At 41.8% G+C, this 72,089-nt stretch overlaps 1 protein-coding gene across 1 annotated transcript; it reads left to right on the plus strand.

Annotated features, from left to right (window-relative positions):
* Positions 1–17,625: 17,625 nt before the first annotated feature.
* FEM1C (fem-1 homolog C) lies at positions 17,626–34,405 on the plus strand. Its single transcript, XM_027710282.2, has 3 exons — positions 17,626–17,687; positions 18,237–18,966; positions 31,865–34,405. Exons 2-3 carry the CDS (start codon positions 18,423–18,425, stop codon positions 33,172–33,174), a joined length of 1,854 nt encoding a protein of 617 aa, XP_027566083.1. The 5' UTR covers positions 17,626–17,687; positions 18,237–18,422; the 3' UTR covers positions 33,175–34,405.
* The last annotated feature ends 37,684 nt before the right edge of the window (positions 34,406–72,089 follow it).

Genomic DNA, 72,089 nt, shown 5'->3' on the forward strand with positions numbered 1-72,089 from the left:
GCAAGTCCCACTGCCAACAGCTTCAGCAGTGCCAGAGTTGTGGGTGCTGCTCAGGAGGCTACAAGAGCAAAAATCTCATGTGCTTTCCCTGTAGAAAGCTGACAGTGGGTAAAAACTTTTTTGACTGAGTAATTCCAAAGGACATGATGGTTCACAAGGAAGCAGATACAAGCTTCCAGAGGGGAAGACTTTTCCCCAGGTCAAAGAGGTTTGTGGCTGGGATGAGGGAGATCTAGTCTATGTGATCTATGGGAGAGAAGCCTCAAGGCTTCTGTCTTTTCCAGCTGTGTGGAGAAACAACCCCCAGAAAGACCTCTGTAGCATTCAGACTTGCTTCTTTTCAACCCAGAAATGAAAATCCTCATATGTAGGAGCTTTGTAGTCTGCTTTTGATGGCTCAGGTCACTTGTGATGAGCATTGGTGAGCATACACTTGCCAGCCCTAGCACAAGTTCAGATGCTTTGTATGAATTACCTCTCAAGTGATATCAGCAGGATGATGTCACAGAATCAAGTTCATAGTGCCAGGAGTCTCTGAAAACCCCAGGCTACCTTTTGCTGGCCCTTTGGGCTGAGTCCTGCCTCAAGGTCTACTTGTGTACCTAGTAAAGAACTGCAGTAAACCAAACACTTTTTTTGCAGCGCTGATGTCTACTTATGAGAGCACAAGCACAGATGAGTGATTGGAGGGAAAGAGCTCTTTGCACAGCAGTCCCACCACTGGGACAAAACCAGGGATTCTATGGAGGTCAGGCCCATAGAGGACTCATAAAGAACTAGCCAGTTTTCTCTTCTCTCCTCTCCTCTGTAGACACTGTCTGTACATGAGCCTCCTCCTGGCTTGTGCTTGAATGTCTGTACTCTGAGCCTGAATTGTAAAAACATGAACATGGGATGTGAGTCCCAAACATGAAAGCACTAGTGCATGAAAGCCAAGAGGAAATTAACATGAAAACCCATCCCTAGATAAACTAGAGGAAAGTGAGGCCAGGGTTATACCTGTGCAGCTGGAAGCAGGTGCAAAGAGAGGCAGCGCTACACCCTCCAACACATCTCACAGAATGGGTCAAGTTGGAAGGGACCACAGGGGGTCATGTGGTCCAACCTCCCTGCTCAAGCAGGGCCATCCCAGAGCACATGACACAGGATTGCGTCCAGACAGTTCTTGAATATCTTTTGAGGGAAGAGTCAATTCTGGCTGCCTGAGCAATGTTATCCCAATTAAAAGTGGGCAAAAGAAAAGAAACATCATTCAAAGACAGAAAATTACACATTTCTTTGGGTTTTATTCTTATTTTCATCTTAAACACAACTTTGAAATACGCTGTGGGTGTATTGCTCCTACTATGAGACTACAGGATGGCTTCACTTAATGGCAACTTTCAAACATCCTTTTGAGAAACCTTAAAAGTTATGTAACATTAATATTCCATCTTCTTCACTTGTCAGAAATGTTCAGTGTAAAACATCCTATGTATTTCTTTTCCTGGAAAATCAAATCAATAGGATCTGCGGAAAGCCTCTTTGGCAGTGTTATTGCCAATGGTGGTCTCTCTGGATGCTGTAGGATGGATGACCTGGGGAAAGGCAGCTGACTGGAGGATACTGCTTGTGTTCCTTCGTCAAGGATGCATGTGTCAACACGTTCTTGTAGACAGAAAGATGTTTTTAAGGTTGAAACCTCTACTATCCAACAAGAAGATGAGGAATGTTTCCTCCATGGGAGGATCTCCACTATCTGAAATGGTAATATGTGTTTTCTTATGCATCGGTGAGATATTGAACGTGACAGACACGGAAGGTTTGCATGTGGAAAAGTATTTGTCACTGAGTAGTCAGATCACCGTTTATTTGCATCCTCCTGGAGTATGAATGCCCCGTGTGCATGGCTGTGAACACAGCAGCTGACTGCAAGCTATGTGAGCATGCACAGAGTTGATAGTAAACTGGTCCATGTGTTGCATTTCTTTAGCTGCAAACAGGATCCTGAATGACATGGATTCCCCTCCTTGAAACTAAATCTGGAAGAAGACTTGTCATGAAGAGCAGAGCTCATATTTGCTGCAAAGGATTACTGTTATTCACAGGATCCATTTTCTTTCAGCCTTTCTGACACTGATAACAAAAGACACATACATGTGTACTACAGATGGAAATCTTTATACAAGGCAAGTGAGGCAATGCCTTGGAAGTCTGCTCAAATATTTTACTAGAGGCTGAAAAGCAAAAATCACTCTTCTTTAGAAAATTACTTTTATGGAGGAAGAATGGCAAAGTACCTGATATGTGCTCACAATAACGTATAGGAAAAGATGTTTGTCTCTCAACCTGGCTCATCACCCTAATCAGTTCTCCTTCTCCCACACACATTCGGTCAATGAACCTTATCTTAGAGAAGAGAGAACTGACTTCTTAGAAGAAATTAATTATTTTTCCAGTGTGTAAAAAGATGCAAATGTTGTATTTTACTTTGGCACAAGGCTCTTCCTTCCATTTCTCTGAATGAGTGTACTTTGATGTTTTTCTCTTCTTGACAACCTTCAGTTTTCTCTCCTGGAGGCTGGTTATGTTGCCAAGAGAGGGCAGCAAACAAGCATAGAAACTCCACGCCTGGCTCTGCGTTAGGTCACATGGGAATTATATTTAAGGGATGATTAGGATAGGAGATCTGTGCCTTACTATAATTACTGCTCACTGCACTTAAACCTACTCCTAATTTGTTCTTACTGCAAAAGCAAATCTCTAAATTGCTCTTTTTCTTTCTGTTTTCTTTCCAGCAAAAGAAATAAGCCCAAACTTCTGCTGACACATTTGAAAATAAGTCCGGTGCCAAGGGGAGCATGGCTGGACAAACACCAGGCACTGCTCTGGGGATACTGCGTGGAAGGCAAGGATCCCACACCTGCATTTCCACAGTTTAACAGGGACTAAATGTACATAATGAAGTGTACAGCTATACTGTATCTTTGTTTCCATATGTAATACATATTTATTGTTCATGTTGTCAGCTTCCTACTGCAGGCTTCATTACGCATAACACATGCTCTGATCTCCAACGGGCAGCATTTTCTTACAAATCCACCATTCTCGTAAGATCCAGAGCCACCTGCTTCATGTGCAGTGCTATAGATCAGATCACCACATAGTCTGAAAGACATGCTTATTAAAATATTTACTGGCTTGCTCCAGGCTGAACCTGCTTTAGAAAAAAAATGAAGTAACCTGGTTTGTTTTAATACAGTTATTTAGTTTTTACCCTGAAAGGAGCTACAATGTTCTGACCCGTGCCTCTGGAGGCAGTTGGTTCTACTGCCCATATTTTTGAGATTATAACATTAACACACAACATTCATAGTGGAGTTTTACTTGTAATAAGTAAGCAATGGTAAAATTTACTCGTCAAAATATATATATTGTATTTTCTGTATATTATAGCTAATGCTTGGTTGGGACTGGGGAATTGTAAGCTGTGGAATAGTTAACTGCTGTATTATTATAAGTTGACTGTCCTGCAACTGGCAGTTCCCAAGTTGGCAAAGATAGAGTATCTTGCTTTACTGAGCACATATACCATATCCTGCTTTTCTAAAAATATTGTCTAAGTTACTCATTAGAAAAAGAAGAAGAGAACGAGGATCAGAGGATCAAGGATGGAGATGATAAAGAAGAGCCAAGGAGAACATCTGGATCATCTAGACACCTTCCCATATTCAGCTCCAAGGACATTGGGCTAATTAAAGCTATTGATGGAAAAGTCCCTGGCAATTGAAATGGGCCTGCAACAGAACCAGCCAGAACGAAGCCCGCGAACCCAAGCCCAATCAAGAGCTAACAAGTGACTGTGGGAGGGGGAGTTGATAAAGTATAAAAGTTGCTGTTTGTTTTTATTGGGCTTGTGGGCCGGTGGGGAGCAGGGGTCTCTCCAGGCCACCCAGCATGCTGATTTGCTTATCTGCGCTTTATATAAATCTCACAATAAATTTTGCTGCTAAATTTTGATTTGGTTTATTTACATATAACATACTTAATGAGAAAAATGTCATGGGATAATGAAAAATGGAGGTAGAGAGAGGGAAGGTCCACATGGGCTTTGTGTTACTGCAAGACAAGCTGCTGTTGCAGTCTGAGGCTCTGTTTTTCTCATGTCAAACACGGATATTGGCTTTTTACCCGGTCATGGGAAAACACCTGAAGATCTAGTGATAAAATGAAACTAACATTTAAGTACTGGAGCACACTATGCAGAGCTAGACAGTGCGAGAATTGTGGGAAAACACAAATTAGTGGATGAATCCTGCCACCTGTGCTATACTTAGACTTGAACGCATTAATGCTGGCTTAACCTTGTGTATAAAAAAAGAAAAGCCTTGGGTCAGATCAAGACCTAGTTGTGGGAGATCTTGATAGGCTTCTCAGAGCAGGAGGTGCTGAGGGAGCGCCAAGCCCACAAGGAAGGTGTTCAGATGGTGCCAGACCCAGAAGGCCTCATGTCAGAAACCTCTCTGGCTAGCAAAGGGGAAATGCTGTGATACCCACCAGTGACCCTACTCATTTCTCCTCAGCCAGGAAAAACTGTGCAGCAACCTGCATTTTAGGGGGAAAGAGATTAAAAGAGAGGAGGAGGAGGAGAAGGAGAGGGAATGGGAGTGGTGGATTTATGGCAGGCAAACACATCTCTCTGTGTAGGTACCACCACCCTTACCATCCAAGCCCTGATTCTGCCTTAGGTGTCCTCTGTAACCTGGGAAAGAGCATTGGAGCCCAGTTTAATTTAAAGGCCAATTCAGTTTTCTGAATTATCAGAAGGGTGTGAGCCTTGGCTGCAATTTCATGCTAGGGCTAAATTGGTTTGGCAACTGTTGAAACTGAAAGGACCCTCCTGCCTTGCTCTCCCCTGGGGGGGTTGCTCAGATCTGTGAGCAGCATTAGCAGATTTAAAAACCCCAGCTCTTCCAATGTCTTTGAACAAAGGGATAATACTCCTGTAATTTCAGCTCGAGCTGTGCAAACAATTAAAGAAATAAATAGGAATGAGACAGCAAAAAATCTGATGATTCATTTTCTGCAGGTGCTGCACCTTGTATCACCCCTACCCCGAGCTGACACATTGACTGCATAGTGCTGCCAGCAGTGGGACTGACCCTGTGCCTGAGAGTCACCGATTTCATTTTAGTGAAAAATCACACAGCAGATGGATGAGCTTCCACCCTGCCATCTCTATGCCAATATAGTCAGCAGAACACCTCCCTTTGCAGCATAGGAGCTACAAGAAGAGCTCTAGCGTCCTGGATGGACTTTCCTATTGGTGGTGGCTGATAGGCCTCCATGGGAAGTGCCTGTCCCCACTGCAGGCAGGAGAGTGCTCAGCTTTGAGTTCACAGTCTGGGAACTATGAATGTCAGCTTTTATTTCAGCATTTCTGCCTTCTTTCATTAGCACAAATAATAGCTTCATCCAGTGAAACAAGTTTGTTGTTCAAAGACAGGCAAAGAATTCTTGGTTTCACATTGTCCTAATAGTGGTTCTTTTGCTTTTTTCTTTCTCTGATTTTTTTTTTTTTTAAGAATGGAAAAAGCAGACATTAGTCACCATAAAAACATTTTTATATATGTGTCTTTTTTGTAATGGGCAGTAGTAACTCCAGATAAACCACTCTCAGCACCAGAAGGCTAACAGCTTGAGTACAGGTCTGGGAGACTCCAAGCCAATTAACAAACTGTGGGGTGTCGCTGAAATTAGAGAGCCTATAAGTAGCATTTCAGGAGTTTGCAGCAGTAATGAGACTACTGAGGCTGTTTTCTCTAAGTTTGTGATTCTGCATGCTGACAGTGATGCAGATGGAGTCATCCAGATTCATCCTGCTGCAGAATAAATTTTGTGTTAAATCTGGAATAATCTTTGCAGTGGTGCCCTGTAGTGAACGGGTCTTGGAAAAATAAAATAATATTGTGAATGGCTCAGCATAGACTGTTTTGCTATTGACAAAATTTTCTGAATTAATCCTGTTATGTGTTTCAGGTTTTTACCTCCCTTGTCAATGCTTTTAACAGCATAAATTACAACTCTTCTGAGGCCATTGAACACCTGCTTACCCAGAGGACTTTTTTGTTTTGCAGGCTGCTAACGCATTGTAAGTGGATAGCCCTGACTTTGTGAAACAAGCGGAGAAAATTTTCCATGACTCTACATATAGGCAACAGTGAGCGATACAGAGGGAGGAAAGAATGAAACAGAAACTATAGCGTTTGTCATGGTGAAAAACTGTGAAAGCAGACCATATTTGTAATGAAGCAGAAGTGATGTTCCTTGCTCTTTTTTTATGAAGGAAGGGAAACTCTGTACTGGACAAAACTAATGGTAAAGTTCTCTGTCAAGGCATGTTAATTAAGTACTGCTGAACGCATGCCATATACAAAGGCATGCCTGTCACTGTGTCTGCTTAGAGGTACAAGATGCTGCCAAACTGAAACCCTAGCTATGTTTGGCTTTATCTTGTGAGCTCTGGCAGACACGTATTGTTTTTCATTAGCAATGTACAGCTTTCTACATCTTGTAGCTGAAACTGAAAAATATTAACAAAAGAGGAACACTTGTCATCACAATTAAATCAATGCCTTATAAAAGGCATTCTATGAAATGTGCTGCTGCTTTGAGAAATAGGCCTTTCAAGGATATTTTGGTTTTGTTACATTTGAAGTTTTTTTTCTATAAAGAAAACATTTGCTGATGAGTTTTCTTACATTAAGAAACATTTTCTGGGCTCATTCTGACTAAACTTTGTTTGGCATGTTCTTTAAGGGAAAATATTAGGCGATTATACTGTAGAGAATAGTGTGAGAGAATATGTTTGTCTTCAAGGCAAGTGTTTTGAGCTGAGGCTGGAAAAGGAGAGCCACAGAAATAGCATCAGTTTGAATTATTTGTATTTTGTGCATTTCATGTATTATGGTTCTCAAGAATATTTTAACAGATTTAAGACAGATCTTCAGTGTTCTTTTCTCCTCCTGTACTTGGTAGTGAATCAGTAAACCAGCTTGCCATAGGTATCACTATGGTTTTGCATTGGTGGAATGTAATTACTCAAATAGCATTGGAAATCTTTGCTTCTTCTGGTTGAAATGATATTAAACGTGATAGTTTATTACATTCTGAACACTGAAATCTGGCTATTCCAAATGTGAGGAGAGTGAGCTCTGAACAAAACAGATTGTTCCTTGCTGAAGAGAAAAGGCAGTGAGAGGGGCTTTAATGTCTGGGTCAGCACCTAATATGTTGTTCATGTTGTTCAGCATCGTGCCTGTGGGAGGTGGCTGTTGCAACAGCTGTGATATTATATGTTGTGTGATTTTGGACACTAGGTTTTGTGCTCTCTTTTCCTTTTTTTTTTTTTTTTTTTTTTAAATGAGAATTACATCTGTATATCTGTGTCTCAAAAACTTAGAGCAAGAATCAGTCATGGACACACCCCATGCTTCACCCGCATGCAGGTTACATGTACCCTTGTGCTTCAGGAAAGTAAATTTGTAGAGCCAAGGGGCTGTCAAGTGTCCACAGCCCTTGTAAAGTGCCCTTGGTGAAGACAGTCTTGGTGCCTGGGTTGGCAGAAAGTCCTGAGCAGGATTAGAATGTTTGTCAGTTGATCATCCCTGGTGTTCCCAGTGCTGTGAGTGGTGCCTATGGACAACAGGGAGGATTGTCCTCCTGAAGGTTGAGGAGGGGCACTGTAAGCAGGATAGGGCAGGGTCTCTGCTCCCCTCTGCTCCCTTTGCTATAGTGGGGTGGCCAGAGCTGCCCAAAGAACTGTGAGCGTGGGTGGAGAGTTTCAACTGTGGGAGGCTTTTGTAGTTCCTCTGCCAGTGCTGATTCATTGAAGTGCTGTATTTATAACCTTTTCTTATTTTTCCCTGCAGTGTAAATGTACTTTTTTCTGTGATGTTTAAAATGGCAAATGTAAGGCAACGTGTCTGTAGCATATAGTCCATAAATTACACCAATGGGAGGATTATGCAAAGAAAACAGAGAGAAAAGAAAATAGGAGGATGTCTAAAGAGAAACAAGGGGAGATGCAGTCTGTCCTGGGATCTTACATAGAAGAGTGTTTCCAAAAGGAAAAACAAGCTTTGTCCAAACCTCAGCAACCCAGAGACTCCTATTCTTGAGCTCCTGAGCTGCTGCAGCATTGTTGCTAGTTTTTTATTCCACCTCTTTAAAATCATTCCTTACGTGTCACCCTGGGACATACCAGTTGCTTTGCTAGTGAGAAGCCCATATTTGCAGGTAATATCCTACTGTGTATCTCTCAGGCAGTGTTTGACAGTTAAAGTCCTCAGGTCATTTACACTTTAACATTATTTTCTTTCAATAGCTAGTTCAGAAAAAAGTGTTCCCATAAATGTTACTGTCTGCTCATAGTGCTGCATAGTGCCTTCAAGAGCTACACACAGAGCTGTCTTGTATGCTGGGTGCCTACAAATAAATACTGCCATCTCATTTTGATGCAAAAATGTGTTTCCTTGTCACTGCTGACTGCTGCCCATCCTCTTGCCAGGCTTACCATGATGCTTAGTGTGCTGACCTGCCGGCTGACGCTGCAACTGCAGCCAAATGAAGCTCCTGTTACTCGTCTGAGGTTGTGTTCTCTGATGACTGCAGCTCTGCTACACCTCTCCCAGGCAGCTGCCTCCATGGTACATGCAGAGTTTCTTGAGCACTGCAGCAGAATGCAGCACTCACAAGGGTATGCAGGGATACTCTGGCAAAGAACAGAAATTTGTATCCTTCTATGAGAAAAGCCTAAGAAATGTCATCCAGTTGTGACCTGTCATGGACGTGAGTGCTGGAAAATCAAGCTGAGCGACCCTCCCTTGCCTTCAGGGAGAGAGAAGTTCAGGAGTTTTGAGTATAAACTGAATATATGGAATTATGTCTCAAGCTGAATTACTGCTCTACTACAGAAGCTGCAGTGCTGTTGCCATGACTATTGCATTTGCAAGGGACGCTCTCACCTGCATCTCAGAGCGCTCTGCAACCAGCAGCCTCTGCATTGTTTCCTCCCTCTGGAGGTCACAAGTGTCCTTGATAACACCCTATGTCCCTTGGTACACTTTATCCTGGCAGGAATGAACAAAGGATCAGAGATGGGGAGAGTACTTGAGCATCTTGCTGGACTTGAATGAAAGTGGCCTGGGTGGTGTGGGTGAGGCATGGTGGTACTCTGGTTCAACAACGGTGTTTGAAGCAGGTGATTTATTAATGGTTGGAAATCCGAAGAGCTCAAACAGATGAGGCAGGGTAGTGGTGAGGCCAAGGGCTGGGATAGCAAGGCAACACACTGGAAAAACACTCTCAGGCATCAGTCTCAGCCCCCTCTCTCCATAGCGGGTTAGGTGTTGGGAGATGTCTCCATGATTTGCTATGTTCATTTGTTAAGCAAGGACAGTGATCCTTATGGCTATACATATTTTATTTACAAAATCTTGTCATAAAAGGCATTGCATAATGGAAAGCAGAGCTAACACACTTCATATGCCTAATGGTGTATTTGGCTTTCTCTGCAATTGGTTATTTGTGACTTTAAATTCACCTTTGTTCTGCCTGCAGGCCTACAAAAACTTCCGCAAAAAATGCCGAGACATATTAACTGAAATAAACCATTTTCTGGGATATTTTTTTCTCTTAAAAGTATAATACTATTACAAAATTTCTGGCATACATCTTAAATGTTTCTCAATCAACTTGGTCTGTGGAAAATGTGGCTGCCACCGTGCCCTGCACTGCATTCATCCCTTAGAGAATGAGTAAAGTAAAATCAGCAGCTCTTCCATCTCAGAAAAACATCAATCTCATTTGGTGCAACCATGAAACAGGGAAAAAAAAGCAAAAATCAAAACGGAGATAAGGCAGCTTTTCCTCACATTTGGTGCTGGGGATGGTCTGCCTGCACTCTCTGGCTGACAGCCAGAGTTCTGGTGTACCCAAGGTACCAAACACAGTACTCGAATACCCAAGGTACTAATGGCATAAATGCAAGAGATTTATAATTCTCAAATAAGCTAAGGCAATCTGTGGAAAATAGTTTTAATAAATTAGCATTAAAAGCCAAGAAAACATCTCCAATCTGCTCTAACTGCTTGCAAGAAGCCATAGTAAAGTATATTTCAGAAATTCAGCTTGCAGAGGAAAATGGAGTAGATGCTTATATGCTGCAGCAGTGGAATAGGAAGCTTAGATAAGAAAGAAATTGGTTACATGGGTGCAGACTAGCAAAGAAATGTGAAACCCTGATGTTAAAGGCAAGTGCTAAGAGCTTGTGGGATTTCCTCAGGCTGGTTGGTTGTCAGATGGGAGGATGTGAGGCAATGCCTGGGGAATGACTGTGATCAACATCAGGTCCACAAAGAGAACCACCACTACCAAAATGACACCAGTCTTTCTTATTAGAAAACCACCAGACAGGGAGAGACACCCCTGCACAAGGGAACTGAGAATCTCCGTTGTTGAGAATAGTGTCATTAAAAAAACCAACAAAACAAAAACCTCTCCGCCTACTAAGGTAGAATTAAGCCAGGCTTGGAAGTAGTTTCCCTGTTAGTCCATGTCCTGTCTTTCTTCAGAGTCAAGCTAGAGTCAGCAATCAGAGATAGACTAACAGAAAAGTCCCTAGTCACAATTTAATAGGCAGCTACTGCCAGAGAACTCTTTGCTGAAAGGCCGCACACTTGACTCTGACCAGCTGCTCGTGGAAATGGTTAGAAGGCAGAAAACCAGAGCAGAACTCTCCAAAGCACGTAAGCATGTGACAGGGTGCATGCATACTCACACACACACCCACGTGGCCAGAAACCACTGGGAACTGGGATTCTTTCTGACAGATGGAATGGTTTCAGGATATATATGGCAATGTAGAAGGTCATGGCTGGTCTGAACAGCTCAGTGCCTCTGCAGACTTCCAGTGACAGTTACAGCTGCAGATGACTAAAACGTAGGGATGCTCACGGCACTCGCATCTGAAGCCAAGGACTGAAATAGTACCGGCGTGCTCCCAGCCGCTCAGCAGCTTCTGCGGGAGCGGCAGCACGTGGCGTGCCGCAATCCAGACCGTTGCCTAGCACTCGTACTCTGTTTTGTTTGCTCTCTGTGCCTGTGCTGGCTGCAGCTTATGGTAAATGGAGTATTTATCCTATTACCCCCGGGGACCCCCTTTCTATTACCATCTATTTGAGGAAAAATAGCTTTACCACATAGATGTTTGGTTCCAACAGATTTGGACCCCCTGGAGCCTTTAGGGCATTCTGTCAGCCCAGAGTACTCCCTGACTGATCAGCTCTGTAGGTTTTCTCCGCAGTGAATTAGCAATTAGGGTTCTGTACAAATGCTTGAGAGTTAAATATGTATATTCTCAAGTATCATGACTAGCCTAGTAGGTTCCATTGTAGGTGAAATGTCTGTTCTATCCTTGGAAAGCAGAGGATGCCATTTCTTTTTTGTATTCCACCCACTGTGGAAATCTTGTGAATTCAATAGCTAAAATTCTGTTTATCTTTATCAACACTATTGGGCCCATCTTTTCCTTGCCCTGGAAGCTAAGAAAGGAAAATAACAGGGGAATAACTTATATAGGGTATAAAAAGGGCAGCAAAGAGACTGTGAGCAGCTTATTCTCAAGGTTTCATATCTATAATATACCAGTCTTGTGGGACAGGAGAGGCTCCTGCTGTCAGAAGGGCACTACTCAAAGTTTAACAGAGCTTAAGGATTAGTCAAACCAATTGATTGTAAGCAAAATCACAGTGCATGCCCAACACATCTCTGGTAGAGGTTCACACCATCACAGAGCACTGTTCAATCCCAGTATAGCCACTACTGGCTCTACCTAATAATGGCATGGTTAAAGTACAGTGAGCTAAGTGAGCTAAGTGAACATAAAAATGTTAAGGTATTTTTATGCATTTTTTAATCTTGGCCAACTGTTGACTTTAAACAACTGTTCTAGTGAATCTGAGACAGCTTTGTATTTTGCAAATGTTGCTTTGGCAGTGAATTTTACTCTAGTAGTTGACTTGTTACATTTAAATTCCACACATTAAATTTATAAGTTTTACTGCTCCAGATCTGCTATGCACCCTAGGGCAGCCTCTCCCAGAATGTCAGGTTGTGGTTACTGAAGAGGATGGTCATGCACTGGCAAGCAGGAGTGTCATATGGTTTTATGAATTCAGACATGCAGGTCTTTTACAATGCATGCTAGGAACTGCCAGGAGAGGGAGAAAATTGTGTTTGTCTTCTTGGAGAGAAACTCAGCTTTTGCAAGCTTGGCAAATACTGCCTTAAAAGCTAGGTGCACAACTTCCACTGATTTTAAAACTATAAATGTTTAAATTTCTGAAAATTGCAATCTCTGTCAAAGTACTTTCAAACTCCTGAAAGAGCACCAAGGCAGTGGAGAGAGGAAAGGAAATTTTGCAGCTTGCACATCAAATACCAGAATAGTGAGGAAAGATGTAGATTAATTAGACTGTTTAAATACTCTGAACTCCCTTTAAGATGATAATTGTGAAACTGCCTTATTTATACCCGCTAGAAATGCCAACATCACGTGGCATAGAACCTGTGTTCTGTAGTGTCTCTCCATTACTAAACTACCGTGTGAATTTTAGGGAAGTTAATCTATAAATTAATTCCATTGTACGCAAATATATACATACATACACATACAAAACTGTATGCTTTATTAGCTTGTAAAATTAGTCTTACTTGTAAAATTTTTTACGACTTGTAAACAAACTGATTATCATTGTTTCCTTATTTCCCTGTTTTCATAGTACAGCTAGAGAAAATTAGTGAGCCAAATATTGCTATGGATAGAGGGATAAAGACCCTGGCTTAGCTGACTTCACTGGAAACTAAATGTCACCCTTACACTCCAGGGCGAATAGGCAGAGATGCCTATTTTTTTTAAGAAATGAGGTACTTCCCAAGACCAGACTTCTCTGTCTCAGCCTGTGTCCACAGGCAGACTGCAGACAGTTTCTGCTGTTGACTGTGATTTAAATGCCAAAGGACAAAGAAAGCTCACAGCTCACAGGGTGTTCAGCAAACCTGCCAAAACTTTTCAGATCCTGCCGACTCACATCTCCAGCCACCTCTCTTACAGTTTTAGCACCACTCTGCACGATATTTTTTCTTTCATAACAAGTAATGAATTTGGCTCCCAGAATTTTATTGACAGGATGATAGAAACAAGAGGTTCCAGTTAAAGAAGCAGAAACTTTGTCATTGAGTTTGTCCATAGTGCACTTGTGTATGAAGGGCTGGAATTTTAGACTGAAGGGTGAACGTCTGGATCACTACTGTCACATAATGTGAGCAATCACATTTTAGGAGACTTAGCCTAAATATGCAACTACCTCATGCATGCAATTTCCCCAACCTGAGCATATGTCTAAGGCATGTGGTGCTTGCTGTCCTGATGAGAGAGGGATATGTTGTGAAGCAGACATGCAGACATTGCTGGAACCCTCACCCCAGCACAGGGAAGCAGGTTTGCATACCCTGGCCAGTTCTTCCACTGCGGGGTCTCCCACTGCTTCAGGGTTGTCTCAGCCCACCAGGGCTGCCAAAGGTATGGCAGCCAGGAAGGGGCTTTAATAAAGTAAGTTTGGCAGCAGTCGACAGGAGTTTACCATCCCCACCTCATTGCCCAGTGGTCAGAGTACCTCAAGGAAGACCTAGGATTCAGGCTGTGCTTGAACAGATGTTTCAGTTTATCGAATAATTTGGTCTCAGCTCACATTCAGGTATTTGGTCACAAATGCTTTAAGCATCTCTCTGCTGAGCTCACCATTTGCTCCAGCCTGCCTTTCTGGAAGCCTGCTTGGTCTAATACCCTGTATTGCCTTCCTGACGTAACTCTCAGCCGGATCTGTATAGGTGACTGGGTACCAGTTTAGGTAAGACACACACTATAGACAGCACACAGAGCAGCTGGATTGCCTGTCCACCTTGCAAAATGCAACACAGAGTTTTCTGAGTTAGCTCGGGGCCTTAAAGAAGTATAGTCATGTTGGGGATACCACCTGTTGCCTAATTAAAACCAAGATCAAAAATTTGAGGAAATCACTGGATTAATGTATATATATTGCTTCTAGTGCCAAACCTAACAGCTGAGATATAGATGAGGTTTCTCTTTGCTGTATTGCTGAGCATAGTCTGCCTCAAGAAGAAAGAAACCTCTGCACGTAGGGACATAGGAAAAGAGAAGTGAAAGGTTGGAATTAAATTATACAGCACTTTACAACCATACCTCTTGCTGAAATCAGAATTTTACTCCCAAAATATTATCAATGGCAATCCTGAAAACCGTCCAGCTGATTCAGACCAAGCAGTCTGTCAAGAATGGTCTGGTGACAATTTTTTCCATATAGTGCTACCATTTGTACACTAAATGAACATCTCTTCTTCAGTCTGGAATGAAGGATGTGAACACAACAGTAAAGCACTGGTCTATGACACACAGTGCCACAGAGCTGTGACCCAGGCACTGAAGGACAATCATTCCACACCAAACCATAGATGTCTTCAAGGTGGGTAGCACATTAGTCCCTTGTGCATGTGACAAATCCCTTCTGCTGTCTACTGTGATCAGCTGTGAGGACAAGAATACCCTAAAGTGAGAACTAAGTCATTGCAACACAAGTTATTGTTTAACTTAACACCATTCTCCATTCATAGCTTTCAAAACCAGAGAGTTTTGGAGAAGAAGGCTGCAAAACTGAACAAGCATCAAGGCTTGGTCTTTTCTATGGCATAGGCTATGTTTGGGGAACCACCAGAAATCCCAGCCTGACAATGACATCTTTCTTCCCCATGGACATGCAGTCATTCTTCCTACATCCAGAATGGGGCCAAAGAGAGGGGGAGGTAAGAGATTAAATTGTCCCTGGACCTGTGTTCCCATGACACAAAAGATTAAAGCTGAAACCTTAAAGAAGGTATTGGTATTTCTTATTTTTCATTGTGCTTCAGGTACACTGCATCAAAATATTTACTTTTTACCTTGGGAGGTAGGGCTTAGGTTCTTCCTGGGAGTCAGAAAATAACTGCGGTGGGAAGTGCTGGCTGAGGTCACACCATGCTGGTTCCCACTGCCCCCAAGAGCCAAGTACTGCCAAGTAAATGTTCCCTCCACAGGGCAGTGTGAAAGTGTGAAACTCCTAGAACAGCAGTCAGGATGCAGCCACATTGTCAGACCTTCTTAAATCCACTTAGGCCATGAGAATGTTCTTAAAATATAAATATGATTAAATTGTTCTTGAAGACATATGTGTACTGAGGTATGAAAGATGGCAGAAGGGCGATTCATTCTCTAAGAACTCCTGTAAAATTTTCTTTAATAATTCATTTCTCTGCTTAATTCTTAGATGCTTATACCTCATGATTCTAAGGCAGATTTCTGAAATACCAAAACAGATTTATTATTTGCCACAGGAGACTGAGATTTTTATTTAAAGAAGACTCCCAGTGGTCTGACAGGCAGGGCCTAAACTCCCCTTGAGTGCAAGCCTTCTGCTTGCATTCAAGGATTGATCTGCCATAGTCCAGGTGGTAGGTCTTGGCAGAAGCCATTCCAATTCCCCTCTGGCATACCTAACCATTTTTTCTCCCCAGGACCCTGTCCCAGGTCTTGGCCTAATTCAGAGCTGGGAGAGAGTGAGGATAGGCTGTGTTTGACATCCATAGAAGCATTACTGCACCCACTGCCACGTAGTTTGCAGATCCATCGGTGCTGCCTGCCCTGAAAACTTCAGAGATTGAAGGGGGAAGGTCTCTTAGGCCTCTCCGTGTTCCCTCCGGCACAGAACTGTTCCCTATTGTACCTTATTTACATGTGATATGATTTGCACACCCCACCATGACTCTATCAATTTGCTCCCACAATTTTGAAATTATTTTTCTGGCTTGACAGAGGCTTCCTTATTTCGGATGATAAGTATGCCTTTTCCTCTGTTCATTTTCTTCCCAATTGCTGTTGACTACAGTTTGTAAAGCTCTTAAAAGGATTCCTCCGTTCCACTCACATCTCTTGAAAAAGTTCTCTTTTTTTCTTACCCCCACTTACTTCTAATTTAGCATTTACACAGTTACATCTTTTAATCTCTCTCCATTAATTAATACCATCGTCCGCTTAAGAATTTTGATTGCTTTTCTCTAAATTCCCAACTGCTGTATTTTGATCTTTCTGCTTCTAAGGCTTGCAGACAAAACAATCACCAGCCTATGCACCATCTTGCCAGCACAGGGTGCAAAGGGACAAAGGGCCACCCAGGCTGTGATATATTGCTTTTAAAAATTGCAAATTGAACTGTTCTGTCACTCGCTCGCTTTTTTTTTTCCCTTCTGGAGTAGGGAGGACACTAGATTCTTTTTCAAACTGATGTCCAAATTACTGCCCATTAATGCTCATGGTCCTTCTCCATCTTTGTTTCTGCATGTGGTGTTCTTCCTTTCTGAGGCCTGCAGGTAACATGCTTTGTTGTGACAGAAATTTTTCTGCTCTTTTAAAATCTTTCTCCCTTTCTGTTATCATAGGAATAAAGCAAACATCCAGTGCTAAGCCTTTAGCGAGTCATTTGCAATGTCAATCAAAAGCAAATTCTGCACCGAACAGCGACATTGCCCAGGGCCAGAGCATTCTTTGTGCTGCAAAAATTGGACATTTAACCCAAAGTTTATTAATTAATGAAGCATATATATACAGAATCATAGGATCACAAAATTGTTAGTGTTGGAAGGGACCTCTGGAGATCATCCAGTCCAACCCCACTGCCAAGGCAGGGTCACCTGGATCAGGTGACACAGGAATGGGTTCAGGTGGGTTTTGAATGTCTCCAGAGAGAGAGAGGGTCCATGACTTCCCTGGGCAGCCTGTTCCAGTGCTCTGCCAGTCTCAATGTAAAGTTCTTCTTCATGTTGAGGTGGAACTTCTTGTGTTTAAGTTTATGGCCATTGCTCCTTGTCCTGTCACGGGACAGCACTGAAAAGAGTCTGCACCATCCTCCTGGCACCTGCCTTGAAGATATTTGTATGTATTGATGAGACCCCCTCTGTCTTTTCTCCAGACTAAACATCCCCAGCTCCAGCAGTCTCTCCTCATAAGAGAGATGCCTCAAACCCCTGACCACCTTTGTGGCCTCTGCTGGGCCCTCTCCAGTAACTCCTCGTCTGCCCTGTACTGAGGAGCCCACAACTGGGCACAGTACCGTATATACCAAGTGCACACACACATTAGGCACACATTTGTCCGTATGAGGTGTGTTCACCCCGTGCCCTCACACCCGCCCCGTCCCGCCCCCCCGGGCCACAGCGGAGCGTGGAGCGCTCCCCGGCGCCCCCTGGCGGTCGCCCTCCCGCGCGCCCCACCGCCGCCCTCCAGCGGCGGCGTAGTCCCGCCCCCGGCAGCGCTGTGATTGGCTGGCTGGCGCCCGCGCCCTGCACTGATTGGCGGCGGCGGGGCGGCCCGGCGCGGGGCGGGCGCGGGGCGGCGGGCCGGGCTGTCATGGAGGCGTCGCAGCGAGCGCGGGCGGCGGCGGCGGCGGCGGGCGCGTCCATTTGAGGGCGGCGGCGGCGGCGGGCGCGTCCATTTGAGGGCGGCGGCGGCGGTGGGAGGCGGCCCGGAGCGCTCCGGGAAGGTAACCTGCGGGCTGGCCGCCCTTTCCGGCCAGCTCCGGGGAGGCGAGCGGGGCGGGCTGGGTACCCTGAGAGGAAGGAGGGAGAGAGGGAGGGGGCCGGCGGGCTCTGGGCGCACCGGGGGGCAGCCGTGAGGGGGGCGGCGGGCTCGGGCTCTCCCCGCCGCTCGGGGCTCTGCCGGAGCCCCGCCGGCGCATTTCCCACCCGGCTCTCCCCTGGGGGTGCGTGTCCTTGGGGCTCCCGGCGGGAACGGGGGGCTCTGCGCTTGGGGTGCGCTCCGAAACGAGTCGGGGGGGGCGGTCGGAGCGGTGTGAGGGGGAAGAGGATCGTTCTGTGGCTGGTATGGATAACACGGTGGTAGGATCAGCCCTCTCCCCCCCGAGTGGCTTTCCTCAGGGGCCACCGCGCGGCCAGGGAGAGTCCCATGGAATGCAGCTGGACGCCGGCGCGCCACAACGGCGACTTGTTTGGGTATAGCTGCTGGAAAACACAATGCGGTTACTTGTTTGCCAAATAGGAGGTGAAAACATTGAGAATTCTTCCTTCTGCAGATTTATGACAAGCACAGCCTGCGCTTCGTCAGGACCCTGTTCAGAGTCTCCATGTTGTCCCATCGAGATGAGACTGATCTGAGAAGAAGCTGGGGACGTTCTGTTTGGGCTGAGCGTTTCCATTAAGGTCTTGACTGTGAAAAAGGCAGGCCTGTATCCTTCAGGAAGCAGAGAGGTACAGACTAAATGGATCTAAAGACAGCAGTCTTCAACGCAGCTCGTGATGGCAAGCTGCGGCTCCTTTCCAAGCTACTGGCAAGCAAAACAAGGGAAGAGGTGGCCCAACTGATGTCAGAGAAAACCAATGGTGCCACACCACTTCTGATGGCAGCCCGCTACGGTCACCTCGACATGGTGGAATACTTGTTGGACCATTGCTCTGCGTCCATAGAAGTTGGTGGTTCCGTGAATTTTGATGGCGAGACCATCGAGGGGGCTCCGCCGCTGTGGGCAGCGTCGGCCGCTGGCCACCTAAAGGTGGTTCAATGTCTGTTGGATCACGGTGCGTCTGTCAACAACACGACCCTGACAAATTCGACGCCGCTCAGAGCTGCCTGTTTTGATGGTCACCTGGAAATAGTAAAATACCTTGTGGAGCACAAAGCAGATCTGGAAGTATCAAACCGCCACGGGCATACCTGCTTGATGATCTCCTGTTACAAAGGCCACAAAGAAATTGCTCAGTATTTACTTGAAAAAGGAGCTGATGTTAACAGAAAAAGTGTTAAAGGTAAGATAGTTTCTTCACTTTTGTTGTGGTGAATAGCAGTAAAGGTACTCATTTACTTCTTCAGGAGGCTGACGTGCAGAAGCATTCTGCTTTCATAAAGTGGCGTAGTAAGAGATAAAGTGTATTTAGCTGTGTTTCTACTTTTTTTTTTAATGTACTGTTTTGTTAACATGGGTTATAAAATTTCACTTTAAATTGATAAGCTTTAATCTTAAGCCCCTAATTCTTAAAAAGACTTAGTCATATGAAATGTCATATTCATGCATGTGTTAAAAGCTAATAAACTTGCTGAGAACTCCTCTTTTTAGTAGGTTGGTGTAACAACATACTCAAATATGTGAGTGTGCATTATTGATTTTCAAACTATTTCTTGACAAAGCAAAATGCTGTATGTAAAACTGACCTGTGCCAGTAAGGGTAATACAAGGAAGTATGCATAAAGGAGAAAAATTACTTTCTACATTGGAAAAATTAAAAACGACTTTGCTCTTCACCCTCTCCCTCCAAACTATTGAGTAATTTTTGACCTTTTTCACTGTTGGTAAACAAAAACACATAATAGGATTAAAGAAATGAAGCTGCAGGTGACTGTGATCTCAACAGAAGAATTCCAGTGGCTCACAGATCTCAAAATTGCCCCTGTTTGCACTTGCCCTGGTGTTACCACTCAAAATGAAGATTTCTGGGTTTTTTTGATGGGATCATAAGTTGGATCTCTTGGCTTGAATACTGGGGGATGTGATATTTACCTGAAAAGCAACCAGTTACTGCAAGTTACAGGTAATGTTTTAGCTCACTGGGCCAGGATTTTATTTCAGCAGGTTTTTGGATTTTGCATATATATGCATATATATATTACTAATCAGTAATAATTTTTTTTGTAGTATAATACTTCTGCAGCCTGTTTCAGGCTATTACATTTGTAATAGTATACTGTACCTTAACTGTTATTTCTGTTAAAATATACTTAGTGTCTAGGTTATTGTGTGACTAGATTATTATTATTGGTAAACACCAACTATGAGAGTAATCTTTGGAAAAGCTTCTTGGTTGAATATGTGGTTTTTCAGCAAATTGTGCAGATATGTGGGTCTAATGTAAAGAAAGCTAAACTACAGATCTGTCACAGAGGTGGGCAGAGCAAAATAAATCTTACTTTGTAAGGATTTGAGGTTGCTTATGAATCATCATGGACTTGTGGTAGGATAAAAATGTCATTTTTCTAAACAGTGTTCTTGGAATAGGAAGCTAAATATAGAGTGTGTAAACAATTAAAAACTTGGGGTTTAGTTTTAAATCTATCCCTTTATACAATAGGTATGAACAGAAGAGTACTGTTAAATATTTGATATAACAGAGAAAAAAGACGTAACTCTGCAGTTCTTTTCCTCCCTCATTTTGTGTTGGTGGAGTAGGCTTTACCTTACTCGTTCTTTTTGTTCACTTTATTAGTACATTAGCATTTTTGTCTTTGTTTAACTGACTGAGTGGCAGCCACACATTCCTGAGGATTTGCAGTGCTGTCTGTTATCTTAATTCCTTTTTCTCGCTTCTTCCTTTAGTTTCTGTGTGACTTGCACCTAGGCACACTAGCAAAAGTTCTTAAGGTATATAATTGATCTGTAATTAAAGTTGCATTGAATATGGTTTAGCTCATTAAAACTCATTTTATACTTTGAACTGCCACGTGTACAAATGGATGTCTGTAGGTAATAGTTATCTGCTGGTAAGTATGTGGAAATCCCCTCTGGTAGGACAGGAGCGTACTTTTTGGTGTATTAAAGAAGTCTGATCTCTGAAGTTAAGCAGTGGTGAAGTAAAGCAAGCAAGCAAGTACTATAAACCTTGGAAGTCATCTGTGGAAAGGCAGAAGAACTGAGGAAAATTGGTAGCCCCTAGTATTGCGACAGTATGGGCATTGCAGTTTCTGAGACTCAGCAGGTAACCTTTTAAGTTTTGTATGCAGAAATGCCATTAATTTTAAAATGGATCCAGCAGGATTCATTTTACATTGTCACGTTCCACCTCAAAGACTTTTTGTATTACTTTCAGTTTCTACCCCTCCCTGCTATGTGGTAAACAGCTGACAAGTGTGTCTGGGCTTGTAGCAGGAACATACAGAGCACCTGAGTGCTCTGCTCTTCAGTAGTAGAAGTTGTTGCTGCCCTTGTATGTGAGCTCTTTTTAGGTAGGCCCTGTCTTGGGCCATGTATAGAGAAACCTGTTGTTCTGTGAAAAATGTAAAAAGCTTTAACTGTTTCAGATTTTGTTGCATTTAAAATTGCAATGCTCCTTGTAAGAGCAGAACTACGTAACTTCAGTAGAGGTGCTGTTGTGGGAGATTACTATGCAGCCTGGGGTGGGACAGGGGACAGAAATTACTTGGACTGTTTCTTGGGGTTTTCCACTGGATTTTCATATTGCAAAGTCGAATTTAATACATATCTTAAAACTCAGGAAAATGTAAATATGAAAGTGTTTTGAAGTGTTGGCAGTTCCAGGGAAAAATCCAAATAGTTTGATATTAGAGAAAACAGGTAAGTTCACACATGTCTAAGTGTACAGAGCAGGTGAAAGGTGAAATACCAATTCTAAAATACAGGCAGAATCCCACAGCTGTATTTTGGACTGTGGAAATTCAGAATGCAGAGGTTTTTAAAAGACAGTTATGAAAGTGCAGAAGTACAGGTGTTCATAAAGATTTCAGAGTCTGAGTCATTTAAGCTGCTACACTGAGGTGAAGTGTAGGTCTGGCACTGTCTCAATAGGAGATGGTGCTGAAGAAGGAGGTTATAAGGTGTTTGGGGTGGATGAGTGCTCTCCTGTGAAAGGTGGCCAATGGTTCTGAATTGAAAGTACAAACCTTTAGTTGTCTTAGTTTCTACTGTTTTGCAAATCTGAGCTTTCACAGTTTCCCCAAACTTCCGTGTAGCACGTAGGCCACAGAAGTGTAAGCAAAGGATTTTTTAAAAAATGTTTTATAAGCCATGGGGACAAACTGATACCTAGGGTAAGAAGGGTAAGTGGGATTTTTTATTTAATAATTGTGGAAAATTGGAAAGGTATCTCTAGATGTGAAGCAACCAAAGCAGTACTTTACATAGGTAATTCACCACTGTCTTCCTAATTCATAGCTTTCTCTAGTCTACTGGTTTGAGAAGCTGCAGATAAAAATAAGAAAGCTCAATAAGTTTCGCTTGCATATATTAATATCTCAGGTGACAAGGTTCTATGCTGCTTCTAAAAGGAGGAATGGTGTGGATAATGCTAGAGTAGCAGGAACCCGACTTTTTTCAGGACGAGGCATAACCCTAGAAGTAAAGCTCAAGTGAAGCAGAGCTCTACCTCTGCGCTGGGTGAGGAGGACGTTCTGTGACGGCTGCATGCAGATTTATGTTTGCTGCATTGCAAAACCTGCCAGTGATTTCTTATTAGGGTGGTGCTCCCTTACAGTTACCTTCAGAACAGACCTTTTGATTCTCTAATACGTTTCACTGATTTGTTTCTGTGCACAGTCTTCATCTGGCGATGTGTAGGAAGGGAAATGCTTATTCTCTTAATACAAGTGGCAGTGGGCTCACGGCTTTCAGATTACAGATCTGGGCTCTTTGAGACTGCATTTGTTGGATTTTATATTTAATAATACAATATTTAATATAAATGCCCCGAATAAAATTGTTTTTCATGAAGACTGTTTTTAATGGAATCTTATACTTTTGTTTTAACTCCAGACATGACACAAGGTTCAAAATCTTGCATTTTGAAAATTTGGAATGCGTATTTTGATAATTTGTGTTATGCTTTATCCTCCTCCGCCAGATTTGCAGAAAGAAGGGGAATGAATATCTATTATTGCAGGAATTAATGAGTTAAGTTGTAGATTAAGTAAACATATGCTGATAGCCAGGATGATCTGAATGCAATGGCACAGTGACTTTTTTTCAAAATACCTGCTTGAAAGGCAGGTATTTTTTCTGAACAAGTGTTTCCATTCTTCAGATGTTTGTTATATGGTCTCTTCAAGGTGATCTTTGTGGTTTTGTAAGTCATCTTTGCTAACTCTGTCCCTCTTCTGTAGTTATCAGACTTGTCAGCTAGCCAAAAGACTAATTTTTTTTCTCCTTCTGATTATTAGAAAGTCTAATAAGAACTGCTGAACTAGGCACTCTTTTAGATGTCTCTTGGGATCTGCACAGGAGCATTTGATTGCATTTTAAAAATTGAAAATAATATTATGATTCCTAAATTCCACTGGCACAGTGTTTGATTACAATAGCTTTGTAGAATAATATGGAAAACAAGGCTTTTTGACTTTGCTTCCTCACTTTGGAAAGTACAGAAGCATACAGACCTCTGTCTCTATGGGTACTGTATCAAGGCTATATGTGTAGTAGTACTTTATCAAGGGCTAGTGCTGTTTCGGTGTTGTGTTTTTATGGGCTAGTGGAAAGTGTAACATTGAAACCTGCTGGTAAGGGAAAAAATCCTTTACAAACTCGGAAGACCCAGAAATAGGGGGTTTATAGAGATGCATGCTTTTTCCTTTGTGATCAGTATGGTTTAGTATGTGTTAAAAATAATTCATTTTCTCTTGCAGTAAACATTAAGGAGTCTTGACAGGTTTGTTTGCTTCTGAGGTTGTTTGTCTTGTCTGCTTGCCAAGATTCATACATTTATTGGCGAAGGGGCAAGGCAAGGGGCGGGGGAGTGGGGAGGGAACAAAAAAGACCAAAACCCCTTGGGCTTTATTTTTGCTTGTTTGTTTTGTTAGTTGTTGCTTCACACCCCCCCTTTGAATAAGCCCTTGCTCTAAAAGTGTGCTGTGTTGTTTTTTTGGGGGTTGCTTTTATTTCTGTTTTGGTAGGTATTACATGGTGCAGTGCACTGCATTTTATAGATATATTGTTTGTGACACCGTGTGGAAACTGAACTTCAGTAAGAATGTCCGTAAATTAAATTAAATTTAAAAGGTACATTTAAGGGAATAAATTCTTGAATTTCAACTAAAAAGAAGTTTATGTTGAAATTAAATTATTAACAGCACGCTGTTATTAATCTAATAACTGGTAATCTTGTTCTCATTAAGTACTTTGGTGAGCAAGAGAGGAATTATTCCATTACAGCATATGGAAACTAGATTAAAATCAGTTCTTGAGATTAGCAGTTCTTTGCATTTTTTACTGAATTACTTACTTTTTAACTTAATTTTTGCTAAAAGGGAAGATGTACTTCTAGTTTTTCTTTGCCATGCGTACTGAGTATAGGGATGTGTAACAATTTTCCTGTGCACTGTCCATGTGTGTGTGCATCTAGCAATACTTACTTTTTTTTTAATCAGTAAAATACTTGGAAGACTGAATTACTCTAAGTGCTCTGGTAGAAAAAAAATGAACATTACATGAACAATTTCACTTTATAAAAGTGGTTGATTCATCTATAGGGCTGCAAAAATATATACATGTGGTTAATTTTACACACTATTCAGTCATTTAAATAATTTTTTTTCCTCTTATGTTTAATGGTCTTGGATATGAAATCAGATTGGTGTTAAATTTTAAGTTTTATCGCATGGAAATTTGATCAAGCATTTCATAAGTACTGGGAAGTGGATGCACTTAATTGGTTGCAAATCAAAGCAAATCACTTTCTGTGTCATGGCTTCATTTTCTTTCACTCCCCTGTCACAAGCTACCAGTCTATTTTGGGAATTACTTTCTTCTGACGTACAAAGACCTGTCCTCATTGTAATTCCAGTAAGTTTGGAAACATAGGATAGTTAGAGAATTAGTTCTGTGATAGGTGAAGTGTTTCTGTAATGTTCATAACCACTTTTAAAGGAGTACTGTTAACACAAGAATAAAATACGAAGCTATGGTGCCAACTGACCATATCTTTTCCTGAATTTGTGTTTACAAGATTTGGAAGGACTGGAGGTGGGGTTATTCTGTTTCTTTTTGCTGTTTCTAATTAGAGAAAGTTATTAGATAGTGTAAATGGTAAAGTTTTATACAGACAGAAACGGTTTGTAAGCAGTATTAGCAATACAATACAGTGACACATTCTAGCAGAGAAGTATCAGGACTACCAGAGTATCTCTACTCCAGTTTTGTGTCTGGGCAAGAAGGAGGAGCCCTTCATGTTATCGTAATATTAACTATTTCTGATACATGATTAAATTCCTGCAGGTCATTTTGCAATTAAAAATGGGTTGAAAAGACTACCTGAAACCTACTTTGAAATAATCATTCTCACCTTTAAAAAAATTCTCTAAATATGGCCAACACCTTTATATGTGTCTCTTTGAAAATGGCTTATCAAAGAGAATGACTTTCAAATTACTTTTGCTTATTTTCAGCCTTTTTCCTTCTTAATACAGCAGTAGAGATATTATTGATTTTTAGATTGTTGCTGAATAAATAATGTTACAAAACTTTCATTAACTACTGAATTGTGTTCAGCTACTTATTACTGTCAATATAGACAGTACAGTGTTTTGAAATGGATGAGTTAATTCACAGGATAATGCTTGATTTGCCATACTTATTTGAACTGCTCAACTCCTGGCCAATGTATGGAACTTAGCCTTCAAATTAGATATTAAGGCCACTGCCATGTTTTCTTTCAAGTTCTTCCTCACATTTAACTTGATACTTGCTAGGTGTAGATGGCTGGTAATGTTGTTCTTTCTTAAGATTGGGGTTTAAGTTGTTTTTTGGTGTTTTTTTTAAGTTGACAGCTCTCAACTATCTGTCTACAACTACCCACTTTTCTATGGAAACTTGTGTTTCTTACAATATATTCTTCCCACTCCTGTACCTGTACCATCCAGTCAAACTAAGTGAGATGCAGCTTCTAAAAATCAGTGGTGATGGCCTTGTGTTACTCATATTTGCATGATTTAATATGAACTGTGGTTATTTTAACTCTAAGGGCTACTGCAGTGTAAATAACTAAAAAACAATACTAATTCTGATAAACTGTCCCTAACAGCTGTTTAAATTTAATTGTAATATGAATGAAAAAACTAAATTACCTTAAGGACAGAGTAGTGAAATTCCTTGGAGTCTTAAACATATTTCCACATGTTCTACATAGCTGCATTGTAAATTAATGGCATACAGACTGTTGGATTGAATTTACCCAGACAATGGCCAAGCTTATTTTGTATGGATTTTTTTCAGTCATACGGTGATGGATCTGCAGTATGTAATATGAATAACTGGTGTTGATCCAAGATGGCAAAATGTACGTTAATAGTTGTGAAGCAATAGTAAGAACTTCAGTGCTACTGATACCTTTGGGCTTATTTGTCTTTAAAATGCTTTTATGTTATGACTTTTTAAATATCTCAAAAATATTGACTTGTAGGTAGAAAACAGGTGCCAACTCCAATGTTTTAGAGCTCTGCTGTGAGGGATAGTGTATGGATTTGAATACACTCTGAAGTGCCTGTGTTAACTGGCGGCTCAGCCGGGTGCTTCTGGTTTTGCCTTCACCAATAAGTACAGATTGCAGCTAGTTTGAGCAACCAGCCAGTCTTTAGTTCTGGATTAACTGCTGTAGTTGCATTTTAACTACACTTTCTCCAGCATACCCAGAAGACTTAAAATGTATGTGTGTTGGTAAGTTTGTATATTTGTCTGCCTGTGACACCTTCCTGTTTTAGGAATATAAAGGTCTTGTCCTTCTCAATAATGAGGTATCCACAGTTTTCTGGTCTGCAATGTGCAATAAGGACAGAGGGAATTATAGCTGATAAATTATGCATGCCAAATTCACCAATTTTTAATCCACCTAAATTTGGTTAAATCTCTGTTCCTGCAATTGAAAATTTTGTTGGTCTTGGTAGAGATTGTAGTGTGGCCAGACCTATAATTAACTTAATGCTCTCTATTAATGGTAAAAATTGCCTGAGTATTACAAGGATTGAAAATCACTTTCTGTTGCATGAACTAGATTCAGCTTTATGAATGTTGATCTAGCAGATAATTTCAGATGCCACTTTGTGTTGAGATGTCTTCCTCTGCTTACTTGTCGGTAAATGAATGTGAAATCACTGGCCACTATTCAGAAATATTTCAGGAAAATAATATTTTGCAAGTTAAGCTCACTTTCAGTTTGTAAAACAATCTAATATTTTCTGTGGGTTTTTTTATTTAAATGTTTGGATCCTACAGTTAAAATATGAGGGGAAAAAATGTGTTCATAGCTCTCCTATATTTACAAAAACCTGCTAAACTTAAGTTATAGGCTTTTGAAAATAATTTTTAATGCATTTTTCTGTGAATTTGATTAGTCTGTCAGCTAAATTTTGATTTCTACTGAGCGTGGATTGAGACTCAGTTTGTCCTGGATAACTGCATATTCTGTTATTGCTGGTTTTCTGGTTGCTGGAATTGAGAGCAACAACGAGGCCTTAGAATATGCCGAGTTCTTTTTCAGATGGTCAACAAACCTGTTTGAGGAAGAAGTAGGAGACCAATATACATGTGAAGTTTTAAGAACTGAAAGATTAGGAGAGATGAGTGGATAATCTGGATACTAGTGAGGAAACCAAGGCAAAATGCCCGGTGCCCATTAGAAAATATTCATCTAAACAGTCTTTTACTCTCTACATACTTCTTCTGCATACCAAAACTTGCAAATCATTGGGTGAACATTTTCTTGTCTCGGTGGCTTTGCCAACAGAAGATAAAAGCAAGCTGCTGTGTGACAATCTGCTAATTCAAAGCACAGAATATAGGTTTACATTGTGGATCTAAGGTGTCTCAATCTGCTGGTGACAAGTGGGTGTGGAATTCAGAGGACAGTCATTATGGTTTGACCAGATATTTCTGAATTTTGCTTTTGTGGTTTTTTTTTCTTCAACTTTGTGTACTCTTACTGTGTCCTGTTAGAAAAGAGGTAAGCGTGCTATGAAATCACATATGTAAAAGCTAGAAGATGTCAAAGTTATTTGTATAGATCTACATTAAGTTCTTATAATTGAAAAAGGAACACGTTTTCTATTTTTGAAGTATTTAATAAGTATGAAACCTTTTTTCTTATATAGATATATGTGTACTAATTTGACATGTTTTGCTTTTGAATTTACTGTATTCAGGCCAGTGTAAACTATACATTCTTGGCAGAAAGAATGTATTAATGTAAAGACTTCACCTTCATTTCAGTTTCAATTTAAGTCTATACAGTGTTAGGCTTTTAAGGCAGATCTCGAGTGTGCTTTTGACTAGAGTTTCATTAACTAATGCCCTAGAATGAAGAGTGAACTGTGCATTCTAGAGATCAGAGTCAGGAAAAAAGTTAAAGTGTATGAAGATAAATAGAAGCTGTTCAGATCAGTAGACTATACAAATACACTTATCCCTCACATGAGCTGAAGATTTCTATTGCATTCCTTCCTAACCCACGTAAGTTCTGTTAGAGACTAGAAATACAATGGCAAAGCACGCCGTAAATTGCTCTCTTGTTGGCATTAAAAAAAAGCCTACGAAAAATGCAAATAAGGAAGTTTCCTGAAACTTGTCTGTCTTAACTTTTAAAAGCCAAATCTGATTACTAGGAATGGGCAGTGAACCTTTAGAAAATTAGGTTCTCATTTGTGAATGTGGAAACTTGCTGACAGCATAACAGAAAGTGATGATTGGATGGACAGTTGACTGGAATTTGCAGGCCTAATGATTTAGGAGATCTTAATTGGGTTGGAGGGCAGATTTTAACATGAATTTTCTGTTAATTAATTTTGTGTGAGGCTGAAAACTTTCTATGCCTGTGTCTGTAGTGTGTATATACATAATATAAAGAACAAGGATAATGTAAATTGTGTGGGTTTAAAGCAGTCAACTAGAGGACCAGAAGAGTTTATCTCCATCTTTCCTTTCTCCTCCACTGAAATGCTCATATCTGAAGTTAAGCAAACTTTTAATCTAGTTGAAGCCTAATAGATATTCAACTGTGGTGTCCAATACTTGCTCTCTAATTTTCTTTAAAAAGAGTTTTCAAATAGGTGGCACTAGTGCTTACTAGAAATTTCCTCACATGGTTGGAACTGGAATGCCATTAAATAAAAGACTTTACAATGTCATGCTAATGAAAAATAATCTACATGTAAATGATAAGATGCTTGTAAGATAGATGGCTGCATGTTGTGTGTTGAGGGCATGTTTTTCTTCTTAGTTCTGGGAATCCTAACTACAAGAGCAGAGGGATTAAGATGGGAGTTCAGGATGAAGGCCTAAGAAAGCGTTAAGAATAGTTTGTCTGGGTATATACACGCCCTTGACAAAATATTCTGCTCCCTCAGAATATACTGGCAGTCTCAAAGGTCCCAGCTGAGATGGAGGGTCTGTTCTGATGGATTGTGTTGTCTATATAAAATCATTGCTTCAAAACATACCCATCAAAAGGGTTGGCAGATGGAGAGAGGAAGAGGTGTAGGGTAGATGAAAAGAAAGCCAATGTTGGGTTATCCCAGCTTTAATTTTCATACACATCTCACTATTTTTTAACTGTTGCTGGAGATAGAGAAGGAGGGAAATTTAACAAGGGATGAGGGAAAAGTAAAGCAATGTGAAGATAGACAGCTTAAATTTCTGTTTTATTCTTGGAAGCAGTTACAAAATCCTTTACAGAATAGATTATTCTAGTTGGAAGGGACCTACAATAATCACTAGTCCAACTGCCTGACCAATTTCTGGCTGACCAAAAATTTTATCAAAACACTAAGGACATTGACCAAAGGTAATGACACTGACATGCTTGGGGCATCAACAACCTCTGGAGGAAGCCTGTTCCACTGTTTGACCACCTCTCAGCAAAGAAGGTTCCTCATGTCAAGCCTCAACATCCTCTGGCACAGCTTTGAGCTGTTGCCATCTGTCCTGTCACTGGATACCGGGGCAAGAGCTCAGCACCTCTGTCTCCACTTCTCCTCCTCAGGAAGCTGTAAAGACCAACAAGGTCACCCCTCAGCATCCTTTTCTCCAAACTAGAAAAATCCAAAGTCCTCACAGGACATTCCTTACAGCCTTGCCACCAGCTTGGTTGCCCTCCTCTGGGCGCATTCAGGGACTTTCACATCCTTCTTAAATTGTCGGGCCAGACCTGCTCACATTGCTCAAGGTGGGGCTGTGCCAGTGCTGCAAACAGCAGGATAATCACCTTGGACAGCTGTCTGTGCTGTGTTTGATGCTCCCCAGGATGGGGTTTCTCCAGGCACACTGTGACTCATACTGGTCCCCCAGGTCCCTTTCTGCAGGGTTGCTCTGCAGCCACTCCTCTCTCAGTTTATATTTGTGCCTGGTGTTACTAAGTCTCAGGTGCATTTGTACTTGTTCAGTTGGTGCCATTGATGATTGCTGAATGCACCAAACTGTCCAGATCCATCTGGAAGGCCTCTTTTCTCATGGAAGAGTCAACAGCACCTCCCAGTTTGGAATCATCAGCAGGCTTACTAACAGTGCATTTGACTCCTGGATCCAGGTCATTGGCAAATATATTGATTATAGGCAAATATATTGAACAGCACAGCCCTAGAACTGAGCCCTGAGGAGCACTTCTGGTGACCTGTTGCCAGCAGGCTGTAGCCCCATTCACTACAATTCTTTGAGCTCTGCCCTTCAGACAGTTCTTCACCCAGTGCACCCTGAACCTACTTGTTCCACAGCTGGACAACTTGCCCAGGCAGATGCTGTGAGGGACATTATCAAAAGCCTCACTAAAATGCAAAAAACCTGCATCCACCACCTTCCCTTCATCTGCTGGGTGGATGACCTTATCCTAGAAGGATATCAAATTAATTAAAACAGGACTTTCCTCTGTGAATCTGTGTTGATGGTTCCTGATGATTGCATTGTCCTTTAAATGCTTTTCAGTAGCATTCAGTATGATCTACTCCATGATTTGTCCAAGTAGTGAGGTTAGACTAATACATCTGTAGGTTCCTGGGTCATCCCTCTTGCCCTTCCTATAAAATGAAATAACATCTGGCTTCCAGTCAGTGGGGACCTCCCAAGACTTTTGATAGTTGATGGGAGGCAGGACCTGCCATATCATCGCCCAGCTTCTTCAGTACTCTAGGGTGAATCCCATAAGGTCCTGTGGGCTTGTGAACATTCAACTGATACAGTCCCTGAGAAGTGTCCAGACAAATGGAAAGTCACTATTCCCACAGTCATCTTCTGAAGCCAGGGACTGGGCAGAGGACAGTCCCTGTGTGTTATTAAAGACTGAGGCAAAATAAAACATTGAATGTCTCCATTTTTCTTCACCCTTAATAATCAGATGACCATCTCCAATATTTATCAGTCTAATGTTTTCGTTACACCTCCTCTTGCTACTAACGTACTTTAAAAACCCTTCTTCTTGTCTTACACAATATGGACCAGTTTCAATACTAATTGAGCTTTGGACTTTTGTGTCTTGTCCCTACTTATGTCAAGCATAGCTCTGTCAAATTCCTCACCTTCCCTGTCAAAGCCTGACCTTGGTTCCTGAGATCATACAATTTCTTTTTCCTCTTGAGCAGCATGAGGAGTTCCCTGTTCAACCAAACTGGTCTCCTATTTGCCTGACTTTTGACACAGTGGAATTCCTGCTCCTGTGCTTTTGTGTAGTGGAGACTTGCATTTTAATTCTGGTTTGGTTTTGCTTTTTTTAAAAACTTGGGACCATAATATCAAGCATTTTTATTTTTATAACTGCCTGGTAACCTTGATATTTAATCAGGTCTTGAATATTTTGACTTGTCATCTAAGCTTTCAGAATACAGAGATGTGGAAAAAGCTATTTTAAAACTGTTAAAATTTGACTTTTTTAAACTTTTTTTTAACTATTAGCATGGTGGGGTTCGGACTATAACTTGATTATGATTCCTTTAATCATGTTTCTTCTCTTGCAGGAAATACAGCATTACATGACTGTGCTGAATCTGGAAGTTTGGAGATCATGAAGATGCTTCTCAAGTATTGTGCTAAAATGGAAAAGGACGGTTATGGAATGACTCCCCTCCTGTCAGCCAGTGTTACAGGCCACACAAATATCGTGGACTTTCTGACCCAGCATGTACAGACTAGTAAGGCTGAGCGCATAAATGCGTTGGAACTTCTAGGAGCAACATTCGTGGACAAAAAGAGAGATCTGCTTGGTGCTTTGAAATACTGGAAGCGAGCTATGGAAATGAGATACAGTGATAGGACTAATATCCTGAGCAAACCTGTGCCACAAACACTGATTATGGCGTATGATTATGCTAAAGAGGTAAACAGCTCAGAAGAGCTAGAAAATCTTATTGCAGATCCTGATGAAATGAGAATGCAAGCATTATTAATTAGAGAACGTATTCTTGGCCCTTCTCACCCCGACACATCGTATTATATTAGATACAGAGGTGCTGTCTATGCAGACTCTGGAAACTTCAAGCGTTGCATCAACTTATGGAAATATGCTTTGGACATGCAGCAGAGCAACCTTGATCCACTGAGCCCTATGACAGCCAGCAGTTTGCTATCGTTTGCTGAACTTTTCTCATTCATGCTTCAGGATAGGGCAAAAGGCCTGCTAGGCACTACTGTCACATTTGATGATCTAATGGGTATACTGTGCAAAAGTGTTCTTGAAATAGAACGAGCCATGAAACAAACCCAGTGTCTTCCTGATCCAACACAGCTGAACAAAGCCCTTTCCATCATTTTGCATTTGATTTGTTTGTTGGAGAAAGTACCTTGCAGCGCAGAACAGGAACATTTTAAGAAACAGACTATCTACAAGTTTCTTAAACTTCAGCCTAGAGGGAAGAATAACTTCAGTCCACTTCACCTTGCTGTTGACAATAATACTACCTGTGTCGGTCGCTACCCAGTTTGTAAATTCCCCTCTCTACAAGTTACTGCTATCCTGGTGGAATGTGGTGCTGATGTAAATGTCAGAGACTCTGATAACAACAGTCCATTACACATTGCTGCACTGAACAACCATCCAGACATCATGAATCTTCTTATCAAGTCAGGTTCACATTTTGATGCCACAAACTCCCATAAACAAACTGCTAGTGATTTGCTGGATGAGAAGGAAATAGCAAAAAATTTAATCCAGCCCATAAATCATACTACTTTGCAATGTCTTGCTGCTCGTGTAATAGTGAATCATAACATATCCTATGCAGGGAACATCCCTGAAAAACTGGAGAACTTTGTTTTGCTTCATAGATGATAGTGTAGTGTCCCAGAGTACTGTTTTTGAAGCACGACTTGGTGATAATATTTTCCTTGAGCACTGTTGTGATACACCAGCGTTCCCTTAGCTTGCTCCATTTTGCTCTCATTGGCTAAAGTGTTGTTAGCATCAGATCTGCAGAGTTGGTTACCCAGTATTTAATATGAATATGCCATATAATATATTTTGTGGATTATTTAGAAATGTAATGCCATATCTAGACTTTCAAATTGTCTGCCAAAGGCTTGTCTTTTCTGGTCTTTTTTGCCTGTTGAGTGTTTGGGACTGAGACGAGTATTTTCCACTGATGTCTTTCTACTGTAATTGTCATGTGGATTTTATACAGTTGGAAGGTCATCTTTTTTTGGTTTTGCTTGAGCATTTCTACTCTTACTCTCTTCTTTTTCTATGGACTCATTGCTAAACTGTACAAGTTGTATGGACTTGTTAACATTTGCAACTACCATAAGTGCTTTTATCTTCTCTATGCACTGGCTTAAACATGACTGTTGTGTGTGAGCATATTTCTATGCAGCACTTGGCCAATTTAAACTTAAATGCCAATTTTGTTTTGCAGTTCGTTTGGAGCTCTTTTGAGAATGCTGTCTTCATAGCATGATAAATTTTGGAGTTATTTATCAGCTCTCCAAACTTGGGTTTGACTTTTTTGACTGCTGTAACTGAGATTGCTTTCATCTTGTTCCTCTGGAAATTTGTCCTAAATTTGGGAAAAGAAAATCTTGCTTTGTCTGATTGTAGTCCACTTGAACTTTAAATCTGAAAATTGTTCTATTGCATTGTGCAGCTGGGGGAAGAGTCCTCATTATGTACAACTGACACCTTCCCCTTTGCACTAATGTCTTGCTTGTGCTGATTATGTGACTAGATGTGAAGTTTGCTCAGAGTTTAACCTCAAACCTTAATGATACACTTTAACGAGAAGTAGTTCAAATATATGCTGTACTTTAAAATCTGCAAATCTACAGAAGAAACTAAAGCATGTTTGTGGCATGATGCTTATCAGTCCAGATCTAGACATCACCTAGTATAGTAAGTGGCTGTCTGCCAGGATATTGGAAATTCTATAACAGTGTCCTTTTTTCTTCTTTTTAAGTATCTTTAGGAATACTTGCATGGATTTTTCATCTCTACTGTGTCAGCTCTACTTAACAAAAGCGGAAGTTCTGTTGTGTATATAGCTCCTAATTAAAGTACATATTTTTATAATATTTGCACAACAGCTTAGCTTCTACAACAGAAAGGGCTCTTTTGACTCGATAAGTCTATAAATGAAGACCATAAATGTGAGTGCGATTCAGGTAATTAATATAATTCAGCACTTTACTGTTGATTATTGGTAGGATTTATTACGGCACATTAGCCCTGCAAATGTCTTAAAGTGAAATTAATTTCTGCTGGATAGGATACAGGTTACTTGCAAATTTAGTGGTCTAGCATACTGGATATTTTTTACTTAATGTCTCATCTCAGTGGTTTGCAGTATGTGTATCTATGGGGTTCTTACTCCAGAAATTCAACAAGTTGTTTTAGAGAAAGATATTTAGAATCCAAATAAATTAGATTAGGAGGGTCTTTTTAATACTTAATGTTTATTTTTTAAGTTGATGTTGGAACATTTTTGTCATTTAAGTTGAGGAAGAATGTGTGTTGGGAGCATATAAGAATAGTACTTCCACGCTTTTGGTCTGTTTTGGCATTTCTGTCAGTGCACAGCATGGTGCCTACTAGCTTAGCCATTCTTAGGAAAATTATGGGGATATTTTTAAGCAAAGATGTGTTGAAAGCAGTGCTGTTTGTGTATTGCCACTATAAGACTTGCTATTTTGAAGCAATTTTCACCTGTTTGTCCCTTGCTATGTCTACATTGTATAAAATTACAAGAATCATAGGTTGGAAGAAACCCTTGAGTCCAACCCTCAACCCAGCACTGCCAAGTTCAGCACTAAACTGTGTCCTTAAGTGCCACATCTACACATCTTTTAAATACCTCCAGTGATGGTGATTCAACTGCTTTGCTAGACAGCCTGTTCCAATGTTTAACCACCCTTTCCATGAAGAATTTTTTCCTAATATCAAATCTGTACCTTCCCTCGTTCAGCTTGAGGCTGTTTCCCCTTGTCCTATCACTTGTTACTCAGGAGAAGAGACCTACTTCCACCTTGCCACAACTTCCTTCCAGATAGCTGTAGAGAGCTCCCCTGAGCCTCCTTTTCTCCAGGTTAAACACCCCCAGCTCCCTCAGCTGCTCAGACTTGTGCCCATCTCCATTGCCCTTCTCTGGACATGCTCCAGCACCTCAATGTCTTTCTTGTAGTGAGGGACCTCACAACAAGTTGTGGCCTCGTCAGTGCTGAGTACAGGGGGATGGTCCTGCTGGCCACGCCATTGCTGATATAAGCCAGCATGCAGGTTTTGCTTGCGTCACACAGGAGTAAAATTCTAATCAATTGACTGAATTGCTCTGGTTTGTAATGCTTAAGACACATGCCAGTCAGCTTGTCATTTGTGAGAACATGTAGCTTGATTTTTGAATTGATATATTTCAATGCTTTTCTGCTAATCTGTAAGTAGAGATAATCAACAAATCATACCATGCTAGAAACACATTATCTGTCAAGTCATAAGAATAATTCTTTTTGTGTAGGTCACAGAGAAAGGGATTTTTAGAGTTTTTACTTTGGAATCTGTATTGCTCTTCAGGGGTTATAGTTTAAATTTATGCCTTCATAACTGACAAGTACTCTGTTTAGTATTAGCTGGACATTATTACTTGGTTGTTCAGCCTGGAGAAGAGAAGGCTCCAAGGAGACCTTATAGCACCTTCCAGTACCTTAAGGGGCTACAAATGAGCTGGAGAGGGACATTTTACAAGGTCATATAGTGATAGGACAAGGGGAATAGCTTTAAACTGAAAGAGGGGAGATTTAGATTGGATATTAGGAAGAAATTCTTCACTGTGAGGGTGGTGAGAAATTGGAACAGCTTGTCCAGAGAGGTTGTGGCTGCCCCATCCCTGGAAGTGCTCAAGACCAGGCTGGATGGGGCTCTGAGCAACCTGGTCTAGTGAAAGATGTCCCTGCCCATGGCAGAGGAGTTGGAACTACATGGTCTTTAAGGTCCCTTCCAACCCCAACCATTCTGTGATTTATGATCGTTAGTCCAGTAATATAATCTAAAAATTGTTAATTACTAGCAAATTTTTAAAATTGAAAACATTCCCAAAATGAAAGCATATCACTATTACATCTATGTAAATCTAGTGAATGTTGCTACAAGGAAGGCTTACTGTGTTAGTTACTCTTTAGAAACAAACCAGTTTATTAGGACATGCTGATATATTGCATGTAGTTCTGTCTAAATATCTACTGAAGTGCATCAATCCAAAAGACTTATCACCTCTATGCAGAATTTAACTTTTCATGGTGGTGAGCCTCTCTGCCGAACACTTATGTTGCCAGATAACTTGGACTTAGGTGTCCCAGCAGGAGAGTTCATGCATTTACGGCAACTTTGCATTTAGCCCTGTGTGTTTACACTACCCTGTTTTATTTCTCTTAATTTTAAAACAGTTTGGTACAGAGCCTGTGCTGAGTAACGTGTTAGGGGTTAGTTTAGGATTTACTGGCTGGGAAGGAGGGCTGGGAGAGCAGGCCCTGTCTGAGATGCATGTGCCACTGAGGCCTGTGCTAATGGGTAGTAGCCGTTTTGCCTCCTCAGCCCTGATACAAAGAGTTTTGTCTCCACTTCAATATAGATACCAATTTCCTGGACCAGATATTTTATTTTTTTATTATTATTATTGTTACTATTGAGAGGTGAGAATAAGTTTATTTTAGTGAAACATATTGATGTTAAATGCAGTGGTATTGCAAGCTGTGGTAAGGACAAGGAACTAAAGAGCATTCAGAACACAAAGAATGGTTTTATTTTTGTCATATTTTTAACTCATTCTTTTACTGTTCTTCTCTTTTCTTCCTATTTGGCCTTTTTTTTTTCTGATGAGATGCACTGCTTCTGAGCTACTGACACAGAAAAATGTTGACAACACTGCGGAAATAATTGTACACCCTGCAGGGGTGAAACAGGTTTTACATTGATTAAACAACTTACAGGTTAAACTTCCTTGAGACAAAGACACTTATACCTCCTTGCTTGTTGAGACCTCTGAAGTTACATTTTTTGTGAAGGGGATATATGCTTAAAGCAGCTTCTAATCATTCTGGGTTTCAACCGAAGCACTTCAACAAGGAAGATGAAAAATATTCTCGTAAAAAAATTCTAAAATTTTATTCCTATTTTTGTATCACTTAGGCTGGAAACAAGATTCCAGCTGTCTGCGGTGTCTCTGTCCTGTTTGTTCAGTGCAGTGTAAAGATGCTTTCTGAAATGCAAGGCAACAGTGTGTTAGTTTTCCATATATACTTTACAACAGAAAGGAAGTAGTTTTGTGTATTTACTAAGTCCACAAAGAGCTGTCTTTTAACAACTGTTTTGTAACTGGTTAAAATTAACTTCTTTCCATTTTTACAAAACACTACTTTAAAAAAAGGAATACAATGCTAAAGCAAAATCCTTAAAGGAGGATTAATAAGAAGATAAAAACCTTTTGAGAAAAAAATGTGCCTCTTCTCAGTTTTGTATCAGCTGCAAGGTGACAGTGGCAGAATATGACTGCTCTTGAAATAGCTTCCTCATGCATTGAAGTATAGAGTGGAAGGACTGTTATACTCTAAAATGCTGAGAAGCACGAAAAAGTAGACTAAACACTAATTTTACCTTCTGTGACTACAATGAATCTGACTGGTATTTAATGCTTCAAAGTGATTTTGGGGAAGTTGACGAGAGACATACTAGACTGCTCTTATTTCTTGGCTGTGAGTGTAAAAGTAACTGTTGAGCCCTCAGTGAGGGCAGAACAAAAAGCTGTTGTTGGTTTGGTTTTAACTAACGTTGTCCTTGTGTTCCATTCTATCGTGAAGACTTCCTATGCAGGGCTAGCTCCATGTATGGAAATATTGCAGTTTCTTTTTTACGTGAAGTAATTTAGCTTTAACGGTAATGTAAAAAAGGAATAACAAGCATATTTCTCTGCTCTTACTCTCCTTAGGCTCCAAATGCAGAATACATTAAAAATATGTTTTGGAGAACACCTGTGTGAGTCTATATATCTGTTTCCTCTAGGGTACTGCAATACTGGTTGGTAAACTGCTTTTTCTGTTGAGTATGAGTAGCTAAATGTGACTGCTGCAGCTTTAGACTTTGATCTTCATGTCATTAAGAATTGTATCTTAAACAAAATGTCATGTTTCATGCTCTTTCTTTCTGTGAAATGGTGGTCCAGTCAAGCCTTTGAATTTTGGTAGTGGGTAATAATAAAGAAAAGGCTTAAACTGGATGATATAGTAGAGATTATTTTCCCAGTTTCTAGAAAAAAGCAGCTAGTCATACTGTTAACTCTGTGGAAACAGTACTTTTAGCATAAAGTAGAAGAAGAAGTAAGCAACAGACACTTTATCAAAAAGGTTGTACAAATTAATTTTCTTCTTAAAGTATCTCCCCTGTTGCATAAACAATTCGAAAAATAGACTAATAAAATACTTCAAGGGTGAAAGAAGTATAGGATCCTTATTAAAGGCAGCTAGGGAATTGAACACTTTGAAGAACATTATCATTATAAGTTCAAAATATCTTTAGAGTTAAGCACAGTAGTCACAGTCTATCCGATAAGGCAGTGCACATTTCAGAGAGCTGAAATTTTAGATTAGGCCTAATCAGTAACAACAGCATCAGAAATGATGAGGTTCTGGAAGAGGAAAACTGATCCGAGCTTTCACAGTAAGATAATTGTCACACAGATGGCTTTAATGATTTGAATGTATTCTCTTAATTAGGAAAGGGAAGAACTGGAAAGGATCATTTACATCGTTATTCATCCCTCTGCAGTTGCAGATGCTGAAAGATGTCTGCTGTTACCTAAGCTGTGTAACTATGCAAAAATGCTTCTTGGCAGTAGCAAATGCTGGCTGTCAGTTGAAGACCCAAACTCACCATATCAAGTCATGCAGGAGTAGGGCAAAAGAGACGAAGTGTGTGGTATATTACTCTGGCAAAGGCAATCCATTTGTTTGTTTCCCACATAATATCCAGAGGGCCAAATGCCATCCACAGTGAACAGCAGAAAGTCCTTCCCCTTCATGCTAAATCAAAGTCTTACCTTGCAGTTGATCTCTAGCATTCAGAAAAATTGAGGAGAGACTATACTCAGGAATTAGGAACAGCAATATTGAATTATGCATACAGGAGAAAAAAATAATTGCTTTCTGGTCCCTGTAAGTGCTTGTTGAAAGCCAGTAAGTGTGAGGCAATGTAGATGATGAAAATGGCAACCATGTCTCCCATCAGATCATAAGACATGTGGGTTCCTATCTGAAGTTCAAAGGATTGCTTCTTCTCCTGAAAATTTATTGAGTCATAAGTTCCTTGCCAGAATTTCTCTTTAGAAGGCATTTGGGACTCCAGTCCGTCAATGATTAGGAACCTAATTCCCAATTCACAGCTTTGTTTGTTTATCTTGTCATAGCACTTGTCTGTCCTTCAGCCAGTTCTTTTTCTCAGCCTTCATGTGGTTAGGCTACACCAACCAGCCAAACCCCCCCCTAAGATGTAAGGATGAGCAAAAAGCAGAATAATCCAGAGGTAAGCCGACAGAATGTCTCCGTTCTCCCTTTCCCCCTCTCTTGATTGTATGCTACCACAAATACCAGGATTCACTGATTCATTAAACATATTTTGCTGGCAATTTGAATTGCCAATTCTTTCCTTGTTACAACGGGAGGGATTTTTTGCAGTAAATAGTCACTTGTTTTCAGATACTGTAGCTTGTGTCCTATTCTGATTTTTTAGGTCCCTAGATGTTATTTTCTTCTATTCACACACAGCATTATCCTAACTAGAATGCGAGGCGAAATGTTCAGTGAATGAGACAAACATGGATTATTTTTTATTTCCATCCCATAGTTTCAAAATAATGAACTTGCTTTTTCTTATTTTTTTTTTCGCATGTGTGGCTACAAGGCTTGCGCTGTACTTTTTTTTGCTATCCTGTAACATAGAGTCCTAAGCTGACTGTGCTCTTTCTCTGTTTTTCTGGCTTTGCTGGTTGACGGAAATACATCACCTGCTTTATCATTACCTCACCTACTCTGTGAGGGAGATGCCCATTGTGTTGTACATGAGGAGTGCTCATGGCACTTCCAGTCCCACCTTGTGGTAACCCCAGGGCCAAAGAGCAGATCTGTGAGAAGAGTGGTCTGTGCAGGGAACACTCACCCCAGCACTGTAGTTTAGATCAGGGGTGTGCTTTTCAAATCGGTCTCCAGATTGTCCTTACTCTGCTTGTTTGTGTTCATATCACTGAGGTCTCTTAGTCCCCAGACTGGATTCCTTTTGAATGCAACTGAGCTGAAAAATGTGCTCCAAAAGCTCACCTAACAGGCTTTGACCACTAATGGGTGTCCAGTTCTTGGGAGAAGACTTTATCTTCTCCCATTCCCTATTTCACCCCCTCAAAAGTGTCACAGACTTTTGATCCTTGGCATCAACTTCTCCATGTGACAGATCTGCTTCTTGCTAATACAAGGATAGCGTACTTCTCAGTTTCTCTTCTGTTATTAAACATTACAGAATCACTTAGGTTGGAAAAGACCTCTGAGATTGAGTCCAACCTTTGAGCCAACACCACCTTGTCAACTAGACCATGGCACAGAGCGCTACATCCAGTCTCTTCTTAAATACCTCCGAGGACAGTGACTTCACCACCTCCCTGGGCTGCCCATTCCAATGTCCAGTCATTCTCTCTGTAAAGAACGTCTTCCTAATGTTTAACCTAAACCTCCCCTGGCACAGCTTAAGACCATGCCCTCTTGTATTGCTGGTTGCCTGGGAGAAAAGACCAATACCTTCCTGGCTACAGCCTCCTTTCTGGTGGTTGTAGAGAGTGATGAGATCTCCCCTGAGCCTCCTCCAGGCTAAACAACCCCAGCTCCCTCAGCCACTCCTAATCGCTTCACCAGCTCCAATAGCTTCACCAGCCTCATTGCCCTTCTTTGGACATGCTCCAGCACCTACACTGGTTTTTCTTTTCTCTTTCTTGTAGGTGGTTATTGCCTATCCAGGATAACATCCCATAATCTGTGCTTTGAGCTGGAAAATGAAAATGTAGTTGATTGCTAAGATGGATCTACCACATCATTAACTGCTGGAAAATGAATCAGCTGTGCTGTATGTATTGCTGATGCTTCCTCCTGACAGCATTACTGACCTTAGTACAAAATGCTGTTCACGTGTTGTAAAGAAATATTTACTCCATTATACAAATGCAGAAACTAAGACACAGACTCTTAAAATGATCACAGGAAGTTTGGGCTGTGGCAAGGAACACAGGGTTCTTTAATTCTAAGACTCTTTGCTCCAGGTATGGTTTGACATGGTGATTTCATACATGAAGAGTCTGCTATGAAACAAAACAAAACCACCAAGAATTTCTTAGAGAAATCAGGCTAGTGTCATTGCACAGTCTTAATGTATGTGTCTATCCATCTTCTCAGTAATTTCTGAACATGTTGGGCCAGTTTAATAAACTCAACAGAAACAGAGCAGCATATGTGTGTCTGTAACTTCCTTGGGAACACCAGAATGAGCAGATGGCAGAGTCCATTCTGACAGTTCCAGCTGAAGAAGAGGATTCAGCAGGAGCTTGACTCTTACTAGGCATGAGAGAATCCACACAGGGATTAAATTACTTAGGACCATGAAAAAGTCTTTTGCTCATAACCTGAGCTTTACTGGAGAACAGCAGATTGGGTCAGTGTTTTAGACATGTCACACATTCATTACATCATATGTCATACAGTTCCTGCACCTCTTCATCAAGGTGGTAGCATCTGACCAATGGATGATCCTGGTTTGTACAGTGTGATCTCCCTCATTAGGTCCTGAGTTGCTGCAGTTAGCTGTAATGGCACAGAATGTAAATGAGAATTGGCCAAGCTGCTCAAAAATTAGAAATTCTGGGACCTTTTCTGGCTGTATACTGTACATGCCAAAATGGTCCACAGTTAATTCTGATGAGTAGGTATTGCCTGTTAAGAAGGTTTGGGGAAAGCATGACTCCCAGTTTGTCAGTAAGAGTTCTGACCTTGTTTGAGTCCTGATTTCTGTTGACCTCAGTGCAAGGAATGAGCAAGACCAGACTCCATGATCACCCTTTTTCAAAACCCTTCGTTTCAGTTCTCAGGGGTAGAAATTGTTATATTAAAAAGCTTAAAGTTATATGAAATCTGTAAAAGAAAACATGTCTCAGGTGAAGAACACTTCCGGGGGAAAAGGGATCTGACACTTCTGCCCAGTGAGGTCTGCTCTCTCTTGAGCCTCCAGCAGGAATTTTCTGAGATTCCCAATTCTGTCCATGCCTGGGCTTTATTTCCCAGCTCTCTTGAGTTCTCTTAGTGCAGCAGTGTTTCCTTGCCCTCATCCCCCTCTGACCACAGCAGTGCACTCTGCTTGGTCCCAGCTGCCCTTGCCCTGTGCTGCTGCTGAAAGACAGCTGCCAAACCAGTCATCCCCTCTTTGATCGGGATGCCTGCGGCAGTCCAGTGTTGGTGATGTGCAATGGCAGCTATTTAAAAATTTAAAAAAAACCCTAGATGCTCAGATTTCCCTCCATCCTTTGTGACCCTTTTCTAGACATGCTGTTGTTTCTTCTCAAAATGTTCTCCACTTCCTGTCTTTACTGTTCCCAGTTGCTCCCTGGAGTTTCCTGTTTCCCATTCTTCCCCTGCTACCATTGTGGCTGACTCAACCCTGCGCTGAAATGGGAAATGCTTGGGGAGATTTGGCACTTGCTATGCCTTAATCAGCTGTGCTAATTCTAAGCTGTGTCGATTTGGAAGGGGGAAGGCTGGAAGAAACACAGGATTCAATTTGCTTGTCCTTTCTTCATCTGCCTGGTTCTTAAGCAAGGTGATAGTGCTTAGCCTCCTGTCATGATTTAACCTCAGACAGCCACTAAGCCCAGGCAGCTGTCTCTCACTCCCCCACCAGCAGGATCAGGGAGAGAATCAGAAGGATAAAAGCAAGAAAACTCGAGGGTTGAGATAAATGCAGTTTCATAGGGAAAACAAGAGCCGCACATGCAAGCAAAGCAAAACAAGAAATTAATTCACTGCTTCCAATGGTCAGGCAGGTGTTCAGCCTCTGCAGGAGAGCAGGGCCCTGTCACACATAATGGTGACAGGGAAGACAAACACCATAACTCCAAATATCCCCCTTCCTCCTTCTTCCCCTGGCTTTGTATTCAGACCATGATATCATAGGGTATGGAATATCCCTTTAGTCAGTTTGGGTCACCTGTTCCAGCTGTGTCTCCTCTCAGCTTCCTTGCCAGCAAGGCAGTATGTGTAAGCCCTGCTTAGCAATAACAAAAACATCTCTACGTTATCAAGCCTGTGTTCAGCACAAATCCAAAACACAGCCCTGTACTAGCCACTGTGAAGAAAATTAGCTCTCCCTCGACCAAAACCAGAACCCATCCTCATTAATGTGAAGTGTGGGCTCTGTTAATTGCTCTGCACAGTGTGTTTTGTTTCCCATGAGGTTGCAGATGTACTCTGCAGGTATTGCTGGTGTAAGCTGTTAAAGATTCCATAAGCAGGTCGTATCTTCGAATCAGCAGTACTCATACCCATGAAGAAGGTACTTAAAAACCCTTGTCCCTGTTTAAACAGCTGTCTTCTAACTTACTGATTTTTGGCTCCTGAAAATCTACCTTGAAAAGTATAATTTTCTCAGTATCTTGGCAGGTCCCACTAGTTTGTCCACCAGGTTGCTGCTTTATGACTCCATTTTGCCCTTCTATGCTGTAGAAATATGTAGTAATATTAGGAATGTGACAGTTTGTGTGTTTCTTCTGAATATGTTTATTGACTCTGCAAAAGTGGAAAGTGCATAAAAATTGCCTCTTACAGTGTGCTCTGCCAGGCTCTGTCTTACCATTCACAAGGCACAGGGTCATCTATCTCAGGATAAATTCTAGTAGGCTAAAATTTTTAATTGGGGATAACAAAAATATGTAAATTACTACTGTAGAAATATAGTTTAAGAACCTGAATTGAATATGGAACTATTTTTTTAAATCCAAAAAGGAGAAAATTAAAGGAACCTGGACATACTTCTAATAAGTTAAATGCCAAGCATGCTGATACTGGTGGGACTGAGAAGCAAGTAAATTCACTTCTGACCCTGCTCAATCACTGATAACTTAGATAATTAGACCTTTATGTACTTACAGCAAATAAGGCTTAGTGCACAGAGCTGGCCAAAGGCTTCGTGGCAAAGTAGGCAAAAGAAACTGCAGCAGAAGAGGGAAGAAAGGCCAGAAAAGATCTTACAGAAGGAGGAAGATGTGATGGTCAGTTGGACATTACCAGGCTATACCTAACCTCATGGTGCCACAGAAGGATGTCTCTCAACCTTTGCATTCACCATCTTCTCATAGCAGTCTTTCCTGTCCATCTTGCATGTTGGGCAAAGGTTTGAGCTCATTCCTGTTGCAGCAAGTGTGAGGGATGAGGCTGAAGAGCGCACTTAGCTCTTGATGTTGCAGCCAGCAGTGACGCAAGGGGGATAGCAATGGTTGCTGCTAGAAGTCCCTTTCTTCTGTCAACTGAACACAGCAGCTGTCCCTCAGTTCTCCAGAACAGAGAAAAGTGAAAGACTTGATCTAGATAGCCCCCTTCTTTGAATTGCACTGTGATCTGGAGCTGAGTGAAATACCAGTCAAGGTATCTGAACACACTGCTCTGACTGAAAGTCGTCAAGCTTTCAAGCTTGGGCACAAGCTTACCACCCCAAGCTGGGGCAGTGCCACTCTTTCCTAATAAATCCTCAAACCCTGTCTCATTTAGTCTTTGACTGTGTGACATCAGTCTTACACTGGCAGAAAGCAGTCAAGAAGAAAAGTGAAAGAAGGCCATGCAGCTACTGCAAAGCCAAGCTGCCTTATCAGGCAGTAGTAAATTTTATTTGGATGGTGAGAGGATACCCACACTCAGTGAGAAAATGAAGTATTGTTTCTGTACTAATGGCAGAAAGCAGTGCAAGGCAGTGACTAGAGACAGAACAGAGTTTGTGCTCACATATTGTGCCAGGTTTGAAAAGAAATCTGAAATATCACCTCAGTAATTTTAGCAAGGTTTGAACCCAGGAAAAGAAACATAAGCAGAAATGTAGCTTTGTATCTTTTCTTACCGGTTAAGATTTTATGTGTAGTCATGGAACCATTCTCTGACATTATGCTAAAAATTCCTGAAATCTCCACCATGATTGATGCAAAGTGACTGCAATGTCTTCTGTAAAGGAATTCTCAGCACAAAGCCCTCTACCTTCTAGGCAGAGTTCGTCTACATAGTCAACTGCTCAGCAATCTGCTCAGCTGAAAAAGCACTTTTGAAATGAGGAACTACTCCATCAAATACAGAGGCAGAAATGTTCTAAGCATTGTGTAAGAGCATCAGAAATGTAAACAGCCACACAGTCCTCAATAAGTTATTTTTCAAAATAGAAATTTCAGAAGGTGGGTAGAAACATACATATTTCCTTAATTCAGGAAGGAATTTTATAGCTAAAACTACCCATTTGCTTTCTCTGTAAAAATTGGATACAGACCTCTAAAAGAAAAAGGTTAAGTGATGTTGTATAGATCTTTTATTATATGTTCTCTGGAAGATGGCTGAGGATGCTTCTTCCAAGAAGTGCTTGCTTTTATGCAAATCAGTGAAATAATTTGCTTTCATACAAAAGTGGACTTTTTAATTAATCAAGGATATCAGAAATACTTACAAATCAAAAAACTTCATGGAATTTTTAGTCTCTCTCCAGCCTGAATGTTTGAACCATGCACACTGCTGAAAGGAGTCTTGGAACTCCTGGAATAGCACCTGGGGTTGAGCACATGTGTGTGATGAACTGTGTAGAAGAGGCTCAGGCATTCCATTGCTGTTAACCAGGTAGGGCCCAGCAAGAGTGCCTGTATTACATCAAAATATGCATGTATAGCTCATGGCATAAATATGCATGTGCATTTGCAGCAAAACACGCATGCATGTACTTATAGATAGAGAGCTGTGAACCTTCCTTAATCATTAACTGTGCTTTTAACATGTCTCTTTTCATTTGCCCAACGTAGCAAAGGCAAAGTGGAGTGACTTAAAGTGACTGAGGCAAGTGCAGAGATACCAGATAGCTAAATTGAGGCATTAAGAAAACCAGAAGTGTTAAGAATCATTGTTTTATGGCTTGTGTGGCTGTTTGATACTGTCCTTGGGAAAAAAGTGCAGTTGGACCAAGGTATGGGCTAAGCAGAACACTGATTTTCACAGTAATAGCTATATTTTGTGTATCCAATGGCATATGATGCAACTGCAGATACAGATAAGGAGACACTATTTTTTCTGTTTTGCCATGGTTAGAAAAATGTGTGACAACCTAGCGCAGAAGAGAAAAGAAACACCCAAATGCCTTTATTTCCTTTTGCACTGTGAGCAGTTTACTATCGATTGCAGGCCACCACATATACTTTTGCCTTGCTGCCCTGCTGAGGTATCTCTTGGATTAAATCTGGCAGATATTCAGCCTCTCCATTGAGGCTGCTCATTGAATGGAAAGAGGAAGAAGAGTATTTTCCAGTATTGATAAAGATATGATGTTTTTGAGAGGAACACCTACAGACTCAGGTTTTTCTGTAGGATTTTTTTCTTACAATCTTCTGCCAGTTGGATTTTTTCTTTGTCTAAATGAAATTACTGTGTGTAAAAGAGAGCTGTAACAAAACAACTGTGTTTTGCTGCAAAAGGATCATACTATCTGCAAAGTCGAAATGCCATTTTCTTAATTAGCTCACTTGTAAAACTACTTAACTGAGAACTTGTCTGATTCTACACAGAAATGAAGACTAGCAGTATCTTTATCTTACCTCCAGCGTCAGAGAGGTCAAAGCACAGCAATTCTTCATCATGCTCAGTGAAATGCTGCAGTAGGGAGAGCATGGTGGAGTTGGCATGTACCTCAGTATGTAATTGCTATTACCAAAACATATCCCTACCTGTGGTTTGTGCTGCAGAACATGTATTGGGAAAAGGCACCTCTGAAATACTGCAAATTGCAAGTGTGAGTTATCAACAGCAGGAATGAATGGAGGCAGCAGGTTGCAAAACTACCAAGTATCCCCTTTGCGTACTCCTTAACTTCTGACCTGTGTTTTTGAAAATTAAATAAAGACATCATTGTTTGTGGCTGTGATGCCAGCATTCAGGATGGAACTGGTGGTGGAGATCTCCTGTTTGCAGTCAGCCTGAAGCTTTGGCATTTGGAATTGTTTTCCAGCCATCTCTTCAGGATGACAATGATACACAGCATTATTAGCATGCAAATACCAGCTAAAGCTCCTAGGAAAGACAAAGAAATGTCAAGATTATTAATAGTGGTGCACTGGCTCCCAAAACTTAGTGAAGCTTTGGAGGGTGCCATCACATTCCTTGTTTTTCCTGATTCCCACTGCCTCCCACCTGGTGCTGTGAGAATGCCCGGATGTAGCTGCCCCAGGAATCCACACTTGTCTTGCATGCAACTCCTCTACAATGCTCCTGCAGACTTCCTTTAGCTTACATTATTAAAGATGAGCTGTGAGGGTAACACCTTCTTTGGAAGGGTACCTGTGCTGCTTTCTTCTTTCCTTTTGGTACAGAAGTCACTAGTTCACTGGTGGCAATGTGTTCTTCCAGCTAAAATAACCATTTTTCTACCCTTTGTGGTCAAGAGTCTTCTCTGGGAGGAGATCTAAGTTGCATTAAGAGCTTGACACAGGGAAGTTTCCATCATCAAAACATGTCATGCAAATGAAGCGCTACAATGACAGGCTGCTGGGACTCTCCTTGTCCTCCAGGAACTCAAGGTATTTCTTAGCGTTTCAAGGTACTATGGAATCAAATTTGCTAGATTTTGCTTACTACAATACAGACAGCATTGAAGACTGTAAGGACTTCACCTGGCTGAGGAAGGGCAGAGGAGGAGAGAGATACAGTGGCTCGGCAGCAGGGAATCTTTCTGCCTTCCAGCAGTGGGATTAAGGCTTCATAAATCAGGGAGGGACCCTTGTGCCAGCAGTCTGGCACAGGTCCCCTGCAAAGTTAAGAAATTTCTCAAGTCAAAAAGGATGGAAGCAGATGACTTTTTTTATTTTTTTATTTTTTGATTATATTTCACCTTGTGTATGAGGAATCAAAATGGAGACAGTAGTAGTGTCACTATGGATATAGGAAATGGGGGAAATGCTTCTACGGGAGCCTTACTGTAGAGGCTCATGGAGTCCTCAGCCCCAAAGGGTGTTCTTGTAAAGTGTGCAGGAGTGAGGCCCTGTGATTACTTTGTCCTCTCTCGTTCCTGGGAGGATTTTACAGCTGCAAGGTTTGGAGTTATTGGTGTTCTTGTTTCTTATCAAGCAACAATATGTTGAAATAGGATTAAACTGTTCCTGCGAAGATAGGAGTTCACTGTGTATGCAGCTGTGCAAAGTGAAATTTTGCCAGGCATATTAATCCCTTTAATATTATAAAAGATTGTCACAGAGTACAGAGAACTTATGATTAGGCTAACTATAGTCGTGCTTTTCAGCCAATTTTCATCCTTGTTATGCTGTTGGAAACTTAAAAATCAGAGTGTCTTTGAAACAGTTTATTTTATGGTATCACAGCCCATCAAAACAGATTGATACCTAAGCATGTGCTCATGCTCAACCTCTGAGTAGCTTCACTGCTGTCAAGGAGACTGGAAATGTACTTTATGTGTGACTGTCAGCCAAATGTTAAGCATACATAAGACACTGCATGTTTTCTAGCTGTTGGTGCCATTAGTTAGTCTTTCACAGAATAATCTAGGCTGGATGGAACCTCATGATGTCTCTTGTCCAACTTCTGTCTGAAAGCATGGCCAGCTGTGAAGCCAGGTCAGGTTCCCTCAGCACTTTATCCAGTTGGGTATTGAAAATCTTGATCATAAATGTTTCTTACAGAATCATCTGGCCTCTCTGCTGCATATTTTGAGAAAAAAACCTTCTCATTTATGCTCTTCAGAGTAAAACTTATGCAAGAGTCAGACCAATGTATGGAGTCTTTCTGCTTTTTTTCCTGGCTGGCTCAATGCACCAGCCTCTGGAGAGTAAGGTCCATGAACACATTATCTGTAAGTTGTAAGCATTGTTTAAGATAGAATAGAATCATAGAATATAATTGGTTGAGTTGGAAGGAACCTTAAAGATCATCTAGTTCCAAACCCCCTTGTCATGGGCAGGGATGCCACTCACTAGACCAGGTTGTCCAGGGACACATTATCTGTTTGGATTTGTGCTTTTCTTCCCCTAATATTAATTTAATAGATCACCAAACTGCAGGTTTCCTTCCTCAGCATTTTCTGATTGTCCATATTGGTCTCATTTCTCTTTTATGCTTACTTGTCACTGACTATTCTTCAGCCACCAGATGTACTCCAAGTACCACTTGCCCTCACCCCTCTGACTCTACACTTCTTCCAGCATCGTCTAATCCCTCTCTCTGAACAGTTTTTTCTAAGTAATTCTTCTATGTGGATAGACAAGGGTGTATATAATTATGGAGAAGAGTAAAGTTAATGGGAAAATATAATGACAAAGTCAAACAATTAAAAATTCAGTATGGACTGCCAGCAGTCTCATTCTGTATTCCGACATGCACATGGCTGATCAAGCTGCTGATAATTATATGATCAAGTTATTTATTCACAAAACCCTTCCTCGTTCCTTGGACAGGATGTGATTCTGGGTGTGAGTCAAGAAGCTGCTGTTGCAGGAGCTGAGATATTTGTAGCAAAAGGACCCGACAATTGCAGGAAAAGCAAAAGGATAGCCTTGTGGTTAAGGCGACTGACTGCTGCCCAGGCCAGTGGGATGACACATGACTCAGTTACATGAGTTTGGTGATGCAAAGCAAGTGATTTCTGCCTAAATTCTTACAGGCAGTTATACTTCCCTGGACACTTCACACTTCCCAGGTGCTTACCTACTTGATACCTGATGTTGGAAACCCGTCTTATCTTTACAGATGGAGCTGAAGTAAATGGGAAAGACTTGCTTTAAATATACAAAGAAATATGGTTTTTGTATTCTGTAAAAATTTTCTGTATTCTTAAAAAATTGGCTCCTTCACATTTCAAATAGGACATCAAAAGCCTAGAAGAAAGGGTGTCACAGCTTGTTTAAGACAACTTCAGGAATGTTTCTCAAGCTCTAGAATTAGAAGAAAGCCACCATCAGATATGATAGGCATGCTAATCTCTATTCATTTTTGTTTTGTTAGGCTTGAGGCTTTTTATATTTTGTGGGTGACAGGCTGAAGTGAGAAGGATAAGGTGTGGGCATGGATATCAGTGACTCTTAAGTTCCCATTCTTTTGTTGACATTCACTATGTTGTTACAGATACTTGAAGCCTTATTACATAAGTTTATTACTCAATTTGTATTTACTGAGACTTCAGCTAATTTTGGAGTTGAGTATAAGGAGAAACAAGCCAGTATACGTGGACTCTTCTTCTGCCAGAGCTTGCACTGGCTGCCATGCCCCTCCAACCTGTCCACACAATCTTTGAGTTCATCACTTAACCCCCAGCCGCAAAATACGAGGTGTGACCTTTCCAGAGCAGAGCTCTCCCACTGCATGAGCGGGACTTCAGTACTCAGCCCTGTTGTGGCTGTGTGGGGTGATCTGATGACGCAGGACAACTTGAGTTCCAGCTGGTGGGAAACCCTCTCCCTCAGATACTGCCCCATGTCCTTGTTCATATGCAGCTGAATGATGTATTTTGATAGAAAATGTGCCATTTACGTTCAGCTTCCACCAACGATGGAGAAATATGAAATAAACATATAAACTGCCATGTGTCTGGGAAAGAGTAGGTCTTTACTGACTCTTGCTCCTGCAGTCAGTCTGACGACTTGCACACTGAAGTGTGATTTAACCAGCTCTTGTGCGAGATGAGTCAGAGAGGATTGCACACGTTGCACAACTTCTTTATAAAAAGTGTTAACCAGCCTTGGTACGACATCAACCCTGCCATTTCAAGACAGAAATTTCAAGCATGCAAGTAACAGGTGTCCCTACAAAATACTGGACCCTTCAGAAAAGGCTGCTCTTTAAATATACGAGTGATTGCATTTGTTTTGGTGACAGGTCACTTAGCAACGTGCACTGCACCAAGAAAATACAGTCTCAGCAGTGCTTCTCAGTACAGTCATCATCTTTGGCATTGAATCACTATACCGTGAATTAGCACTGACAGTGGCTGCAGGGCTTTGTCCACAGGAAAATACTGGGGCCAGATACACAGCTACACCAGTGGTTTCAGATATGAATTAAAATGCAGTATGCAGGTTTAGAGTTGTGTGTTTTAAATCTTATACAGTATTGTCAGTTTTGCTAGTTAGCATGAAAATGGATTAGTGGTTACCAAAGTCCATAATCAAATGTGGTAGTTCAGGCAGAAAAATTACTCTGACCTGAAGACTGCCAAAGAGTGAATTTTTGTTGCAAAAATTGGAGGCAACTAAATTGGCTGAAAGAGTGTTGGAGAGCAGAAAAAGGAACAAGATATTTTAGAGGTTAGGTGTGTGTGAAATATGACAGTGCACACCTCTATGACTGAAACCAAAACAAACTAGATGGCCTCACCCAGTTGTTCCTCAGTGAGCTCAACCTCAGGACTTCTCATACCTAACCATTGCAGTCAGTCACATGAAATTTAGTTTAGTAAAGCAAACAAGTGGGTCATTTGTCATTGAGAATATATTTTTCAACTTCTTGTAGAGCATTATATGACATGTCCCCTAAAATATATATCTCCATAGCCTCTGCCCAAGACACTAGGGAGGTCTGTCTGTAGGCACAGGACATAGAGGATGTACTTGCAGCTTTACCTGTATCTTACAAACACCTTCTTGATCAGTGAAAATTTTAGCTAGCTAATCAACAGCACAGCTCAGTCCAGACCACAGGAGGAGACACAGGCGTACTCTCCTGTCCTTTGCTGTCCATAGAGGAGCCACTTTCTTGGGAAACCAGTGGCTGCAGGGTGCTCTGGCATGCTGTAACCCAGACTAGGACATGCCCTTAATTTTTGTTGGTAAAAACTTGTTAATGCTTCTAGCAAGCAAAGTAGCTGAGAAGCGTGAGGTCTGCATAATAGAAATTTCTAGCTTTCCTTTGCTGATGGGAGTGAGCTACCTCAGGGTATGATCTGCCTCGAGGCTATATGAGAAACAGAAGGGAGTGAACCATAACACTGAAAATTATCCTAGGAAACCAGGTGACAAAGCATTACAGAGCCACTAAATAGCACTTACGTAGTAAAATGAATTGGCACGAGTGGGATATCTGGGTGTTGGGATTAATTGTATGCCCGGTCACGGCCCCGTGGTTTTCTTTTGTAACAGAAGGAGTGGTCTATGTGTAATCCTTCATGCTGAATTTACTGCTCCACTTCCTCTATGTCACAACCTCAGTGTTGCCATAGCATTTTAGCACGTCTGCATTTGTTAAAATGTAAGTTACTTGAGCATGGAGACATTTGAATGGGGAGGATTTACTTGATGCTCCCTGCTCCCCCTGGACAACGGCAGGACATGTGCCCCCAGTGAAGTGTGTGACTGATGTGAAATGAGTGCAATGCTAATCTTGGCCAAAAGCTTGTGAGGAAGCAATGTCTGTTTCATTTCCAAGGAACACTGGATTCAAAGGTTACAATCGGTTATTAAATGGAACCGACACAACAGTTCTATAAGAAAACTCCATAATGACCAAATTGTTAGACACCTGTTTGTCTTGCATTCACAGCATTTCAGTAGTGTTTTAATACCAGTTCCAAAAATGTATTTCTTACTGCTCACCCCATCTTCTAGCAGCACAGTCACAACTTGATGAGAGGGACTAATGTTTGTGGGATGATATAAGGGATCAAAGATTTATATAAACTTCTGACAGTGCAGCTGCTTGATTATGTCACCTGCCTCTCCCTCCTACCATGATTATGTTTATACCAGCTCTCTGGTTTATGTATCTATACATTTCTTAGTACCAAATATCATAATACTGCCAGCAGCCCACTTGACTCTAATCTCTGTGGGTTGTGTTGCAGTTCATTTGTCTGGTCATGACTGAATCGATGCTCATAATGTCCTCAGCAGAAAAATACTGCAACCAGCTGCAACAAATACAGAAGTCAGAGAGGTCATTTCCTCTGTTCCCTTCTCTTTTCCCCTTCTCTCTGTCTTTTTCAGATTTCCATAGTTTTAAAAGCCTTTGGGAACAAGGACTCACCATGACTAGGGAAAAAGCAAACATTGCTTTTGCTCTGGGACAGGCATATGCTGCTTGTGGCAAGACACGTACAGGGGATTTATCTCCCAGGCCGTCTGTCACTATAGACTGCTGGCGAGCAGCAGCAGTGACTGAAGTGACTTGATGGAAAGTCTGGATGCCTCCTGCCTGCCACCTGCTCAACAGACAGGTCTGGTGGACCAGGCTGCTCAGCTGGGGCTATTTTGAGGGGAGTTTTTTATTTTGGAGAGATGTGAATGAAACAAAGTGCTGGTGTGCTCCTCTGGCAGCTGATCTGCAGTGGGAGATGCCAAGTGGCTGCAGGATCACCACCAGTGAGTGCCCACTGGTGCCTGCTGAAGTAGCTGGTGAGGTGTAAGGGCTTCTCCACTACTCTTGCAAATTCACTTCTGAGGAGTCCAATTGATTTTCCTAAAGAAGTATTCTAGAGACTTACTTAATTTCATGTTTAATTGGATAAAACGTTGCATTGTAAAAACCTTTCCTGAAGCATTTCTTAAAGTTTAAGCAGGGTGTGATCTTGTAGAAACTAAAGGTTTTGCTTTTCAGGCTGAAATTTCCCACTCTGTCCTGAGGTGGAAATGAGTGGTGCAGATCTGTTTTAACCTGGAGGAAGGTGGCCTCAGTAGCAGAAATCTTGGTTTTAGACCAGACACAGAAAACAACTGATCTATGAAAGGAGATGAAATATTGCCAAGACTTGTTGCACTTCTACCAACAAAGCTGCTGAATACAGCTACAGTGTGATACAACAGCTCAGCACACAGTACTAGCAAGTATGGCACTACTTTGTCCACTTTTAGAAATTAACACGGTTAAAAGTCAAGTCCCTCCCAAAGGGACTGTTAGTTGCATTTTTTTTTCCTATTTAACACCAACTGACTGTAAAACAAAAACATTACCTAAAATAAATTAAACAGTTGTGTTTAGGGGCTTCAGAATGAACAAATTAAGTTGAAACTGAGGGCTACATTATTGAAAGATGTTAGCTTAGGTACACTGGTTCAGTATTAAAAAACTGTTATCCACTTCAGAAGAGCTGAGTGTTGGAAACTCTCCAGGTAAATGTATGCTTCTACTGTCTAATGTGTTCAGGAGCAGAATTTACCCACTGACACTCAGATCAACATGACTGGAGTCCCTGCATTGGCTAGGGGAGGGGATGCTAAAGCTGTTGCTGAAGCTGCACCATCAGTAGGAAGTGACCGGTAAGGTCCTTCTGGAAGCAGTACCAATGCTGGCTGTTAGTGCTGCCTACCTGTGCTACTTTGCCTGCAGTTTGCACTCTTAATTGCAAATTTGCCATAGGGCTGAAGTGAACAAAAGTACCAGCAGGTATAGAAAGGGATTAGGCATATTAAATTGACACTATCAAGAAACACTGCGTGGTCTGCATGCACCTGAGCCCATAAACTGTGGATTTCCAGATTGCATGCTAGGAAAAGGACTGCTTCATACTTGGGTTGTCCTTTATGCTCTTGCCTTAAGCACTTATTGCTGTTTGATGTCTGACTGAAATATGGGACCAGACTGGTCTCATGCTAGCAAGCTGTTCCTCTCTTTTGCTTCATCTTGTCTTGTACTGCTGAGTGCATACTACTATCTCTGCAGCTCTGCCTTTTGCACCAAGGATCCCAAACCTGCCACCTGTGTATCATTCTGCCCAACGGCAGGGCTCTGGCAGATCTGACCTGTGTCACTCTACACACTGCTTGCTTAAGTGCCTAAGAATGGGCTTTTTCACCCTATGTTCCTTTTTGTAAAACCAGGACCAGCAAAATCCCTCCCTGGGCCTGCTCATTTTCTTCCTGCTGCACCTCTTGGAAAACAGTTTGCAGCTGTCTGCGTTGGCACTGGAGAGCGCCGATAACATCTGTGGATAATGAGCCCTGAGAAGAGCAGTTAATGAAGATCTTGTTTCAGAAGCTGTGCTGCTCTCAACCCTAGAATAGCCAGACATGTAGTACATGAGCACAGTGTTCATTGCACAGTGCTATTTTTGTCTCTTTCCCCTTCTAACCAGCTTTCAACAGCTTGCTGTGTGGATTCTCTCCCTCACGTTGGTCTGCTAGGGTACAACAGTGGTCTTCTAAGTGGCAGGGTATGCACTCGAGGCAGTGTGCAGGACAGTCCATTGGGGTGCAGGAAGAAAATAACTTTTGTACCATTAATAAAAAAGAAAATTTTAGTTTTAAAACAGTGTTTACTTTATCCTTTTTATTTCATTTCTGGTTTTGTGTGTGTGTTATGACGTACCTAATAGTTCAAAGATTCTTTACTGAGAGGGGTGGAGCAACCAAGAATATTTGGAGGCCACAGGCTTAAACGACATCTTGGAAAGCTGACACGTGCAAACTCTTCTGTTTCATGAAGACCGAGTCTGGTTTTCCACTCCAAATCAGTGGAAACATCAGGGCTGTCGCCTCCCTGATTGTCATCTACTCTGTTACTTTTAAGACTTCCTGCTGTGTAATTTTCTGTCCCACCTGAGGTCTGTACAAATGGTGGTGTAATCACCAGTTAGGCTAGGATGAATTTGTTACATGTCACCAATGGAGCAGAAAGTCAAACCAACTAATGTGTCAAATTTATGAGGGGGCCTGCAAAAACCTGAATGTAAAGATGTGTAATCATTCTGCAAAGAAAGAGCAACTAAATTTCAAGTACCAGTCTGCTGGCTAGAGATCTGGCTGGGAAATCAAAATCTGTGTTAGAAAATGATACTGATGGCTAGGTGGTAAAACTATTACAGTGCTAGAGCAGACATGGTGTACTGTCTATCCTTAGCCACAGGCTTGGGATGGATGCATTCTCTCCTTTTCATTTTGTGCAATGCAGATCAGCTTTCTTTTATATGATGTTTGTCAGTCTTAGGGACTTTGTGACAGTGGCTGTAGCTTGCTGAGAGGTCAGTGAGATTGACCTTACCCTCCTTGGGCTGACGGTGATTTTGGGTGGAAGGTTTAGACCCTACAGCAATCCTTCCCTGGTGAGTTGCAGCTCAGCATAGCCACAGAGGCATAACAAGGTTGGGTTTATACAAAAGGAGGGCAGTAACTAAATTCAGAATGACCTACTTAGACCATGTGTATTGAGTTAGTAGGTACTAATGAAATTCAGTGTAAAGAGCTATGAGGCAGTAAGAAAAGGAAACTGCGGTGACCTGTGTAGGGTCACCTTCAACTGTACCCTTTTAGAGCAAGCAAGCTAATGGGGAAAGGTTTGAAAATTAGCCTAACTGAAACAGCAATTAAACCATGTGTGTGAAATTTGAAATAGATGCATGTGGGGCTTATGTCTGCCTTTAAAAATCTGACAGTAAAAGTGCAGGAGAAAATCAGCCTCAACTGGTACTAAAAAAGTTCTCCCCTGCTGCCCATTTCAAAGTGTCCATCTCTGCCAACTGAAGTACCACTGGGAATTGTGAAGGAGGAGTCTGAGGAAATGGAGTGAGGTTTAATGTGTTCCCCCTTAGTAACAAGTGTGTGGGCTTGTATATGGATTTTTCTGAATATTACTTGGCATTTGATTCACTTTTACATGATGACAATCACACTTAGACACAAACAGGTCTTCCTTGGAAGGAAATACAAAGTTTGGGCCTGTTCTCAAAAGTTTCTTCTCTAGCCCTTTAAGAATAAAAACTTTTGTATCTGTGGGTGTTTAGTACCTGAACTGTGGCTGGCAAGGGCTGCTATGAAGAGATGAGACTGGCCTCAAGTAATATACCATGTATTGAGACACTGAGAGGTTTGCAGATGAAGACCTTGATTGATTTATGAGGTGAATTTATAGGTGATGGGAGCCTGGAGGCCAGAGATGATTTATAGTGATGCAAGGGCCTTCACATGTGAAACCTGAAATAGTTTGGGTCCTGGAGCTGCTAGAAGGTTGGTTGCTGTGAAAAGGTGGAAGTATGAAAGCTGGGAAGTAACAAGCAGGGTGACGTGTGACCATGAAAGGTTTTTAAGTAGCAAGTATAACCAACACGTTGTTGATCCAGGTTGATTGATTTCAAGAGAAAGGAACCCTACTACTTATTGTCTATAAGCTTGAAATCAACAGCTCCTGGGGTGATAGAGCCTGCACCCCGTAAAGGAGGCTCTTGGCATTGCACACATCCTTGGACCCTCAGACCAGCTGCACAGACCACTTGAGAGTCTGAGGCCTGCTGTAAATATTTAGGACATCCCAAAGAAAGCCAAAAGCCCCATCAAAATAAATTAAGCTATCATTAATAGGCAGGAATTTAGTTATAATCAAAGGTTTGTGTGTTCTCTAGTCTATCCCCAGCCTCCTGGTTGTTATCTATAACATCTAAACTAAATAGAAAGACCTCCCAAAGTGAAACATGGCTGTCTCCCTGCTATGTGCCTTTACTACTCTTCAAAGACATTCTCTGCTGAGAAAACAACCAATCATTCTTTTTTTGTAAGCCAGTACTTCATAGGGCTGTCTTTGAAGGGAGGTCACTATGGGGAATTTCGGTCATTCCTCCCTAATCTCAGACATCATCACCTCTAAAGGGGGGAGAGGCAGCAGAGCAGCAGGCAGACAGCTCAGGCAGCTGTTGTTAGCGGTGCAGACTGCGAGGCCTGTGGGTTGTGCTGATCCCAGCCCTTCTTTTCGCATTTTTCAGCTGTGCAACATCAAGTCAGTGGCAAACCCAGTAAATGTCAGATAAGTCACTGTAGCCATGGATTTGCCATGAACCTAAGGCAGCTCCTTGCCCCCACATTAGTGCCAGGCAGTGCAGTGTTTGTCCTGTACGTCACAGGATGTGGGGACACAGCTTTGCCCTGCACCTTACCATGGTCTTCTGAGTTATAATTCTATAGCAGCTCATACAGAATAAGGTATTTAGGACAATATACACAACACTGAGCACAGCAGTATTCAGAGCATTTATTTTACTCTTTCCAACTTGGATAAGATAAATTCACAATTCAAAAGCAGCATGGCCAGAAGGTTCAGTGAGGTTATTCTGCCCCTCTGCTCTGGTGAGACCCTACTTGGAGTACTGCATCCAGCTCTGGGGTCCCCAGCACGAGAAGAACAGAGCTTTGGAGTGAGTTAGGAGGAGAGCTATGAAAATGGTCAGAGGAATTGAACACCTCTCCTGGGAGGACAGGCTGAGAGAGTGGGGGGTTGTTCAGCCTGGAGAAGGGAAGACTTTGGGGAGACATTATTGTGTCAATACTTAAAGGGGGCCTACAAGAGAGCTGGAGAGGGCTTTTTTACCAGGGCATGTAGTGACAGGACAAGGGATGATGGCTTTATCACTGAAAGACAAGAGATTTAGACTGGATATTAAGAAGAAATTCTTTACTATGAATGTGGTGAGACATTGGAACAGGTTGCCCAGAAATGCTGTAGATGCTTCATCCCTGGAAGTGTTCAAGGCCAGGTTGGACAGAGCTTTGAGCAACCTGGTCTAGTGGAAGGTGTCCCTGCCCATGACAGGGGGTTTGCAACTAGATGATCTTTAAGGTCCTTCCCCCCTAAACCACTCTGTGATTCTATGATTCTCCCTTCTGTCCCTATGGTGCACCCTTTTGTCAATGACTGGATTGCATTTTAAAGGAGGGGGTTTAGATATGTCTTCCCATGGCTGAAAAACAAGTTAACGGTGACGTCTATCCCAGAGTAAACATCAGTAAATTTTTTTTGTTTGTGTCAGTATTTTTTATGTAAGACCACAGGTCTGAAGAAAATTATTCACATAACTATTAAGAGAAGTACTGCTGATTTGGATTTCTCTCCAACAGAAGATGCAAGAAGAGACTGAAAGCTGAAGAAAACTTCCCAGAAGCACAAACTCTTGCTAATTTATTGACAGAGAAATTTAAAAAAGGCTGCAAAGAACATCTGGCAGCTTCTGGTTTATATTTTTTCTTCCCTAAATAATTGGAGCACTTTAATTAAATTGCAATCTTGACTGTATTTATCACTGGACTTTCATGGAGCCTCTCATCCTGGGGCCTGAAAGCAAATGATTTAAGTCACAAAACATCCCCAGGAGATTGTACTGGTAGGCAAAGAAACAGAGGAAACAGAAATAGTCCACTGACAAGACAACACAGGAAACTTATAGAAGAGGGAGGAAGGAAGCCTGGGGTCTCTTGGGGTCTCAGGCAGTGTGCTGTCAGCTGCAGCTTCTTTATGGAAACCAAACTTGACTGTAAGATACTGTTTCTGCTTTCTATTACTTCAAAGCATTTTTACAGGAAAAGATGATTTCTAATATAGGAACTAACAGCTAAAATAAGTGTGCACCTTTCCAAGGACAAAAATACTTCTCTAAGCTTCTGCAAATGTGGTGCTTGCATGAGGCAAGGTCACCACACAGTTCCTTCTGCTCTGCTTAAAAATACCTCACAGTTACAATCAAAGTAAACATATTGCTAGATCCCAGAATGGGTCTCTTGAGAGCTCAACTTGACATCACAAATAAAGTTGCCTATAAATAAATAAATAAATAAATAAGTAACATCAAGTTGACCCTCCTGAATATTAAAAGCTTGCATTTTCCCCGTCTCTCTCCTTGAAATCACCATAATTTTACTTCAGCAGTTTTCAGAGAGCTATGCTCTGTGTAAGACCTCCTCTAACAAGGCCCCTAGTGAAGCTACCTGCATGAAAAATTGTAAAAATCATCCTACCCTTGTTCTGACCCCCCCTGCCGCTGTCTGCCCTACCCTTTTCTGCTCCACTGAACTCTCTAATTGCTTGCTTTTGTGACTGGCATTTTCCTGTCTTAGAGTTACTTCATGAAGATGAACTGCTGCATTTCAAATGGCATGACTGTACTATTACTTTTCAAACAGCACATCTCTGATTAAGTTTAGGGTGAAATTTAATGTAAGTGGTGCTTAAAGAGGTTATTTCTTACCCAAACTGAAACCTTTTCAACATGGAAGGTCAACAGCTTCATCAGATCCATCTCCAAAATGCTTTTCTTAAAGAAAGGGAAAAAAATATGCCCCCTTCCTACCTAGAACTCAGTTTTACTTTGGATAAAAATTAATAGAAGCACCATTGATCACTTGCCTGCCCATGGAAGATTAATAGTCTGTGTAGTATAAATACTCCAAAGCATAGAATTGCATCTGCTATTGAGCCTTATGTATCATTTCATGGCATGATGTGATTGTACTTGCAGGGAGGGGGTCAAGTATAGTTAACGCACCTGCATGGAGGAGCTGTTCCAGCAGGTACTGCAGGGACTCACTATGCACTTTTGACTAACTTAGCTCTCCCCTATCCACTGCTCCCTCTATCAGGAGACTTTTGAAATTCAAAATAGAATTTCTTTAAACTAAACAGAGATAGAAAGCCAGCTGGAGAAATGTCATACCTTTCTCCTTCAAAGTGCCATACCTTTGTGTATTTGTTGTAGTACCTCAGCTACTAATATGAGCCCTCCCAAGGAATATTACCCTTGGATATTATAGCCAGAGCAGTGGTGTGGTTGCTGTGACAGTACTGTCACCTTTGGAGTACTGGTGATGGTGGCAGTGGTACCCTCTGTCAGAGGAGACTCTGGGCCCTCTCTGAGGATCAAAATTTTCTCAAGCCATGGTCAGCGATGTTGCCATGCCACCCTGTGCCCCAGAAAGCCATTTAAAAGTCTTCTTGTCCCTTTTAAAATTCAACTTTAAAAGCAAGGGATGCAAATCTGGAATTGTGTCCTCTTTCCTTCCTGCACTCCCCCCAAGGACTAGGGCACATTTTCTGTACTTGTTGTTACTTTATGGTTGACTTTTCCCTCTGGTTTCTTATCATCTGAAGCCAGTTTACATTGTATGTGTTTCAGCAGTTTTTTCTGGGCAAGGAATTAATGTCCAGGGGCAGCTGATGTGTTGAAGCTGTAAAGTGGCTTTGGTGTATGTGACTAATGGGTTACAGAGTACTGGGTGTGTGCAGTTTCTTTTTCTGCTCATGGTCTGAACAAAGCAATCATCTCAAATGTGCGGAATGGGAAATCTTAGTCGTAGTACACTCGTGTTGAGTATATGTGGGTAAGCACAGAACATACCTAAACAGATAGATGCACATGCACACATACGTTTGTGAAGCACTTTATCCATATGAAAGAAAAAGCCTTTAGGGAAGTGACCGAACATCAAAAGGTGAGCTTACTTTTGTGGGTAACATCAGTGGTGCCAGGAACTGCAGCTCAGAAAGGTTTCTTACGCTGCTGGAAGCTGCCACACAGAGTGACTTACATCAGGGAAGAAACTTATTTTCTATAAAGGGGTTTGTAAGCAATGAAGCAAAAAGAAGTAAAAACATTAGAAAGGAGCATATTTTGTTCTGTAGTTTCACACAATAGCACAGCAAGAGGTTTTTTATGGCAAGCAAGAGTAAAGGACTTCAATTAAAAAAACTGAGAGCATGATTGATGAAATGTAACATTTTTGTTCCTAAATTAATCCCAAATAAGGGAGCTATGCAGTCCTTAGAGAAGGAAAAGTAATGGAATAATAGGAGGATGGAGAACAGAGATTGGTATTGTTAAACTAACATCGAACATGCTGTTTTCTCTGTTCTTTCTAATTGGCTCAGCCAGTGTCAAAAACCTAAGTAACCAAAACCAAGAACAATTTCAGCAATAGGATCCATATCTGAAGAAGTATAGCTTGCACCTGGGCTGTCCCAGGATTACTTATCATAACTTGATGAGCAGCAGTGAGGAGCACAAATGTGAAATGGCTCTGTTGCCTGCGGTAGATGTGGAGGCAGGGGCAGTGCCAGTGCCAGCCCACAACTTCCACTTCCATGCCACTACTTGAGTCCTGCTACGATTAACAATAATCACTTGTTTATCCCTTCCAAAGTATAGCCAGGGACATATGTGAAATCATATAGTTGCTAACGAGGGATGATTTAATGCCTGGTCAATTTAAGCCAAAACGAAGCACTTGCATTTCCTGTCACACGCTGTCACCACTGGCTGGTGGCCTGAGCAGAGGAGAGCTGACCCAGGCTCTGAGCCAGTCTCCATCATTGCTGGTCAGAGTTAGAAGGAGCAGAGGTTGACCATCCTGCATTATTGCTCCTGTCTGCAGGAGCAGGACATCGCAGTCCCCTCCAGTGAGCTGCCAGCATCGCTTCTCCACTTCTGAGCAGTCACCCCTCCCGCAGTGCCTGGCTGGGCAGCCAGCTCGTCCGGATATGGATGTGGCAGGGCATCAGCAGCCAGTCCTGTGTGTTGGCATCCACAGGAACCCATGGGTGATGGGTGAGGAGACAAAGCAACGTCTGTTCCCCTCCTGGGAGCCTGCCATGCTCTGTGCAGAGCTGTCACTGCTGGGTGCCAGAGAATGTCTGTGAAGCCACAGAGGGGACAATGCGTCCAGGGACAGTGTGGGGTGCCAGGCTTGCAGAGCTGGCTTTGAGGACAAGGTCTTCTCTCACTTAAGCTGCTGGGGTCTAAAACCTCACTGGTGCAGAAATAAATGCAGAACCAGCCTTCTATTTGCACCCCTGTTAGCAAGAATCATCCAGAGAGCCCTTGACAAGCTTGAGGACAGGTTTGGGCCCATGTGAGGCTTGTGAAGTGCAGGGTGCTACAACTGGATCAGGGCAGCCACCAGTATCAGTGCAGGCTGAGGGATGAAGGGGTTAAGAGCAGAGAAAGATTTTGGGGTACTGGTGGATGGAAAGCTGGGCGTGTCTCAGCAATGTGCACTTGCAGAAAGACAATCATATCCTGGGCTGCATCAAAAGCAGCATGGCCAGCAAGGCAAGGAAGGGGATTCTGCCCCTCTACTCTGCTCTGCTCTACTCCACTTGGAGTGCTGCATCCAGCTCTGGGGTCCCCAACACAAGGTTGTGGTCTTTCTGGACTGAGTTCAGAGGAGGGCCACAAAGATGATCAGTGGCGGAGAAGAGAAGGCTCGGGGGAAACTTTACAGCACCTTCCAGTACCTAAAAGGGGCCTACAAGACAGCTGGAGAGTGATGTTTTATAAGATAGCATAGTGATAGGACAAGGAGGAATGCCTTTAAACAACCATTAAAGGATGGGGTTAGATTAGATATTCAGAAGAAATTCTTTCCTGTGAGAGTGGTGAGGCACTAGAACAGGTTGCCCAGAGAAGCTGTGGATGCCACCTCCTGGAAGTGTTCATTGCCCAGGTTGGATGTGTCTCTGAGTAACCATGTGTAGGGAAAGATGTCCCTGCTCATGGCAAGGGGCTTGGACTAGATGGCTTTAAAGGTCTTTTCTAACCTGAACCATTCTGTGATTGAGGCTGGAGACTGCCTTAAGCACTGGCTCTATTCCATGCATGGTTTTGAGGTGCATGGACAGATTTGCTTCTCCCACAGCAGCTTCCTTCTGCTGATGCATGTAGCGTCCTAATGTGGACACTACAGGTGTCCCCTGTCTGGATTGCACAAACCACCCCATCAGCTCTCCCTGGATTTGTTTCAGGTTAAAGCTGACTTTTCCATGTCCGGCAGTGATCTGTGACAACCTCTCATGAGCAAAGTGCACTGACAAGTGGAGGAAGTTTGGTCTGACACAGTCTGTGAAACAGCCCTGTCAGCAGTGGACCTCTGCCTGAGCTGATGGTAATCCCATTCCTTTAGTTCTCCTTAATGCAATTTAGAGCATTAGAAACAAATTTGCAAATTGCAAAAAGGTAGCTTGTCTTAAGATACTCAGTTGCTATGCTAAGACAGCAAGAACAGGCTATAAAAGTTATTTCAGTAAGCAGTGGATGCATCAGTGACAGTGCTGACCACTAAGAGCTCAGCTGAACTTCTGGTCAATTCAGGACAGTGTGTTCTTCTTCCTGGGAAGTGGCTGATTGCTGCAGATGATTTTGTCTTTCCCAGGTTGCTGAGCTGCCAGTGTAGAGCAGATAATGCTACAACCTGTGATAGCAGAGGTGAAGTTCTGCAAGGATAGGCAGCAAGCACACAGCAAAGACACAGCTGGTGCTTGGCAGGGAAACTGAGTGCCTGGGGCTCATGTGGTGGGTATCATGGGCCTGAGATGCCCCTTGCACTGGGCAGGTAGTGCTGGCACATGGATGGAAGCAGCTAATGCTGTGCTTGTTTACTGCACGCGTGCTGCTATTTCCAACTACATGACTCTGCCTGTGTTCCTGAGGGAGATTAAGGCTGCCCTTCTCTCTGTGAATCCTCAGCTGAGATCATCCGCAGCTTTAGTATCTGTGCTTCAGCAGGGCTGAATCCCATCTTGCAAACAGTTTCATGCTCAGTGCCCCTGTGATGGTGCCATGAAGGATTACTACAGATGTGCTGGGGACCAACGAAGACAAAAGACATGTTTCTTCCACAACTACCTTGTAGAGCAGGAGCAGAAGCACTGGAGAGTAGATTCTTCTCCAGGCAATCATCAAAAGGACCTCTGACTGTCATTCCCAGAGGATAAATCCCAGTAGGACTCACACAGGTGTGATAGCTGTGCTCTCTGTCAGCAGTCCCAGCTTGGTTGGAGCTTCCAGCCAAGGGTCCCAAGCATGGTGGGATCATGCATGCCAAAAGGCTTGGTGACCTCTTCAGTGGTGCTATCACTGGGGTGACACATGACATGCAAGTGGCTGGTGCTGATCCATCTGGAAAGTTAAATATAAATATAAAATGTCTTAATTACTTTTGTAAGCATAGTTTATGACCTTCAGGAGCCTTCAGTACCCAGGCCTGCAGTGCCCAAGGTTGTGTATGATGGCCATGACATCATGGAGCCAGCCAGGTCTGACTGTCAGTGTTTCTCATGGCACTCAGAGCACAGCCTGGGGTGCCAGAGGCCTCTTAGCCAAGCACATGTGAAAAGGGACGCTGTGGAAAGTGCTGCAGATCTTTCTTGTTTAACACTCCTGTGGAGCAGAAATATAAAGATAGGATGTCTTTCAGCTCTTTTCCACTGGCCTTTCACAGGACATTTTATTTTTACTTTCAAAACCATGCAATGCAATACTCTGGAAGTACTGTCCTCCTCTATAAAAAAACACCAACAAAACCAGCATAATCCTCTGTGTTTGGAGAAGTACACTTGCTAAGCCAGATTGCTTTTGACCTGGATGGCAGGCTCCTGCTTGCTTGTCTGGCTTGGTTTCTAAGTCAGCTCCCATGGTTTGGGCAGCTGCTGTAACTCCCTTTCTCCAGAAGGACACTAGGAACTTAGGTGAAATCTAGGTCAGCCAAATCAAGGAAAAAAAAATTAAAACTTGTGTCTGAATGAAAGTGTGGAAAAACTGCATTTAAAAATGAAATTTCTTTAAGAGGTGTCTGTCATGACAATTCTATTAAAGTGGGGCTTCCCAAATTTGGAGGTTGTTTAAATTTCCTAAATTGTTTTCTGAGAACTGACTAAGCAGTTTGCCAAACTATAATCACTGGCTATAAATGTGATGCCATCCAGAGATGATAAGTGTTACTTGTATCTATAAAACTTTATTTTCCTCATGCTTTGCCTTCCCATTTCCAGTGGTTCACGGTTTGAGATTTCAAGAAGATGAGTAGTTTGTGGAGAGTCCCTCAAAGAGGAAATGCACAAGGTGCTCTTCTTGATGATTTCTGGGATTTTTTTTTATTACCTTACACAGGCCACACAAAAATAATTTCCCATTAATATTTTATTTATTTATTTACCCTAGTATAGAAAAATAGTACCATCAAATCTTCACATGGACTATGTTTGCTTTTCGCTCTGAGTGCTGTTTTGTAAATCATAATGCTACTTTTATAAAAACATAGGACAAGTCTTCTGTCCATCTTCTGTATGTTTCAGTGTTGCTAGAACAGAAAACAATGAAGATTTCAATGGACTCAGTGTCTCAGCATCTTAGCATAGTGTAACCAACAGGATATGTCAAGAAGATGCAGCTGACTTCTTTCAGTGTGTTACATCTTTAAGCCTGCAGCTGATTTGTGTAAACAGTTATTTTCTCAACAATCTCTTATATGAGGAAGCTTCCTGTGAATTGCATAATTTGAGGCAGAAAAAAAACACAGTGAGCAAAAATATCGCTGGGAGAGTCTAGAGCGTGAAAGGAAAACAATAGGTGCTTTTATCTCCTCTGATTGCCAGCAGCCATGTGTGTTGAGAACATTCATCACATAGGTTTGGTCTCCCAAGGCTGTGGCCACAAATTCAGTTCCTTCCCCACTGCTGCCTTCAAGCTTAGTGTCTCCCCCCACCACTAGTTCAATGTGAGGTGTCCACAGAAACTGGGACAGATGACTGGGAAAGGCAGCAGTGACAAGTGACAGGGATGGAGCTGTTAACTGTGCACATTTCTGAGCAGTGAAGAAAGTTTGAAAGCAAAGGAGCAAGGAAAGATGAAAGAGAAAACAAGGAAGTATCAGAAAAAGAAAATAAGTATCAAAAGAAGCTATCAGAAAAAGAAAACTGGTTGAGGAGTTACTAGCAAAGATCAATGAGACAGGGAGTATCTCCCATAAGGAGCACTCCCATACGGAGCAAAATAGCAGGTTAAAGGGAAATGAGGTTTCTCCTCTCCTTAATTTGGAAGATACTTTTCTTTTCTTCAAGTGCACACATTCATTTGATACCAGATGTCCGGGAATAAATAAGGTTTCTCTGCCTTTTATGACCCGAATCCTGTCATTTCTATAGAAGGAATGATTCAAAATAATTTGTAGCATCATCACTACATTTCCCATATAGTAAGCATTAGATTTCATGTAGATAAAACATACCTTTAATCTAGAGAAAAGCTACCAGATGGGAACCAAAAAGCTCACAGATAAACCCACCAACTGAAAGGGTGCAGGGAAGGCTCTTCACCTCTGCACTGGGATGTCCCTGTAAGAAAGGCAGGTACAGGGGCTGGGTCTCCATGCCTCCCACCCTACCACAGCACTGAGAACAGGTACATTCCCAGGTGAGTCTCGTGTTCCTTAGGAAGGCAGGGCAATTACTTAAAGCATATGTTAGTGAGAGTGGCTGCAGGTTTAACATCATTCTGTAATTCAGACTTGCCAGCTTGGTAAAGAGTGCTGTTTACCTCCACTCTAAAGCCTCGCAGCACTGAGTGAAACTCTGTACTCTAGTGATGCCTAGCACGACTATGAACAGGCCACACTCCAGTGGAACAGCAGCTAAAGTGGTTTTCCAGGTTCTTGATCCAGTCTCACATGCAGTTGATGCAATGATTTTTGCCTGAGGAGTTGTATGCCTGTTTCCAGTGGCTCCTCTCCGGCTACAGTCCCTATCCTACAGGTGTGTGCTCTACAGAAAGCATTGGTTTTGGCCCAGACACAATGTCTTTGGAGAAGTGACCTGACTGGGGCTGTTTTGGTGTGTTTTTTTGTTTGTTTTCTACTCCTATCCTCTTCCTTTTTGCTTGCTCCACCTTCATACTGTTTGCAAAGAGCTTCATATGCTGAGAGAATCCATTTTTTCACACTCCTACACGACTTCAAAGATGACCTTGATATGGGACATTCCAGATAATAAGAAATCTCCACACTGATTGTTTGTACTGGCTTCTATTTTTGAGCTGTGCTATCAAAATCGTCCTTGCTACAGGTCAGCACAAGCAGAGTTGTGCATTTCATCGGTCTGGTAAGTTAGGCTGTGTTTAAGAGGAAGGCATGCTGTGTATTTTGTCAATAGCACATTCTGGTTTCCTCCCAAGTGCCTCTTTCAGTATGCTGATGACTATTCACTGCAACAAGACAAGCACTAAGGCACAAAAACTTTAGGACAGGTCCATATCCCACTTTGACTTCTCTTACACAACCTTATGGGAAATCACTTAGGTACATACGTGGCTGCCACTGCAGCCCAGCCTATATCCTCATCTAAAATGATGAGATTTAATTGAATCAAAGATGAGCTGGTATAGAAATGTGTGGGGGAAAGGAAAAGAGGAGGCACCATACAGATGTTCATGAAATACATCTAGTCAACAAACGTCTTCTTGCGAACATCACAGTGAGGAATTAAAAAATGTTTCATCATGCTAATGCTGTGGGAAGGTTGTGTGTAGCTCAAACACATCAGAAAAGAATAATAAGAAGATACTAGTGCCTTGGTGAGTTTTAAGAATAGTCTGGAAGGTTTTTTTTTTGTCAGTACTAAGCCCCCAGCCATCTCATTTATTTTATAGACCTGAGTTTCAAAATTATGATATTCTGATGAGAGTAGTAGATAAGCAATTAGCAGATACCCTGCACAGAACAAGCTACTTGTTCTGCAGTAGTGCTCAGAGGCACAGAGTGTATCACATATTTCCAGAGAGTCATTGTGTTTAATTGATACTCTCTAAAGATGATAGACTCTGCTGGTTGCCTTTTCTTTCTTGCTCACCCTTTTCTCACAGTATTTGATATTTCCACTGTAATCCTCCAGAAGTGCTAAAAAGAAGGCAGCATTCTCTGCCCACATCTTGCCTGTCTCTGCAGTAAGTCTCTTGGGTTTAATCAAGTGAGTGATGAGGTGTGAAACTGTGATAATCATAAATAAATACTATTTTATGTGAGAAGTGTTCTAAGTGACAAAAGGAGTTGTTTTTATGGAGACTGTCATCAACTTTTATTTTTCTTACTGAAGAACAGTCTGAATTCCCCTTTTCAACCTCACTCCATGTCATAAGAGACACTTGTGCAGTTTGCCCTTATGGCCCAGGTGAGAGAGTGAAGGTAGATCCATTGCATTGCAGAGGGTCTGTTATTAGCTGCATGTTTCCATGATCAGATTCTGATTCAACACAGTGTTGGGAACTACTTTGTGCTGCTCAGCATCTTTCTGACTCTACCTGATGATTGCTAGGTAAGCAAGGACAGTTATGCTGCATCAATGAACAATGCAGTTGGGCGACCTGCTTCTAGCTACTGCCTCCAAACTCCTGCTTTGGCGCAAGTTATTCCTGTGCCTGAAAGGGGCAGCTGTATTACCGTGCCTGTGACCTGCTTCTGACTGGGGCATCTGGATTGCCAGCCACATCTTGGAGACAACTGCAGAGAGAACAGAGTCTTGATTTGGACTTGGAAATCTCTTTTCTGCACCATAAGGAGTGCAAAGAGTTGCCAAGTTCCCTATCAAGGAAAAAATCAGTGAATGAGAGAAAAAATCATTTCGGGTTGTTGTTCTGTCTCAGATATACCCCTCATTTACAAAGTCTTCTACTTTAGAATGGGATGCCTCACAGTTCATGCCCTGTTTCTTTGTCTCCCAATTAAAGGTTCAGGCAAGGCAGACTGTCTCCAATTTTTGTGGAAGCTCTTGTCAAACACCAAATGTCTGTGTTCAAGTTGTCCCACCTCATTCTAGTTTGGGGATGGGTTCTGAGAGCTACCTTATGTGCTTTTCAGCAGTTTCTGTACAGGGTCCTGCATTTTGTTTGATTTGGACCTGAAAAAAATCCGAACTCTTATAAATGTTTTGACCTGCTGCTGGGCTATAGAAATCTATTCTTAGAGCAAACGATGCTATGGCAACTGTCCCTGCAATATGACACAGTAACAAGAATTCTGTCTTCTTTTAATCTGTAGCTCCCAAAATACCTTCTACACATCCCAAGCCACCTGGCTTTCCCCACCCTCTTCAGAGCTGGGGAAGCAGCTCCTTCCCAATTTATTTTTCTAGTTCAATCTGAGGCAAAACCATTCTAAGCCAATTTAAGTAGATCAGAAATAACGTACTCAGTCCCAGCTGTCATAACCTATATTGTAGGACAGTCCCCTTGCTTTTCTATGACTCTTTCCCAGTGGCTTATATGATCCCATTTCCCCTCAGGACTTGCTAAATAATCCTTTGACATGGGCTTTATCATACACTGTGTTCCTCTTTGTATATCCTACCAAAGGTGAGTTGTGAAATCTTCTGTTTGCACATTTTTGAATCAATATAACATAGCATTTATTCAGAGTTAACATTTCTATACAAAACCTTCTCTGACAAGACTAGCTTGTGTTTTATGAATTGATTAGCTCTTGATTACAAGAGCTAGATTTTTGGGAGCCCAAATGCATCGTTTGGTTGGGATGTACCTACATCCATGCTGAGAGATGGGCTCTGCCTTAAAGAGCTGGAGACTGGGTGTTATAAACATACTCAGAACTAGCCATTACACACTCAGATGTGTTAGCAACAGACCTGTAGAAAAATCTGAAATGTTTCAACTCTCCCAATCTATGCTAATTATCTACTAATTTCTCAAGTACACTGTGGGCTTGTACAAGGCATCCTGCTAGTAATTGGGAGCTGCAAGTGCTGTTTGCTTGAGTACCGAACCACCTACAAATTTCACAGCATTTGGTGAATAATTGAAGAATTTGTGTGTTCAGTACATCCCATATGCCATGACTGTCTTCAAGCGATAGCAACAATATGGCTATTGAAAACTTCTGCACATAACAGATCAATTCATCCCTGATGCAACCCCACTAACAACTGACCTGCAGGTGGAGAAGCAACACACAAGGCTGCAGGATGTAAAGTGGCTCTTCCTGCTCTCCTGCTTGGGCTCTCTTTGAGCTGCTGCCCTGCCAGCATGCCACCCGTGTGTCTGTGCTACCGATTCACTGAGGTATGGCTGATAATACCATTTACAGCTCTTCAGCAGGGTCCCAAGGGCATTACAAAAGTAAATTGTCATTGCTAAAACGTGGGCATGAATAAAAATACTTGCCCTGATTTCTCTGCCATAATGATCATAATTTCTAATATAAATTATGTTAACCTTCTTCCTCTCATAAACCATGTTTTAACTCCTTAAGGAGAAAGAACAGGGTGACAGACTAAGTATAATGTATTGCATTTTAAAATTTAGTGCTGTTCCTCAAATTTCTTCTTTTTACTTTATTTACTGATCCTGGAAGCATTTTAATCACTATCCTCCTTTTATGAAATGCAATGTACTGATACTTTTGTATCTGATGCAAGTTTTCCCTACTGGAATGTAAATTCCCTAAAATACATGCTGTTCCCATCATGATTATTTCTTCCAGCTTTTTGGTTGTCTTCCTACAGCACAGGAGGATGGACAAACATTAAAGCTGAGCAGGGCAAAGGGAGGGAAGGGCAAGTGGGTGACAGTGCAGAGTCCTTCTCTGCCCCAGCTGTGGGATGAGGGATCTAATCGTCACCCTCAGCTCCCAGACTGGAGCAGTTTCACTCTGTTGGCACCTGTTAATTGGGGCGCAGGTTTGAACTCAGTGCTTGTGCCTCAGGTGAACACCTGAGCCATCTGTCTATCCAACCTGCCATGCTGCCATCCAGCAGGTACTGAATCATCCACGCAGCAAGGAACATCTCCAGGAGGAAAGGAAGCAATAGCCTAACACTCAGTGCAAGACTTTGGACTTTCAGTCTCTAAGGCCAGCAGTCTGTCTGCTGGGGTCTGGAGCAAGCTTCTTTGATTGGACAGCTTTGGTGTTAATCGTTATACATTTATTTATCTTTTTTTTG

Source organism: Pipra filicauda, unplaced genomic scaffold, assembly GCF_003945595.2.
Source record: "Pipra filicauda isolate LSUMZ 115617 unplaced genomic scaffold, ASM394559v2 scaffold29_size4552773_pilon, whole genome shotgun sequence".
NCBI lineage: Eukaryota > Metazoa > Chordata > Aves > Passeriformes > Pipridae > Pipra > Pipra filicauda.

Excerpts from the sequence above, each read along its gene's own strand:
- FEM1C (XM_027710282.2), top strand. The coding sequence starts at position 18,423 with ATGGATCTAAAGACAGCAGTCTTCAACGCAGCTCGTGATGGCAAGCTG. Across the intron at positions 18,967-31,864 it reads TAACAGAAAAAGTGTTAAAG|GAAATACAGCATTACATGAC; the intron begins GTAAGATAGTTT and ends CTTCTCTTGCAG.